The sequence below is a fragment of the Phacochoerus africanus genome, chromosome 3 (assembly GCF_016906955.1).
Source record: "Phacochoerus africanus isolate WHEZ1 chromosome 3, ROS_Pafr_v1, whole genome shotgun sequence".
NCBI classification, from domain to species: Eukaryota; Metazoa; Chordata; class Mammalia; order Artiodactyla; family Suidae; genus Phacochoerus; species Phacochoerus africanus.
Genome location: NC_062546.1, coordinates 137,773,011 through 137,845,099, shown reverse-complemented (window position 1 = coordinate 137,845,099; position 72,089 = coordinate 137,773,011). Strand labels below are relative to the sequence as shown.

At 37.7% G+C, this 72,089-nt stretch overlaps 1 protein-coding gene across 3 annotated transcripts; it reads left to right on the top strand.

Annotated features, from left to right (window-relative positions):
* Positions 1-22,342: 22,342 nt before the first annotated feature.
* Positions 22,343-71,161, top strand: GALNT3 (polypeptide N-acetylgalactosaminyltransferase 3). Of its 3 annotated transcripts, none has more exons than XM_047772784.1 (11): positions 22,343-22,820; positions 47,870-48,493; positions 53,350-53,522; positions 58,389-58,538; positions 60,952-61,186; positions 61,651-61,768; positions 63,438-63,638; positions 65,625-65,756; positions 65,966-66,067; positions 69,036-69,188; positions 70,052-71,161. In XM_047772784.1, the coding sequence occupies exons 2-11, from the start codon at positions 47,979-47,981 to the stop codon at positions 70,172-70,174; spliced, it is 1,902 nt and encodes a 633-aa protein (XP_047628740.1). In that variant the 5' UTR covers positions 22,343-22,820; positions 47,870-47,978; the 3' UTR covers positions 70,175-71,161. The 3 variants fall into 3 exon arrangements, with proteins under 3 accessions (XP_047628740.1, XP_047628738.1, XP_047628741.1); XM_047772782.1 differs by lacking the exon at positions 22,343-22,820 and adding an exon at positions 22,844-23,135; XM_047772785.1 differs by lacking the exon at positions 22,343-22,820 and adding an exon at positions 44,317-44,722.
* The last annotated feature ends 928 nt before the right edge of the window (positions 71,162-72,089 follow it).

Sequence of the window (72,089 nt, the reverse complement as noted above, 5' to 3'; positions counted from 1 at the left end):
ATTTCTGCGGGTTTTTTTTTTTTTTCCTTTAGGGTGAACTTACAAAGTTGAATTTGACAAATTTGCCAAATCTCAAACCAGTGGTCCTCAAATTTAGTAAGCAACAGAATCCCTGGGATAGGCTTACCAGATTTAGCAATGAAAGATACAGAACATGCAGTTAATTTTAAATTTTAGTTAAATAATGTTTTTTTTGTTGTTGTTATAAGTCCCAAATATTGGATGGGACACACTAATACTAAAAAAAATTTCATTGTTTAGCTGAACTCCAAATTTTATTGAAAATTCTGGGGTTTTTTTTGTTTTTTTTTGTTTTGTTTTTTTTTTTTGTCTTTTTGCCATTTCTTGGGCCACTCCCGCAGCATATGGAGGTTTCCAGGCTAGGGGTCTAATTGGAGCTGTAGCCACCGGCCTACACCACAGCCACAGCAACGCCAGATTCAAGCTGTGTCTGCGACCTACACCACAGCTCAGGGCAACACCGGATCGTTAACCCACTGAGCGAGGCCAGGGATCGAACCTGCAACCTCATGGTTCCTAGTCGGATTCATTAACCACTGCGCCACGACAGGAACTCTGAAAATTCTGTTTTAACTGGCAGCATTACCTGGCACTTAGGAAAAGGCAGAGTCACCAGTTCTATATTCTAATTCTGTCAGTGAGACTGAAATAGGGCCAAGTGATCCTCCAGATGATTCTGATGCAGCTTATTCTTAGCCAATACTTTGAAAGGTGCTGGTTAAGTTTGAATAATGCCCATGTGGAAATGAGAAGTTTCAAGAGGTCAAGAGGACATCTTGGGGAAAGGAGGAAGGTATATGTAGTGAACTTAGGGGATGCTAGAGGACCTGGCCCTGAGTGACAGCAGAGATAAGTGTAAGTGCTAGGTCCCCAGTGTGGTAACAAGGGCAGATATTTACTGAACCCCGCTGTTGTGTCATCTCATCCTCCTAGCAACCACAAGAAGAAGATTATTATTATCTCTATTACTTTAGATGAGGAAATAAAAGTTCAGGGTTAAGTAACTTGCCCAAGGTCACATAGGTAGTATTTGGTGGCATGAGGTTGGATCTAAGATCAATTGTTTCCACAGTCCACATTCTAAACCAGTCTAATACAACAATAGAAGCTGTGGGCAATTTTTCCAATGCAACTTTTTTTTTTTTTTTTTCCATTTACAGCTTTCCTCAGATTGCTAAGTTAACTAAAATGCAGTCAGGAATGTGACATCTACTCTCTAGAAGTACTCAAAGAGCTCCAAGTTCTGATGTATAACAGCCAAAAGGCCTGGACGTTTGTGAGAAATTAAGGGTGTGAGATGATGAAGAAATTGGAGCTCAATTAGATAAAGAATTATATAAGGCAATTCCCTTTCTTTCTTTCTTTTATTTTTTACTTTCCTTCCTTTAAATATATATATATTTTTGTCTAGAATCCTCAGCCAGCTGAAACTAATCATCCTAAAGGGGAGTAAGTCAGGGGGTGCTCTCCTTTGGAGCATAAATCAACACTTTTCTCACCAGGGGACCTAAGATTGTTGAAAAGCCTCTGAAGAGGATATTAGGTGAGGCCGCTAAATATAGAGAACAAGTTGAAGAAGGAACTGGAGGTGATTTAAGGAGACGGCTCAAAGAAACCACGGGCTGCAGCTCCTTAACATTTATGGAACTGGAAGGAAAGGCAAAAAGCAAGGACAAAAATTAGCTATTAGCAGGAAAAAGATTTTGGCTCAATAAATATGTGATAGATTGCATTATTGTTCAACATATTTGCTGCCTTTCTCTGGGATATCTCTCTTCCTTTCTATCCCTCCCTGGGGGAGGAGTCCATGTGACTTATGTTAGCTAATGAAAGGCCAACATAGGACTCCCCATGATCTCTTTTCCTCTGCCATGAGATCTGCAATGTCCCACAGAGGGGCTTCTCTGTCAGCTCAAATCCCAGATGGAAAACTGATTTGGGGCAGAGCTAAGCTGACCTGTGGTAGGCGCAGTCTAAGCAAGAAGTGAGCCTCTGTTGTTTAAAAATGTCACTGACATTATCAGGCCTTTTTATTACTGTTGAATACATCACTTATCCTGGTGGGCAAAACAAGAAATCACTCACCAGGTATTCCTTTGTGGCACAGTGGGTTGAGGATCCAGCATTGTCACTGCAAGGGTTCAGGTCACTGCTTTCAGTTCCTGGCCTGGGAAATTCCACATGCCACCAGGCACAGCTAGAAGGACTACCTGAAGACTTGGTGAGTTTCCTGGACTAGGAGTATTCAAATATAACTAAAGACAATTTTGAAGGATGTTTTAAAAAAATAAGGGGCAGGGGGAGTGGAGGCAGGGAGAGGTGGGGTGAAGTACTGGTTGAGTGGTAAGGACCTTCAGCTCCTTTTCCTATCTGAGAGTCTCTGCTATATGAATAGTAGGGTAAAGGCAACTGTGAATGGGCAAGACCTTCTGCACAGCCATGCTTTAAACACACTTGAAGAAGAGGAACACAGTGACATTAGGGCAGATTAATACCAGTTTGTGGTTACGGAAATTTAGAGTCTTAACTTACGCTTGTTTGAGAATAGGCTTCTGGAATGTAACTAAAAGGAGAGTTAAATATTTATGTGGTTTGAGATTAACCATAAAAGACCTTCAGGGGAGGCTTAGAACATAAGAATAGCTCCAGAAAGTGTAATTCAGTCACTCGCATAGGCCTCTCCCAGAACCTTGCTAACTGTTAGATGTACAATGCCAAGCCACATGCTTGGCCAGAGATCAGAGGATGCGGGGATGCAGAGTGGGATACTTCTATTCCATCAATCCACAGCCCAGAGAAATACCAGTTGGTATTCACTGGCTACCCTCTCCCCTCTCCTCTTTGGTTCTTTCATAATCCCAGGTTTTTCTCTTTGTTATTCTTACACCCTTTGATTCCCCTCTCACTCTTAACATTGTCTCTCTTAATAAGTAGATCGGTCGTTATTTTATCATCTCTTTATAATCTGATCTTGTTTCCATCTATCATTTATTTACCTAAGTCACCAGTGAGAAAGCTAGAAATGAAAAAGGGTTACGCAAAGTGACATTATAAAATGAGGAAAGCATTCATTCATTCAATGAATTAAGCAGTGTGTAGTGGGGTATGTACTATGTGTACATGGCTTTAGGGCAAAAAAGAGACTACTGCAAACTTCAGATCCATTGCTTATGACATGGGGTCCTTGAATGAGTTACTTAAACTCAGTTCCTAATCCTTAAAATGAGGTCAATAGCTACCTAGCAGGGTTATTGGGAAGATTAAATAAAGTAAAATATTTTACATTGCAAATACATAATAGGTACTATGTAAAAGGCAGATATTAGTATATAAATTACACAATATTTTATTTCGGCTTAGATCTGTATTTATACTTTATTTATTTATTTTTCAAATCTCTGGTTTAATGCCTTAAAAGCTGGAACCATTTCCAGCTAGTATTTTTTGGTGTCTACAACTTTTGGGGGCACAGAAATGTATAATAAGTACTTGAAGACTTGCAACTAAAAACTACATATATGTGTGATATCACATATATTTATATACATAATGTTGTACATAACATACATAATACATGTTAGGGATTGAATGTTTGTATCTCCCACAAAATTCATAATGTTGAGTCCTAACTTCCGTGTGATGATATTTGGAAATAGGGTCTTTGCGAGGTAATAGGTTTAGATGAGGTCATGAAATGGGGCCCTCACATTGAGACTGGCATCCTAATAAGAGGAAGAAAGACCAGAGCACCCCCTTTCCATTATATGAGGAGACAGCAAGAAGCTTGCAGGCCATCTGCAGCAGGAAATGCATTCTCACCAGGAACTGAATCCAGCAGCACCTTGATCTTGGACTTACTGCCTCTAGAACTATGAGAAATAAATGTCTGCTATTTAAGTCACCAAGTCTGTGGTGTTCTTTTATAGCAGCCTGAGCTATGAATATATATATGTGTGTGTGTATATATATGTGTGTGTGTGTGTATAAAACTATAAATAACTATAGGTTATATACATATATATAACCCATGGCTTTGTATAGTACCTCTTCTATTAGTACAACTGAGTGAAATTTGGGTATTTTACCTTAGTATATAGTATATAGACTATATATCTATATCATATCTATGTCTATATTTAACACAGGATTTAGTGCCAACTATTTTTGTTATGATGAAAGTCCTGTAATGAAGGAAGGGTGTCGACACAATACCATCTTTAAGAATTTTACATGATTCCAAATGGCCTAGGGGCATTTACGCAGACCCCCCTTTTCCTCCCTACCAAGTATCCATTCACTTATCTTCTTTACTGACATAATTTATGATTTTCTTTGAAATGTCTGTGTATCCATCCTTGAACAATGTCTCACAATGGTCTAAGTCAACCATAGAAGCTTTTTACCCTGCTTTCCCAGCCCTGTTTGAAACTTACGGTGGCCTTGAAATGTAAGGGGCAGTCACCAAAGGGACTTCTGGGGAAGCTTTTGCCCTTCTGACAAAAAGAGACAAGTAGCTGGGAGCCCCTTCATCCATCCATGCATATTTTGGTGACCATTTTGTGACCCTGATATGACAACCAGGAGAAGAAAAATCAGCAGGCCAAAGATGGTGGAACAGAAAGATAGAAAAGAAGTCAGTTATTCATTGTATTGCTGAGTAACAAAGTCAAAGGAAGCAACCATCTACTTCTAGCCTTGTTACGTGAGAAAATAAACCTCATTTGTTAAGTCCTATTAATCAGACATTTTTGGTAAATTGCAAGCAAAGATATCCTTAACAGATAACAAATAAAAGTATAATGTATAGTAGAATTTCTGCTGCTGTGAAATTTCAGGGCAATTAAACAGTGGAATGAAATATCATTGGTATGTAAATAATGAAAAGAGGAAGGTTTTTCTGAGGATGTCTTTTTCTCACAAGAATACAGTTTATTTAAGCAAATGCAATTTTTAATATTTAGACTATTCTTAAAGTAGATATAGTAGGGAACATAAAACTTTACATTTTGAAGCTGAAAAGAGAAAGAAAATGTACACATTTCAAAACATAAAAAAAGAATGCTAGGGGTTCCTGTTGTGGCACAGCAGAAATGAATCAGACTAGTGTCCATGAGGATGTGAGTTCAATCCCTGGCCTTACTCAGTGGGTTGGGGAATCCAGCATTGCCATGTGCTGTGGTGTGGTGTATCTCATAGGTGGGGCTCAGATCCTGAGTTGCTGCAACTGTGGCAGCTGTGGCCCTAAAAAAAAAAAAAAAAGAATGCTATATGTGAGACTTTCCTTGGGGCTCAGTGGGTTAGGGATCCGTTGTTATCACTGTTGTGGAGCAGGTTTGATCCCTGGCCTTGGGCATTTCAGATGCTGCAGGCGTAGACAAAAAAAAAAAAAAAAAAAAGCTAGATGTATATGGCTATCTGATGATGAAAGAAAATTATTTAGAGGAAATTTTTCCTAGTAAATATTAGTTACATACAATGTTGGCAATTAACACGTACAGTTTTGCCAGATGTCTGCACATCTGTCAATATCATGTGCTGAGTTGTTTAAAGGAAACAGCTTTAATGCATCAGTATATTCCATTTAAATTCCTTCGAAGTTTGGCTTCAGTCTGATTTCTTACTCCTAACTAATGCTCCTTTATTGCATATCGATTGTTATCCCCATGCCTTCTTGATTGTATTGGAGTACTTACCTTATCACAATTTTCTCCTGAGACATATTACCTCAGGATAAATTCAGTAATCTTCTTTACTTTCTCAGTTTCAAAACCATCTGAGTTTTACATTTCTAAGCCTATATAAAAAGTTCTAATACAAGTAGGTCTTACCATAAAGTTTTTTTCATGAAGGTGTTTGATCATAGTTGGTCAGTCAGTTTATATAGCTTTCCTGTTGGCCTCTTTTAAAACTGAATTTCCTATATTTGTATTATTTGGTCATTACAAAATTTTCCAACTCAAATGGAGCCTTGTGATTTGCTATATTCGGAGGGATCAGAATCAGATTTAGAAGTTCCAAAGACATCCCTTCAACATGTATATCTATTTAGTCACAATAGCAGTTTGTATTGTGTAACTAACCTATCCGTAAAAAGTAGCTTTAGTCTTTCTGAAATTTATCCTACAGAGTTCTGGCATGAAATGATATCCTTTAAATGGTCAAATAGCAATTTTAGTAGTGGTAGAGATGGAGTTTGGAAATACTTTACCAGCAAAAAAACCACAAAAAACAAAAAAACAAACAAAAATCTTTATTAGAAATCATTATCAAGAAAATGTTTTGCAGGATTTCCCACTGTGGCTCAGTGGTTAACAAACCTGACTAGGAACCACGAGGTTGCAGGTTCGACCCCTTGCCTTGCTCAGTGGGTTAAGGATCTGGCGTTGCCAGGAGCTGTGGTGTAGGTCACAGACACGGCTCGGATTCTGAGTTGCTGTGGCTCTGGCGTAGGCCAGTGGCTACAGCTCCGATTGGACCCCTAGCCTGGGAACCTCCATATGCCTCGGGTGTGGCCCTAGAAAAGACGAAAAAAAAAAAAAGAACACGTTTTGCACCCTAAACCAAAGGAAAAGACAACCCACAGAATGGGAGAAGATATTTGCAAATGAATCAACTGACAAGGGATTCATCTCCAAAATTTATAAACATCTTCTGCAGCTCAATACCAAAAAAACAAACAACCCCATCAAAAAATGGGCAGAAGATCTAAACAGACAATTCTCCAAAGAAGACATACGGACGGCCAAAAAACACATGAAAAGATGTTCAACATTACTCATTATTAGAGAAATGCAAATCAAAACCACTCTGAGATACGTGACCTTATACCGCCCAGAATGGCCATCATCAAAAAGTCTACAAACAATAAGTGCCGGAGAAGATGTGGAGAAAAGGAAACCCTATTACATTGTTAGTGGGAATGTAAATTGGTGCAACCCCTGTGGAAAACAGGATGGAGATGCCTCAGAAAACTAAAAATAGAACTACCATTTGATCCAGAAATCCCACTCCTGGGCACCTATCTACCCAGAGAAAACCATGACTTGAAAAGACACACATACTCCAATGTTCATTGCAGCACTGTATGCAATAGCTAAGACATGGAAACAACCTAAATGTCCATCAACAGAGGAGTAGATCAAGAAAAGGAGGTACATATACACAATGGAATATTACTCAGCCATTAAAAGGAAAGAAATACCGGCATTTTTAGCAACATGGATGGACCTGGAAATTACTGTGCTAAGTGAAGTCAGGCAGACAGTGAGACACCAACATCAAATGCTATCACTTACATGTGGAGTCCAAAAAAAGGACACAATAAACTTCTCTGCAGAACAGCTACTGATTCACAGACTTTGAAAAACTTATGGTTTCCAAATGAGACAGGTTGGGGGGGTGGGGGAATGCCCTGAGGGTTTGGGATGGAAATGCTGTAAAATTTGGTTGTGATGATCGTTGTACAACTATAAATGTAATATTAAAGGGGCCAAGGGTTGGATAAGTAATCTGAGAAAAGACAGTAAAGCAAATCCATAAAACCTCATCTTTGATGAAGTTGCTGAAGTTCGTTCCTCACAGCACATTTTTGACTGATACTGTGTTCAAGTTTTTTCCATTCCTACTGCTAGACCTGTAGTGCTTAGAATAGTTGTCCAATAAGTAATTGTTAAATACATGAAGAAGTAAAAATCATTTCTTTTGTCAAAAAAAATATAAATGTAATAAAATTCATTGAGTAATTAAAAAAAAGAAAATGTTTTGCATATCTGTGAATATACTCAATGAAATTCAGATCCGTTATGTAAGCACTTTTTAAAATAGAAAAAGCTCATTATATAATACTATTTCAAAATAAATTTAACAGATTCTAAAATTATTCTAAAACAAAACTTAAAATTTTATTTATTTATTTTTGTTTTTGTTTTGTCTTTTTGCTATTTCTTGGGCCGCTCCCGCGGCATATGGAGAGTCCCAGGCTAGGGGTCCAATCGGAGCTGTAGCCATTGGCCTACGCCAGAGCCACAGCAATGCAGGATCCGAGCCACGTCTGCAACCTACACCACAGCTCCTGGCAACGCCAGATCATTAACCCACTGAGCAAGGCCAGGGGCCGCAACCTCATGGTTCCTAGTCGGATTCGTTAACCACTGCGCCACGACGGGAACTCCTTGTTTTTGTTTTTACAGCTGAATCTGTGGCATATGGAATTTCCCAGGCTAGGCAATCTGCAGATGCTGCCTACACCACAGCCACAGGAACACAGGATCTGAGACGCATCTGTGACCTATGGTATAGCTTGCAGAACCTGTTGGATCTTTAATTCACTGAGCGAGGCTAGGGATCGAACCCATATCCTCATGGATATTAGTCGGATTCTTAATTCACTGAGCCATGAAGGGAACTCATAAAAAATTTTTTAAATTGAAATATAGTTGATTTACAACGTTGTATTAGTTTCAGGTATACAGCAAAATGATTCAGTTATGTCATATCTATATATATCTATATATCTATTTCTCTATATGTATTTTTCAAATTCTTCTTCCTTACAGGTTATTACAAAATATTGAGTATAATTCCTTGTGCCATACAGTAGGTCCTTGTTTATCTATTTTATGTATAGTAGTGTATATATGTTAATCCCAAACTGGGAGTTTATTGGTAAACATAGCTGCCTTCCAAAATTTTTTTTTTTCTTTTCATGACTGCATCTGCAGCATATGGAAGTTCCTGGGCTAGGGGTTGAATCAGAGCTGCAGTTGAGGCCTAAGCCACAGCTATGGCAACACCAGATCTGAGCCGCATTTGTAACCTACACTGGACCCTTAGCCCACTGAGCAAGGCCTAGGATCGAACCCACATCCTCACAGAGACAATGTTGGGTCCTTAAACTGCTGAGCCACAATGGAAACTCAATAAAACTTTCTTTTTTTTTTTTTTTAACAACAAAAAAAGAAGGTAATAGAGAAAATACAAACTGAAGCATGAAATTTCTTTTCTACTGAGTCTTTACAACCTGTTTTGGGCACAGTTATCACTTTTCTCAGTGATAGTGAAAATTAGCTCCTTTCTTCCCCATTGGCATGTAAGAGCTATGGGGGCAGAGGATGGACTGGTCTTATTCACCCCAGCATCTAGTACAGTGCCTGGCACATGCTGATACCCTATAAATATCTGTTGAATGAATGATATTCTTCCTGCTTCAAACTATCAGAGGGTCTCCTTCATCTAATAATTTAGCACAAATTCTTTAGCCCAACATTTAGGTCTTCTTTATACATAACCTGTCCTAACCCAACCAGTTTAAAACCTAACAGAGTGTGCCTACAGCATGTCTTAAGCTTTTAGCTGCAGGGCCTGCTTTGTGCAAAATTCTGACTTTCTATTTGACTTCTCATCTAAAGATTCACATTATCTGCTTTACAAAGCCACTTCCTTCTAGCCAACAGAATTTCTTTCCTTGTGTATCACCACAGAATATCTCTTAGGGCACTTGCCATATTTTGCTTTTGATTGTATATATTTGTATATATTTCACCCCCCCATCAACATTGTAAGCTCCTTGGGGAGGGGTGGGCATGAGTCATTGTATCACCCCCGAGAGCATAGTGTACAAAGTAGGCATTTCTTTCATACATAAGTGTAAGCTAGTGTTTGGACCATCAGGGTTCTTAGCTGTGAGAAGGAAGCTACTAATAACAAACACATATTAGAGTACTTATAATTACACAGTGATTAAGTACTCAAGCTTCTGTAACAGCCTGCATGGGGCAAATCCTCACTCTGCTGCTCAATAGCTTTTTTTTTTTTTTTTTTTAGGGCCACACCCACAGCATATGGAGGTTCCCAGCCTAGGGGATGAATCGGAGCTGCAGCTGCTGGCCTGCACCACAGCCACAGCAATGCCAGACCTGAGCAGCATTTGTGACCTATACCACAGCTCACAGCAATGCCAGATCCTTAACCCACTGAGCGAGGCCAGGGACCAAACCTGCGTTCTCATGGATACTAGTTGGGTTCATTAACCACTGAGCCACGATAGGAGCTCCAGCTGCTTGATAGCTTTGTAGCCTTAGGTAACTTAAAACATTTTCTAATATTGGTTTTCTCACCTGTAACATGGTAATATTACTACCTACCTCATAGGGCTTTTGCGTAAATTAAATAAGATATGTAAAATGCTTAGTACCCATTATAAAGAGTCATGACTATTCACTCTTACTATCATTATTATTTGAGCTTAAGACATTTAATTGTTTTATGGTTGATATGCTTGCATTACAGTATTGGATGGCAGGTTAGAAAGCATCTCTGCACTGAATAGTCCTCCATCAACCAAGCAATAAACAATGACCAAATAATTGCTTGGAAATCTCAAAAACTTTCTGTAATTCTCCACTGGATTTTTGTAGAGACCTGTGATAAACTTCTTATCATAACATTTAATGTCCAATTATTCCTCATTAGATTAATAGCAATGATTTTTTAAATAAATAACTGTGGTTGCTCATTTAGTATTAATAAAATATATTAGTGAGTGCACTGCTCCTTTGGATTGAACACATCCTGAAATATCTAGGCCACTGTACCTTAATTGCAAAATAGGGTTTTGCAGCTTTCTCATTCTAGTGCAGGAGACCATCAAAGGCACACATTAATCAACTGAGTTAACCAACAAGTTCTGGGAGGGTACCACTCAAGGAATTTTAAGAGAATATTATAATTTGCTTGATTCTAATTTAAATAATTTAGAGTTCTTATAACATTATGAAGCTTTGAAAAGGAGAATGTTGACACAAAGAGAATAAGAAAGAAAACATTTTCTTGGCATTTTACAAAATGTCCCTGCGAAAGAACAACACGTTTGTATAGGTCTGCTCTCATTAAAGAAATCTTGTTAGATATAAATGAGCAGCAAGTACTTCTGGTGATATTGTACCTAGAGGATTTTAGTTAAGTAAAGGCTAAATTTTTAGAGTGTTTGAAATATACCCAGTTGGGCAGTTAATGAACCCCCTTCAACTTAAAATGGAGAACTGTTACAAGAGAAAAAAAATGTACAAAAAAGTTAGGGAGGAGGCAAAAAGATATTGAAATCTTTTCCAGTGCCATTCTGATGATTTTTAGGAGTTATAGCTAAAGAAGTACAGCTTTCCCTCCATCCCTGAAATTGGTTTCTTGCACAACACATTATTTTGAATGTCAGCAATCAGCCCTTGCACTTCTTTAGACCAAAGACCAAGACTGAGAATAGAGTGAATGCCTATTTCAGGCCTAGAAACGAAGACATCAGTAGTGTAATAGAAGGCAAGTGAAAGATAAATACATTTGTTTTTCCATCTGTTAAGACATAACTAAAACATTCTTCCCATTTTTTCCTCAATATTTTGTTTCCTGGCAAAAAATAACAAAAATTCCCAATCAACCACAACTTTCACAATTCTTGGTTCTTTGAAAAACCAGCACTAATACTGTTAGATTTCTAGTATACAAAACTATTTTCAGAAAAGAAGGAACATATATATCAAAAAGTTACATATATATCATTATATGGATATGTATATGTATACTTGAGTAAAGGAGCATGTTATCAAAACCCTATGGATGTAGTATACAATCACTCTGAAAAACAACTGGGCATTATTTGGTAAATTTTCTATAAATCAGCAATTTTACTCCTAGATATTCATCCAAGAGACGCTCTTCACCTGCATCAGAAGGCAAGTATAAGAATGTTTTTTAGGAGTTCCTGTGGTGGCGCAGTGGTTAACGAATCCGACTAGGAACCATGAGGTTGCGGGTTCGATCCCTGCCCTTCCTCAGTGGGTTAACGATCTGGCGTTGCTGTGAGCTGTGGTGTAGGTCGCAGACTTGGCTTGGATCCTGCGCTGCTGTGGCTCTGGCGTAGGCCAGCGGCTATAGCTGCGATTCGACCCCTAGCCTGGGAACCTCCATATGCCGCAGGAGCGGCCCAAGAAATGGCAAAAAGACAAAAAAAAAAAAAGGATGTTTTTAGCAGCACTGTTTGTGATTTCTTTATTTCTCACACATGCACCTGGAGATTTTTCAAATGTTCACCAAGAGCAGGATGAATAAATCTGATACAGTCTGAAAATTAATTAATTACAGCTACATGCAAAAACAACTATGAATCTTCTCTACACAGCAAAAAAATTTAAGTAGCAGACTATTACACATACAATAACTTCCATAATATAGACGTTTCAAAAATGTACAAAGTTAACCAGTATTTTGTTTGGGCATAGAAACAAAATTAAAGAAAAGCAGGACAATAATAAACACAAACTTCAAAGTTGAGGATTAGGACCTAATAGGGTCTCACAGGGGATATTAGAATAATATTCTTTCTCTTTAAGTAAGTGGTGCATAGAGAGTCATCCTTTGCATTATAATTCTTTACATAATGCATGTATTTAATAAATATTCTTTTGAACCTGTTTAATACTTGGCAAAAACAATAAAAAGCAAAGGATGCTGTATAATCACTGTTATTACATCTAAGCAAAATATTTTAAAGTAATATAATTTTCAGTCCTTTATACTTCATTTATTTGTGTGTGGTCAGGGGCATTACTTCCTTATTTCTATGAGATTATGGCAGTGTTTACATGCTATAAATAAAAAAAAAGATGGCAAGGCTAGTCAGTCTGATTCATTATGTTCTGTGATGCTACAAAAGATCAAATTCCATAAAACCAATTGACAGGCTGTCCTAGGACTTGTGCTTTTGACAATCTTTACAAATGAAAAATTGTTTTGAAAACTTTCTAAGATATTGTTAAATACATTTTTGCATGAGGATTTTTATTTTGTACTATGTTTTCAATGAATTGTTTTATATTATACACTTTTGGAATGATTTTTTAAACAGTCTATACACTGCAATGCCATTTATTTAATGTGTTTGTAATGGGCTCCAATACGATTAAATTACAAAATTGTGAAAAAAGAAACTAGCAATGAATGCTTAAAGACAAGCTAAAGATGCCAAATTACTCATCCTTGGATTCGAGAGAAAATAATTTTATAACTTTTCTGACATAATGTAGTTTTTGGATCTGACAGACCTGCTCTTACATTCTAGCTCTATTAGCTGTGCATCTTTGAGTTATTTATTGAGATCACCTCAACTGAAATATTACACAGAGATTTTATGGACACTAAATGTGATACTGTAGGAATATTTCCTGGTACAAAGTCATTACTCAGTAAATGTTCTCCCTGCCCCCAGATCCTAGGTCAAAGTAGAAAGCACAATTTTTTCTTCAGTACAGGAACATTAAATCATTGCAACAGATTAAAAGCAACTTCCTTATCATCCAGAGCACTTACGGGGTTTTTTTTGTGACATAAACCACAGACTTCAGGGTTCCTACTTCACTGTCTCCTCCCAGTCACTCATGTTTTCCTTTCTGTCATTCTCTTTTATTTGGGGGATTTGGTACAAGAGAGGGAAATTGTGTCTCAGAGAAAAGAAAAATGTACAGTGGAGGTATAGGATAGACCTAAAAAGGAATGTGCATCATTGTTACCATCATTGAAGGAAGTTATATGAAACATGAGCTGTGAATAACAAACTTTCCACATGAAATGGCAATACCAACATGAAGTTTTGTAGGATAAGAGACCAAAAGAAAGCCCACAGAGGCTGAATGTTCAATATAGATTTCTTTTGTATCATTTTATGCCTATTACTGTGGAAGGTCTTGTAGTGGGTGCTACAGAATCAGATATATAACAAACTCAATCTAAAATTATTTTTTTCTATGCCTATACCTGAGGTTAATTGCTTTATCAAATCCCTTCTCACCTACATTGAAAAACATTTGGGGCCCTGTCTGTATCTTCCTAGGACATAAGAGGGTTCAGGGCTGTCCAAGGCCCTTCTTCCCCAAGATGCCTTTTAAAACTGTTTCCTTAATTTCTCTTCTGATCTTTTAGAAATAAATAATCCCCATTATCATCTCATCTAAAAGAATAAAATACCTAGGGATAAACCTACCTAAGGAGGCAAAAGACCTGTATTCTGAAAACTGATGCTGATAAAAGAAATCAAAGATGACACAAACAGATGGAAAGTTATGCCCTGTTCTTGGATTGGAAGAATCAATATTGTCAAAACTGAGATTCAAAGCAATCCTTATCAAATTATTGGTGGCATTTTTCACAGAACTAGAACAAAAAAATTTTTTAAATTTGTATGGAAACACAGAAAACTCTGAACAGCCAAAACCATCCTGAGAAAAAAAAATGGAGCTAGAGGAGTCAGGCTTTTAGACCTCAGACTATACTATAAAGCTACAGTCATCAAAACAGTATGGTACTGGGGTGAAAACCAGAAATATAGATCAATAGAACAGGATAGAAAGCCCAGAAATAAACCATGCACTTATGGTTAGTTAATCTGTGACAAAGGAGACAAGAATATACAATGGAGGAAAAACAGTCTTTTCAATAGTGGTGCTGGGAAAACTGGACAGCTTCATGCAAAATAATGAAATTAGAACATTCTTTAACACCATACACAAAAACTCAAAATGGATTAAAGACCTAAATATAAGACTGGATACTATAAAACTCTTAGAGGAAAACATAGGCAGAACACTCTTTGATATAAATCACAGCAGTATCTTTTCGGATTCACCTCCTAGAGTATAGAAAATAAAAAATAAACAAATGGGACCTAAGTAAACTGAAAAGCTTTAGCATACCAAGGAAGCCATAAACAAAATAAAAAGTCCAGCCATAGAATGCAAGAAAATATTTGCAAATGAAGTGTCTGACAAGGGAATAATCTCCAAAATATACAAACACGTCCCATAGCTCAATATCAAAAAAATAACTGACCTAATTAAAAAGTGGGCAGAAGGAGTTCCTGTTGTGGCTCAGTGGTAACAAATCTGACTAGTATCCATGAGGATGAGGGTTTGATGCCTGGCCTTGCTCAATGGGTTAAGGATCTGGTGTTGCAGTGAGCTGTGGTGTAGGTCACAGATGTGGCTGGGATCCTGCATTGCTGTGGCTGTTGGCGTAGGTTGGCAGCTACAGCTCAATTTCACCCCTAGCCTGGAAACTTCCATATACCGTGGGTGCTGCCCTAAAAATACACATGCACAAAAAAGAAGTGGGCAGAGGATTTAAATAGACATTTCTCCAAAGAAGACATACAGATGGCCAAAAAAGCACATGAAAAGATGCTCAATATCACTAAGTATTAGAGAAATGCAAATCAAAACTACAGTGAGGCATCATTGCATACCAGTAAGAATGGCCATCATCAAAAAGTCTACAAACAATAAAGGCTGGAGAGAGTATGGAGAAAAGGCAACTCTCCTACCCTTTTGGTGGGGATGTAAATTAGTACAACCACTATGGAGAACAATATAGAAGTTCCTTAAAAACTTCAGATGATCCAGCAATCTCACTCTGAGGCACCTATGTGGAGAAAACCATAATTCAAAAAGATACATGCATTCATTGTCAATGAATATTTAGGTTGTTTCCATGTCTTGGCTATTGTGAATAGTGCTGCAATGACGTATGTGTGCCTGTATCTTTTTCAATGTAAGTTTTGTCTGGATATATGCCCAAGAGTGGGATTGCTGAATCATATGGTAGTTCTATATTTAGTTTTCTGAGGTACATCAATACTGTTTTCCATAGTGGTTGTACCAACTAACAGTCCTACCAACAATGTAGGAGTGTTCCCTTTTCTCCACACCCTCTCCAGCATTTGTTATTTGTTGACTTGTTAAAGATGGACATTCCGACAGGTTAGGCTGCCAAGGAGAAGGAGGTGGGAGTGGGATTAACTGGGAATTTGTGGTTAATAGATGCAGACTATTGCATTTGGAATAGATAAGCAATGAGATCCTGCTGTATAGAACACTAGTCACTTGTGATGGAACATGATGGATGATAATGTGAGGAAAAGAATATATATATATATATATATATATATATATATATATATATATATATATATATAAAATAAATAAATAGAGTTGGCAAAAAAAAAGATATATGAGGAGTTCCCGTCGTGGCGCAGTGGTTAACGAATCCGACTAGGAACCGTGAGGTTGCGGGTTCGGTCCTTGCCCTTGCTCAGTGGGTTAACGATCCGGCGTTGCTGTGAGCTGTGGTGTAGGTTGCAGACGTGGCTCGGATCCCGCGTTGCTGTGGCTCTGGCGTAGGCTGGCGGCTACAGCTCCGATTAGACCCCTAGCCTGGGAACCTCCATATGCCGCGGGAGCGGCCCAAGAAATAGCAACAACAACAACAACTACAACAACAAAAAAGACAAAAACAAAAACAAAAACAAAACAAAACAAAAAAAGATACATGCACCCCTATGTTCATTGCAGTTATTCACAATAGACAAGACATGGAAGCAACCTAAACATCCATCAAGAGGAATGGATAAAGAAGATGTGGTACATATATACAATGGAATATTAGCCACAAAAAAAGAACAAAATAATGCCATTTTCAGCAACATGTTTTGACCTGGATGTTATCATACTAAATTAAGCCAGTCAGAGAAATGTAAATATCATATGATATCACTTATATGTGGACTCTAATTTTAAAAGCACAAATGAACTTGTTTACAAAATAGAAACAGACTCGCACATTTTGGAAACCAACTTATGGGAATGGGGAGGGATAAACTAGGAGTTTGGGACTAGCATATACATACTACTGTATAGAAAATAGATAATTAACAAGGCCTTTTACATGGCGTAGGGAACTCTACTCAATAACCTACATAGGAAAATCTGAAAAAGAATGGATGTGTGTATATGCATAACTGAACTCTTTCTGCCCTTTAGTGACGTTTTTTCATGCATGCAAAACACGGTTTAGGCTAGCAGAAGCCCTATGAATACCATCTTAGTGTGAGTCAAATACACACTGGATCTTGATGAAGGCTAAGTTCTTTCCACAGAGTTTAGGTAGTTATTCCAAAGCTGCATAGAATTTTCAATGGGGTGAGAAGGGGAGAGGGAAAGAAACTGGATGTTGTTCCTGGTTTACTTCTATTCCCTTTCTGCTTCTAGGAATGAAGCCACACTACCAGGTTTTGGGAGCAATGTATCCCCAAAGATTATCTTAAGCCTCAGAGAATGTCCCACATGGATGAGTCTTTTGTCCTCTACTCTTCTCCTTCTTTATCATTTCTATCATAAGCCCTTTAACTTCTTTATACAGTAACTCCATCCCTCCTCCTCTTCTCTCAGTTTGCCCATCAACTCTTTTAACAGAAATAAACACATTTTTAGTAATGATTTTTTTTTGGTCTGTAGCCACAAATGCCAGCTGCCTGTCAGGGACTCCTGTCCCTAAAGCTTTGCAGAGGAGTGAAGTGGGCTGTGGTCTTAGAAGTCTGCTGACTCTCTTAGGACTAGAGAATGGGTGCACTCTGATTCTGTGATTAGATATAGGTAAGGAAGGAGCAAATTATTTTCCTGTTAACAAACTAAAAATGAAGACACTGAAAAATATAATTTCCTTCAAAATTTTCCTCTGGTATGCATGAAAAAAATCAATATTTCTCTCTTAACTTAATTACAGTGATGGCTATTTCTTTTGGTATAGTAGCATCTTAGATCTATTTTGCAAAAACAGCAACCATGTTTTATATGATTTAAGTCATTTAACAAATTATCATAAACTATTTGGCAATAAATGATACCATGTCCAGGTAATATCTCCACAATCCCTTCATTGCAGCAGAGTAAGGAGGGGGATGAGGGCCAAGAGAGAAGAGAAGTTTATTTTAGCCCGTTGCACTGGAATTAAAAAAATATCAAGGTGATTTGGGCTGATCATGGAGGTTCCATAGCCAGGCTAACGGGGCTTTGGGGCAGTGAAGGGAGGGAACAATATCATATTAAAAGACACAGGGAGACAGTAAAAAAAAATCTTACTTTTCTAAAATCAGGTGGTACTCTACTTCCAAAATTTTTTTAAGTGATAAGGTTTTAATTATAATGAACATCACTTTATTTTTTGCTTATTTTTAGGGCCGCACTTATGGCATATGGAAGTTCCCAGGCTAGAGGTCCTATCAGAGCTACAGCTGCCAGCCTATACCACAGCCACAGCAACGCCAGATCCACCAGATCTGAGCCACATCTGCGATCTATAGCATAGCTCAAGGCAACGCCAAATCCCTGACCCACTGAGCGAGGCCAGGAATCAAACCGGCATCCTCATAGTTACTAGTTAGTTTCATTTCCACTGCACCATAATGAGAACTCCATATAATGAGCATCCTTCACATAAAGTTTTGGTAACTAAGATTCTTACAGATAGAAAATGCTAACTTTTTAATATTTTCAGCCATTTGTCTTTGGGATATGATTCTTCTAATGATACCATCCTTGTTTGGGGTCTTAAATGATTGATAGAAAGTGGCTTAATAAAAGACGAAAATCAGGACAAATGTTTCAACTGAAGATAGTGATCACTGGATGAAAAGGAAGATCATCCCAGCACTGTTTGCAAAAGCAAAATTTTGAAACAAATTTCATTATCCAATAATAAGTGACTGACTAAATATGTCTATACAAAAAAGAAACTATGCAGAAATTGAAAAATAATGCTGTAAAAAAGTGAATTTACTGATGTGGAAAGGCATGTTAAGTAGAAAACTCTGGACGCAAAACAAGACTGCCAATTGATCTAGTTTTTATCTTAAAAACATGTCTGTCTCCCTCCATATCTCCCATTCCTCTCCCCTAGCTTTTCCCAATACAAAAAAAAAAAAAAAAAAAGGAAAGGTAATACCATGGAAGAGGGTCTGGTAGTTAGCCCTGAATTACCATCATGGGAGAAATTTTGGATGTTTCAAAATTCACCTGTAGTTTCTGATTTTTCTGCAATGAGCATGAGTTTCTTTACAATTTAAATAATGATTTTACAGAAAAAAAAAAGAGATCAGTTGAGGAGCAAGTGAGTCAGGGATACCTGGAGTACATCTCTGAGGTCAACATCATGGAGGATTATCACCGTCTTTTCCTACAAAATAAACTTCGGTGCCATTGTCAGAATCTAGAACTGGCTAGACTGAATATAGCCTGACTCAGCATAGTATTTCTTTTTGCTCTTATGCTAATGCTTAAAAGCCTGAAACTCTGCACTCTGTTCAATCCATCTCATCAAATATTTATTGAACACCTACTATGTGCCAAGCATTAAGGATACAAGATTAACAAGACGTAGTTCTGTTGCAGTTTAAGACAGCAAGTGCTCTCAAAGAAATTTGTGCATCTTTGAAAGCCCCAGATGGCTATTCTGATGATATTTTTCAGAAGAAAAAAATCATAAGCAATCCTCATGCAAGACAATGTCCAAGAGGGTTTGAACTAAAAATAATCCATGTTTTCACTGTTTTAACTCAATATTTTAAGCACAATGTAGAATTATGCTGAATCATAATTTTAAAAAAATACCCACATATTTGTGGCTCTTCACTATGATACCAGCATCATTCTCATTTTAAATCAATAGTCTTTCAATTCTTTCAGTAGAAATTATTTCAATCTGTTTAGTCTTTGAGCCAAAGCTCTCAATTTGAACGTGGGATCCTGAATTGGAGACTCCAATTCCCACAAAACAGAAAATTGTTTTTTAAAGGTTAAATCAGGAGCACATTTGAAGCTAAAATTGCTAAACCCAGGGTAACCATGAATTAAACAATTAACAAACAGAAAACATTTAAAGGACTTCGTGAATTTGAACAATCTTACTAGTTACATTAAAAACTATAGTTTTTTTGAATGAAAGTTTCAATCTCAGTTAAGTAATTTCCATTTCTTCTGTTTTCCATCATTATTACTTTAATCAGAGGGGTTTTTTTGCATGATAATTATCATGGTGTTAACATGAATCAGTGTATAAAGGAACTTGGCAATCACATTATACCATTGCCTTATTTTGTGAAAGAAAAAAGTCTAAGCCCAGAAGTAAGTAACTCATAGGGTGTACGTTTCTTTGCATTGTGCCTTGTGAAACAGAAGTATGTAATAACTGGTAACTACTGTTATTCAAAGCTTCTCCCTCAGACTCCTAGTCTTACTCTTAGTTGCCCAGATTATCTCTCCACACTGTTTGGCTAAAGCATTCTTTGGACTTACACTCTGCTCAAAACACTCTGCATATTGGTTTCTTTCACGGTATTTAATGGATCTACTTATTCATTTAAGAAGTATTTATTGAGCATCTACTAAGTGTCAGATACTGGTCTCGGCATTAATTTAAATGTTAACAGAAATTATTAAACAGTGAGTATTATTTAGTACCCATATAAATGGGCATTTTGTTCTAGTCCTCTGTGTGTGTGTGTGTGCACACGCGTGTGTGTGTGTGTGTGTGTGTGTTGAGAGAGAGAAAGCAAGGGAAGGAGAGAGAGGAAGGAGAGAGGGAATGTATATCTTTCTTCCTGTGTAAAATCTGCTCAGTTTTCTATCTTAACTGCCTTTTTATGCCAAACATGTTGTATTAAAACAAGTGTGTTTCTGAGAAGCACGTCTAAACTAAGTCTCCTGGGTTTTATTTTATGATGAAATACTTATTTCCTCTTTATAAAACAAATTCTTTATCCCGTTATTTTGAATAGGATGGTACTTTCAAAAACCCTTCATCCGATTGGGTTTAGGGCATTAAACATTTGAACATAATAATACTTTCCCCTGAACCTGCAGCATTTTAATGTTATTAAGTAAATAAATTTCATTAATTTTAAGACTTTGCTTTCAGAATGAAATGAAGTAGTACATGTAATGCTAGTGGGTATGCAGACCCAGAAATATTGCTTTCCTTGTTTAAATTGTCTCTATTGTAAAACTGGCAGTCAATTTTTAGTAACTCCTGATTTTTATATTTTTTCTTTTCTTTTCTCACTCCTCATGTAGCATTTTGGTCCCATTTGCTTGCTCTTTTATAGGTCTCCCCCAGCTTCTCTTTTCAGTTGTTATTTGATTCCACCAGTCTTGCTGTCAATGCATTTCAGTCCTTGGATTCCAGATTGCTATTGCTATATCCATCTGCTCTCTCCTGCTCTGTCAGTGAAAATTCTTGCTCTTTGCTTGGTGGGACATCCAAACTCTGATAATCTTTGGCTCCTGACTCATTCAGAGATGGATAATGCAAGATAAGAGATCGATTTCTTGGTTACACATTTCAGATTTTTCCCAAATCTTCCTAAGACTAACACCCTCTTTGCCATTTAAAGGCAAATAAAGAGAGTGGCAGAATTTTTTTTAAAAAGGAGGGGTATATGTGTGGAATTTAGGTAGTATTTTTTTAGCTCTGGATCTAAGGACAAATATATCAAGTTGGTATGTTAACACCCATAAGTAGCTCCTGAATTTTTGGTGGGAAGAGAAGGAGAGTTTAAAAATTGCTTATAGGTATGCATATTAAAATGTCACAAACACATAACGGTTCCTTGATGCTTGCAAAGTAACTGTAATATACAAAACAAACAACTAATTGACTTTAAATCCAATTCATAAGTGTAAATATGGTACTATGGATGCTAAAACCAGTGTCAGACTAGTCAAACCCTAAAGCTACACACGTTGATACTGGACTAACCAGTATTTCTAAACTTTAATTTTAGGTCACACATAACAGTAATATACCAATAAACAGGAACCATAAGAATATGTGCCAAAATGCAGGCGGAAGGCCGTAACTAAACTTTATGGAAAATCAGCCACCAAGTAATGAAGCATGCCACTAAAACATTTCAGCTATTTTTCTTTTTATATTCCTACGTACACTGAAGATAGAGCCAAATAAATAAGTTCATAGGAAGGTAGAAAGGTCATTTTAAGTCCTGGTTTCGGGTGTGTCAATGTTTGTCAGAACAGCAGAAGGAAGGCTGAAACAGAAAGTCGTACCTGTCATAATGGGGAAAAATACTGGTAAATAAATTTTTTTCCTCTTACAAACAATGGCAAACCCCACCATCTCCCTAAAGTCTGCGTTCTGACCTTTCCACAAGATGTTGGGTTTAAGCAAACCTGCAGGAGAAGCAAGCTCTCTCCTGGAAACCAGAGTGTCTTTCCAAACAAGAACAGCGGGTTTCTCTCTATCGGCGCTGCTTTCCCTCTCATCTGGGAATTGGTTTGCCTTTCGGTAGCAACCCAGGAAGGCGTGGTGCGCCCCAAATTCGCAAGGTTCTGCCAAATACCAGAAGCTCTTCTTTGTAACAGGGAGGCTCCCCCTTTGGACGTGAGGCGCCCCTACAAGAGCGCGCGCTTGCAAAAACGGAAACCACTAGCTGTGCTGAAGTGAGTCAAGTGATGAAATCAAGACAGCATGGGAAGGAAGCTCGACCAAATAGCTCACGAACCTAAGTGGTGACAGACGTTGCTGAACCCTGCTCGTGGAAACCTTACAAGCCAACGGTTACTGCCGTCATGAGGTGGTCCTCGGAGGCAAGGGGCCCCCGGATCTCTGGACAGCGCACCCCTTCATTTTGGCGAAACGTAAAGGAAGTGTGTGTGAGGGAAATTCAGACCTCTGGTTCCCTAAAGACCCAGATTGTCTTCTGATTACAAGGTGATCCCTGCCACCAGGTCAGCGCAGGACTCCTCTGTGTAAGACGGGCTGAGGCTTGCCTCTTTCGGAGAACTAGCCTTGCCTCTCGCGGAGAACCAGACTCCCCTCGCGCGGAGAGAGGAGCCGCGGGGTGGCCGCTTTCAGCAGGGACCGCGCCCCCGCCCCGCGCGTGGTCCTCGATCCTCACCTGGAGCGCTCAGGTAGGGCTTGGGCGGGGCGGGAGGCTGGCGCGCAGGCGCGGGACGGGGGCCTCGCCCCTGCCGACGTCGCAGGCTGGAGCTCACCTGGGAGACTCCGAGAGGAAGCGGAGCCTTGGTTCGGCCTCTCCTGGCAACGCCGGAGGCCCAGCGGGAAGGCAGGAGGCGGCGGCGGAGGAGGAGCTGGACTAAGCGGCAACTGTAGCGACAGCAACCGGAGCCGCCGCCGCCGCCACCTGCACCTGGCTCCCGGCCCACGTCCAGTGCCCGCCGGGCCGCCGCTTCCCGCCGCCTTGCTCTGTCCTGCCCACTCGTCAGGTAAGCCGGCGAGCCAGAGCCTGGATTCGGGCGGGGGACCCGTAGCCCCTGGGCAGCGTCTGGAGCTGGGGACCTGGGGGGTGGGGGTCGGACGGACGCAGAGGCTCACGTGGCGGGGAGACAGGGACTGTCCCGGTGGCCGGTTAGACATGGTCTCGAGAGCGGTTTTCAGTTGCCCCACGGAGAGGCCGAAAGGGGCGCCCGAGGCCGGGGGCAAGTGGCGCTCCGAGGGTCGCCTTGTCGCCCCTGTCACCCGCAGTGCCCCCTGTCGGTTTTTAAAGGAGGCGCCAGAAGAGCCGGACCCACGCTGAAGTCCAGGGGGCCGGGAGCTTGTCCCTGCAGGGGTCGCGGAGTAGAGGATGGGAGGGGCGGGGCTCGGCTCCGGGCAGCAGCCCCTCTTTTTGGGCTAACAGGTTGCTGGTCTTCTCCCGCTCGAGTGCGGGTGCCCGGGTGGGGGGTGGGGAGCAAGCCCTCGGCGGGAAGGGCATGGCTTGGCCAGGCAACTTTCCCAGCTGGACCCCAGGCAGTCTTAGGCTGGAAACCGCGACCGCCCGAGCCATTCAAATGATTTCCGAGTGGTTTGGAAGGCGCTCTGTGGTCAGGACGCGGACATCCCTCTCTCTCTCTGTTTGGTCTCTGCACTTTTCCGGGTGCGCTCCTCAAGCCAGAGCTGCGCCCACTTTCCGGTTTGATCAAGAAGTTATTTTCTTCGTGGCAGGAGGAAATCCAGCTGCCACTCACCAACCGCACACCATCTCGTTAAAGGACCTGTTGCCTTAACGACCTGCGTATCGCGGCTTTGGTTTGCCTGTGGCATATGACTCAAAGGTTCAGAAAAACTTTGTTTCAGGAACCTGCCACGTCTGAACCTGGGTGTGCCAGGCCCAAATTCCTTTCCCTGCCTAATTAGGCTTTTCTCAAGCCTAAGAATTGACGGCGAAACTGGTGCTTACCTTACACATTTCTTTCCTTTTCTCTCAAAACTCATCAAAGCCCCTCCTACTCTCTAAAAAAACTTATCCAAACACTTGACTTCAAATTTATCAAATAACATTTTCTGTTTTTAGAACCCCACGGAGTTACCAATTTTTCTGGTTTTCAGAAGACCATATTAAGTGAACATAACTTGCTGTAGAAGTTATATGCTACATAATGAAAACATTTAAATTCTAATTGTATTGTTAAAAAACAAAGTTGCTGCATTTATTTGAGAATTTCTGTTGTGGTTGTGGAAAAATCTGTTGCATCTTTTCTGTATAATTTTTTCTTTGAGTTTGTGGCTAAAATATGAGGTTAAAATACTCTACGATTAGGTTTCTTTAACTTTTCATATCTGAAGCCTAGCATACATATTGTTTAAACATTCTGAAGTTTATACTAAGCATTTTTCTTTTTACGTTCTTTTAACTAGCATTTTTACATAGAAATTTCTAATAATAAATGACAAGGTCACTGCCTAGATTCGTTTAGTTCTATCTTTGCTAATTAAAAAAATACATTTTAAATTACACACTTAACATAAAAAGCCTTAGGAAATATATAGTTTTTTTTTAAGGTGCAAAGTTAAAAAGCTAACTATAGCACACAATAGGACATAATTATTAATACTTTCAACCAGTGCTTTCTGCTTTTCTTAAAAGACCCTTTCCTGCCCTGTTAATCTTGTCTCCGTATGGAGAAATAAATGTGCTAAAAACTATTTAAAAATTAGATGTAAATATTGCTCTCTGAGTGTAGGGTATTCATTTAATCTTCATTGATTATTAGGCCAGATGTTATTAAATTACATTTACTCTTAATTCTAGGGAGAAATGTAACATATTTGCATTAGCTGGAGTAACAGTGTGCCTCAAACTATCTGTAAAATAGGAAAAATAATACTTCTTTAAGATAGTGAGGGCTTAAAACAAATCAGCGCTAGCATTCTGGGGATCCTCTTTTTACTCTGGATATCCAGTCACTTCATCCAGCAAGTTAGTGGTAGGCATGGCATTATTTGAGTGGCTTGACTCAATACTCATGTTATCTTTAATTTCCACCACCCATATTATCATTTATCATAAGATACTTGTCTTTTTGTCTTTCATAAAGTTTGTAAGGCCATTATCATTAAAGAATAATCCATTGTTCTTTATGCATCTCTGATTTACCCTAGTTTCTACTGGTTCAGATGATGCCTGACTCCAGGGAGACCAAGTAAGGCCATCATTCTTTTCCTCTCACTGTGGATCACATGTGCATTGAAGATGCCATGTGGATTGAGATTTTTAATCCTTTCTTGGTATTTCAGAGCCATGGTTAATTTTTTGAGTCAACACAGACAACATAATTTAGTCTTCTGATCTTTTATTGTATTGGCTTAAATGTGTATTTTATGAGGCAGCAACCCAGGGTCATCCTTCTGTTTGCAACATTCTAGATTTTTGGTTGGCAAGCACAGTTCCTTCACATTCAATGTTCTTTAAACTTTTTTGTGGACTGCAATCCTCAATAAGAAATGTATTCTATGCCTCAACACAGTATATTCAAGTGTGCGTATATAGAAATAAAACCATGTTTACAAACCAATACTCAATCTTTACAACGTGGATTTTCTCTGTTATTTAACTTTTAAAAAATATTGGCCTTAAAACACTGCATTGATTTTATGACCACAAATGGGCTGGAACCTACAATGAAAATAGTGGTATCCTACTGAATTTACCTTTTTTTTAAGGCTGATTTTTCTACCAGTTTACTGCGTCTTACATGTACACACAGACACACACACACATATGCATTCACAGGAAAGAAAATCAAACTGTATTTAAAAAAATATATACAATTATATCATAATCCTTATTAAGCAGTTACTGGAGGGTTTAAAACTCTAGGACCTGGCACTTGACTAAATCAAACATTAGGGACTGCATGAAACCTTACTGTATTTTAAATGGATTCTCAGCATAATGTATGCTTAAAGTATATTTGGGGACAGGAAAAATTGGAAAGCTTTTTCTGAGGGGATTTTGATGGTAACAATTGTCAAGTGAAAGTATGAGAAAAAGAATTCTGTCCAGCTATATTAAAAGTTCTAAATTTTATGGCTGAGTTATAATGCTCGGTGAATCTGAAAAAAATTATTAAATAGGCAAGTTTGTTATTTGTAGTCTGTTAATATATATTTTTTCTTTTACTATGAAACAGATGACATATTATAAGTATCATACCACTTACCCCCCCCCCACTTCCCCAAAAAAGACTAAATTGGGAGATTGAGAAATTAGATTCCCTAAAGAACCTGTAGGATGTAGGCTTGGACGCTGTGATTGGATGATTCTGGCTTCCGTAGAAGCTTTTAATTTTAACCTGCCTTCGGATTCCCGGTAAGAGGAATTTTTCTCCAAAATAAAATATTAATATGTTTAGTATTTAGGAAATGATCAATGCCCAAATATCTTTAGAGAAGCTCAATTCTCTGGCCCATAAAGTATAAAAATACATTTGGTATAACAGATCTTTTATGATTATAAAATCTGATTGAATGGGAAATATTTTCAATCACCTATGTAACTATGCATCTAGTTAGTATGAGAATAGTTTTGTATAATTTGAGTAATCATAACACAATTATTACACTGCCAGTAGCAACACTGATTTCAAATTGGTGCCAGTAAAGGCAAAAGACCAAAGTACATTAACTTATGGCAAAGCAGGGACCAGGAGGACTCTCAATTCTAGGTCATCAGTGACTGCTGACAATTGGATGGAATCTTCTTCAGTCATTCTCTGAGTAAGGCTCTTATTTTTGGCACTAAACAGAGAGTATATTCCCAAGTACATATTTTCCTTATAATTGTTTCAGTTTCCAACTGTCCAAACTAGTTGGCTCATCTCATCCATCCCATTGCCTTCTGGACATCTTTAAGATGTCTAATTACCTGAGATTATACATGTGAAAACCAGAACCTTCATCCCATCACAACAGCAACAGCAACGACGACCAACAAAAACCAACCTGTTTTACTTCCTGTATATTATTTATAGGTATTAGTACCTCTACCCCTTCTTACCCACAATCCCAATACCAAAAAAAAAAAATTTCTGATAACCCAAAAATTTTTTTGGTTAGCTCATTTGTCAGCAAAACTTCAATGTACTTGCTTCAAAACCTGGGTGAACTGTCAGGAAGTTCTTTATCATCTACTCCTCTTGGTGGATGTGTCTTGCTGCAGAAATAGCACTGTGTTTGATTACTTGGTACTGTCTCAGGCTCTGCTGCAGGTACACTGTTATATAGGGGGTGTAAACCACATCTCCTTTTTGACATCCAAAATATTCTGAATTTCAAAACACATTTGGCTCTTGGAATTTAGAGAATGGGTTATGGATCTGTACCACCATCCAGGTATCATGCCAGAAATCCAGAAGCCATTTTTTACTCTTTTCTTAGCTTCCACAACTATCAGATCAATGTATATGCTAAAGGTTTTCCACCTTTTTTGCTTTCTTCCCACAAATTCCTCTCCTACTTTTACTGACCTACTTTTACTTTTGACTTGGGTACCACAACCACCTGCTAGCTGATATCTCAGCAGTGTTAAGCTCCAGTTCATCCTCAGCAGAACCCCTGAGGTGATGATCTCTTTAAAAAGGTAAACCTGAACTTCTCTATCCTCTGCTTCAAATATGTATAGATAATCATTGCCCCCCCCCCCCCGTGTGTATTTCTTTTGTTCTCCACCACTAAGAGTACTTTTTCCTTAACTCTTTGGTTAAGAGTCCACTGATGTCTCAACTCATTTAGGAAACTGTAACCCCCCCCTTCCCCAACACACTTCCACATACACCTGAGCTAGGTGTGGTGTTTTTCTATCATGTGCTAATACAGTCTGCGTTTTTATCTGTGTACATACAAGCAACCACAGAACTTTATATCATTTGCAAAGCATATAAAATTTCTCTTTCCTCTGAGACCATTGTGGAGTAAAAATATTGGCGTAATAGTGGCACAGGAAGGGGAAAGGCATTGGGCAGGCAGTATATTTGCTTTTTTATGGGCAGCAACTGCAGAAACTGGGAAGTAGGAAACTTGTTTCACTGTATTTAATTAGGCTATTTAATTTAGATTGCTGTTATTTCCATCTCATTCCTTTGAATTCAATGTTATTTTTGTGTCTTTTGGTTCTGTTCCAAGATCTGGGTTTTACCATTTAGAAGTGAAAAGTTAACTTTGTGATTGAAATGTCTTACAGCTTTTATTTGTAAATATTCTACAACTGAGTACATTAGTATTGGTGAGAAGTTCAGTAGGTCAACTTTTACTTAAAGAATATAGTTTAATTAGATTAGACCAAAAAAAAAAAAAAAAAAGGAGGCAAGAAGGCGGCAAAAGATTCCATATTAGGAGTCTCCCTTTTCCAATTTCTATCAGTTTTACCTCTTAAATGAATATTTCTCAAATCTATCTACTTTCCTCCATTCCTATCACTATCATCATCTCTTGCTTGGATTTTTGCAGTGACCTCCCTGTTGTCTATCTGAATTCTTCCTGACTTCCTTCTAGTTGATTCTTCACTCTGTACGCCAAGGGATATTCTCAAAATATTTGATCTTGTAAACCCCTGCTTAAAGCCCTTCATTGCCTTAGGATAAGTCAAACTCGTTGATGTGGCCTGAAGGCCTGGCATGATTTAGTCCCTTAGTGCACACCTCTCTCATCACTTTCTGTTCTAGCTTTACTAGCCCTTTTCTTTTTCTTTTTTCTTTTCTTTTTTTATTACTCGATGAATTTTATAGTTGTACAACAATCATCACAACCAAATTTTACAGCATTTCCATCTCAAACCCTCAGTGCATTCCCCCACCCCCCCAACCTGTCTCATTTGGAAACCATAAGTTTTTCAAAGTCTGTGAATCAGTAGCTGTTCTGCAGAGAAGTTTATTGTGTCCTTTTTTTGGACTCCACATGTAAGTGATAGCATTTGATGTTGGTGTCTCACTGTCTGCCTGACTTCACTTAGCACAGTAATTTCCAGGTCCATCCATGTTGCTAAAAATGCCGGTATTTCTTTCCTTTTAATGGCTGAGTAATATTCCATTGTGTATATGTACCTCCTTTTCTTGATCTACTCCTCTGTTGATGGACATTTAGGTTGTTTCCATGTCTTAGCTATTGCATACAGTGCTGCAATGAACATTGGAGTATGTGTGTCTTTTCAAGTCATGGTTTTCTCTGGGTAGATAGGTGCCCAGGAGTGGGATTTCTGGATCAAATGGTAGTTCTATTTTTAGTTTTCTGAGGCATCTCCATCCTGTTTTCCACAGGGGTTGCACCAATTTACATTCCCACTAACAATGTAATAGGGTTTCCTTTTCTCCACATCTTCTCCGGCACTTATTGTTTGTAGACTTTTTGATGATGGCCATTCTGGGCGGTATAAGGTCACGTATCTCAGAGTGGTTTTGATTTGCATTTCTCTAATAATGAGTAATGTTGAACATCTTTTCACGTGTTTTTTGGCAGTCCGTATGTCTTCTTTGGAGAATTGTCTGTTTAGATCTTCTGCCCATTTTTTGATGGGGTTGTTTGTTTTTTTGGTATTGAACTGCAGAAGATGTTTATAAATTTTGGAGATGAATCCCTTGTCAGTTGATTCATTTGCGGATATTTTCTCCCATTCTGTGGGTTGTCTTTTCATTTTGTTTAAGGTTTCCTTTGCTGTGCAGAAACTTTTAAGTTTAATTAATTGTCATTTGTTTATTTTTGTTTGTATTGTCATTATTCTAGGAGGTGGATCTGACAAGATGTTACTGTCGTTTATGTCAGAGAGTGTTTGGCTTATGTTTTCCTCTAAGAGTTTTATAGTATCTGGTCTTATATTTATGTCTTTAATCCATTTTAAGTTTATTTTTGTGTAAGGTGTTAGGAATTGTTCTAATAGCCCTTTTACCTTTTAACTGCCCAATTTCTCCTGCCTCTAGGTCTTTGCAAATGTCATTTTTCCTACCTAGAACTCCCTTTCCTCTTCTTTTGGCATAACTAGCTAAAATTCATCCTTCAGATTCCAGTGGAGCTCTTGTTATAACTGGAATTTTTCATAGGTACCCCTGCCCGCCCCCCCAACTATGGATTAAATTGAAGACTATAACCTAAATAAATAAAGTTCTACTTAGTATCTGGGAGAATTAACTTAAAATTTTTAAGTTTCCTTGCAGAAGGGACAGACTTAATATGTGGCTCATATTTTTTAAAAAGAGATTTTAGTTACTAATGCCTTTATTTTTATCAAATAATAGTAGTTAATACTCGTTGTCTTAATAAGTATTAGTTTTACAGTTTTACCTTTGAGCACTTACATAACAGGTATATTTTAAGCAACTTACATGAATTAATCATTTAATTTTCAAAGTTGCTTTATGAGGTATATATTATTTTTCCCCTACTTTAAAGATAGGAAAGTTGAAAGAGTAAGTAATTTGCCTTTATTTACAAGACTAGTGAAACATCATAGTCAATATTCAAATCTAAGCTGTCTCATTCCAAATCCTGTACTTTCACCTGACTTATATGTAAGTAAAATTAAATAGTATAATTAAACATCTTATAACAGCATCAAAAATCCAGTGGCCCCTCATCTCCCCAGTCCTGTGACATAAAGGCAACTGCTTTCACCTCTTTCAGATGTTTCTTGCAGTATTTACCTTTTGAAATAATACGCGTATACTGCTATTTCTTAATATATCAATATTTGACATTGCCTCCTGACTTCCCATTATGGTAGATAAATATCAAGCTTCTTCACACACATAACCCTTGCTCTTCCTTTCTTAACTTCCCAATAGATCTTGCAATATGATTTTCACATTCTTTTGTTTGCATTTTAGTATATATTTATTATTGTGTAGATATTGTTCACTACTGAGCCAAGTTAAGTCTATTACAAACATGATTCTTGTAGAGTTTTGGTTTTTTTTTTTGGGGGGGCCACACCCACAGCATATGAAAGTTCTGGGCTAGGGGTCGAATCGGAGCTACAGTCACTGGCCTACGCCACAGTCACACAGTGCAAGATCCAAGCCACGTCTTCCACCTACATTACAGCTCACAGCAACGCTGGATCCTTTAACCCACTGAGTGGGGCCAGAGATGGAACTTGTGTCCTCATGGATACCAGACTGGTTCATTTCCTCTGAGCCACAAGGGGAACTTCTACTTGTAGAATTTTTTGAAATCCTGGAGTTAATAATAAACACACTTTTAAAAAAAAGCATATGTTTAATTTTTCCATATATAGATTTCTATTTCTATGTAATCCAACATCTTCTTAGTAAGATTTTCCTACATTATCAAACCTATCAGATTTATGGGTCCCTTCCTGGAGCTGTCTGTCCTCTTGTTCCAATTTGGACTATTGCTTTCCAGGCCTTTCCATAGCAGTTGTCTGGAGTTTTTCTTTGCTGACATTTCTGTTAGATATGATGACTTTTGTTGTTTACTTACTCCCTCATTCAGATGGAATGCCCCTCTGCCCCCAGTAGCCCTTTTCCTTTCACTGTTGCCCTATGATACTCAGTTTTCCTCTCTGGAGGCAACCAGTGCTTTAAAAAAAAAAAAATACAAACAATATGCTTATATTTTCTCTGATTTTGAAATGCAAATAAACCTTTTTTTGTTTGTTAAACTGTATTGTGGAGCTCACATCATATCAGCATATATAAGATGTTGCTTTGTTTTTTTTTTAATTACTTTTTTTATTACTAAATGAATTTATCACATCTGTAGTTGTATAATGATCATAACAATCTGATTTCACAGGATTTCCACCCCACAGCCCAAGCACATTCCCCCACCCCCGAAACTGTCTCCTCCGGGGACCATAAGTTTTTCATTGTCTGTGAGTCAGCATCTGTTCTGCAAAGAAGTTCCATCTGTCCTTTTTTCAGATTCCACATGTCAGTGAAAGCATTTGATGTTGGTGTCTCATTGTATGGCTGACTTCACTTAGCATGATAATTTCTACGTCCATCCATGTTGCTAAAAATGCTGGTATTTTATTCTTTCTGATGGCTGAGTAATATTCCATTGTGTATATGTACCACATGTTCTGGATCCACTCCTCTGTTGTTGGACATTTCGGTTGTTTCCATGTTTTGGCTATTGTAAATAGTGCCGCAATGAACGCTGGAGTACATGTGTCTTTGTGAGTCGTGGTTTTCTCTGGATAGATGCCCAGGAGTGGGATTTCTGGATCAAATGGTAGTTCTATGTTTAGTTTTCTGAGGAATCTCCATACTGCTTTCCACAGTGGTTGCACCAATTTACAATCCCACCAACAGTGTACTAGTGTTCCTTTTTCTCCACACCCTCTCCAGCACTTATTATTTGTAGACTTTTGGATGATGGCCACTCTGGCTGGTGTGAGGTGGTACCTCTTCGTGGTTTTGATTTGCATTTCTCTAATAATGAGTGACACTGAACATCTTTTTGTTGCTTTGTTTTTAACTTGGAATAATATTCCATCATATGACTATCACAATTGATTTATCTAGTTCCCTTTTGGTAAGAGTTGTAGGATGTTTTAACCTTTTAATATTAAAAAAATGCTTTAGGAGTTCCCGTCATTGCGCAGCGGAAATGAATCCGACTAGGAACCATGAGGTTGCAGGTTCGATCCCTGGCCTTGCTCAGTGGGTTAAGGATCCAGTGTTGCTGTGAGCTGTGGTGTAGGTCGCAGATGCAGCTCAGATCCAGCATTGCTGTTGCTGTGGCATAGGCTAGCAGCTGTAGCTCCAACTAGATCCCTAGTCTGAGAATCTACATGTGCCGCAAGTGTGGCCCAAAAAAAAAAAAAAAAGCTTTAATGTGCAAACTTACGGGTTGTCATTTTGTTTTCATATTAGCATATCTATGGGACAAATTTCTAGAAGTTATTCACTGATGAAGACTGAAGTAGTATGAGACCTTGCATAATTGATAATTCTGAATCAAATGGAGTAAGAATAAAGGGTAAAAGAACACCTGGTAGTAAGTGGCCGCTAAGGAGGAAAATTAATAGTGCAGAGAGGGTTTCTTATGTGAATAGCTCTCTTTGAGCTTTTGACCATGACCTTTGTTTTTCCAGATATGACCCACCTTTTTGACCTTTGTCATCACCTCCTTTAGTGCTCATGCCTCTTGCTCCATTATTTTAGTTCCAGGTCTACCTCTGCAAATGATCTGGAGTAGAGAGCACATCATTACCTGGTCTTTTTCAACAAATCAAGAACCCTTCTTTAACAAACTTGACAATTTAACAACCTTCCCAGCTTCCTCATTGATTTATTTGTTGAGTTTAGCTAACTCTACCTTCCAAATCCTATCCCAAGAAGGAGTGTGAAACTCCTTCTATTCATCTCTCACCTGGGTTACTCTTAATAGTCTCCCAGTTGCCTCCAGCCTCCTCTCTGGTTTTCCCACCACCCCTCCACCCTGGGAAAAAAATTCATATTCAGCACAGCTTCAGGAATCAATTCTGATTAGGTCATCGCACTGCTTAAAATCCATTAAGGCCTCTCCCCTTTGCCTAAAGAATTAGGTACAAATCCCACAGAATTAGTAACCCTCCCTTCTCTCTGTGGAGCTTGGCATTCAGCATGTGTCTCATAGGCCTCACTGTGTGGTAATTGTCTAGCTATGGGCCTGATGAATCCTGCTTGAGGTCAGCTGTTGAAAAAAGAATTAAAGTTTAGGCTGACATTGGTTTACTTCCAACTGAAACACATACTAATAGGGTCTTTTCATACTTTAACCGTGAGGAGTGGGTAGTGCAGACATTTCAGGTGGTAACTGGATCAGAGGAGGGACATTGTACACTTCAAAGTAGGCTCATGTATAGCCCAATCTTAAAGACAGACATTGCTTTTATGCATAATTAAAAATAATGTTAGGGATTTGTGGAAAAGTTATTTTGTCTTTTCCATCTGGGGATGTGGCAGCTAATGAAGAAGGGGTAAGTATAGGGAAATATATAGGTGTTGATATAGAAGTCCTTTTGAATTTCTAGACTAGGGATTGGAAAACTACAGCCCTTGGACCAAATTCAGTCTACTACCTGTTTTTGTAAACAAAATTTTATTAGAACCAGCTAGGTCCTTTCATGTACGTATTGTCTGTAGCTGCTTTTGCACCACAAAAATAGAGTCAAGCAATTGCAATATAGACCATATGCCCCACAGAGAAAAAAAAATTACTATTTGGCTCTTTACAGAAAGTTTGCTGACAGTTTTTCTAGAGGAGAATGCAAGTTGAGAGGTGGAGGACAAGTATTTACTAAATAAGTTATGCATAAACCTGTAGAAAGGTAAATGCAAAATGATGGCAATTGAGCAAGCAGTCTTACTCTCCTTAACCCTTAATATTTTAAGGCCTCAAAAGGAGACTGAGTGGACATTGTCTACTATTTGTGAGACTGGAGACTTCCTCAAAAAAAAATCAAAGTTTGGATTTATTATATGCAACTTTCACACTCTTCTTCCACTTATATTCCATGACAAGGCCCAGTACATACTTCCTTCACAAAGATATTGAGAAAATCAATGAGAGGAACCCCTGCATCAGTGAAAAAATATCTATGGTTGCTCTCCTTTAAGACCATTGAGATTGGCTCCCCGATTTCAGTGAAGAGAGTGTGGGATCCCCTAGCAGCAGAAACCAAGTGGTAGCATGTAACAACCAAGGACAAAGTAGATTACCTGTACATTAATGGAAAGCAGGAACATAGATGTAGTCAAAAATCATTGGCTCACAGATGGTTTTGTGGTTAAGTCAAAAGTAAAGTCATCAGACTTCTTGGGGCAGCTAATGAATGAAATCGATGGCATTATCACTTTGTGTATATAACAGGAAAAACTCTAGGTCTAATACCAAAACAGTTAACTTTAGTTGTTTAGTTTAAAAAGTTAACTTTAGTTAACACAGTTGAGAGTTATGACCTTTCATCCAATTTCCAAACCTAAGTCACTTCATAGGTCCAGAGCCGTTAGATTGAAGTAGAGGCCAGTTCCCCTTGAGGAAGAACACTGCATCACTGCCTCAAGCATATACCAGAAATCTTTCTCTAAGCCTTCCCCAAAGGGACCTGTAGCCATTTGTTAGGAGACTGCACTTTGGGGAAAAGGAAATAATCAGGCCTTTCATACTTATTTCTGGGGACCCAAAATACCACTGTGGCCTGCCAGTTAAAATGGGGATTTACAAGGACCAAGGAAAAAATGGAGTCTTAGCTCCAGCCTGACTCATGGTGCACCCAGCTGGTCAAAGATCCACCCTGTGCTTATTTCCCTAGCTCCTTAAAGCATAATTGGAGTAGACATTGTAGACAACTGGCAGAATCCCTATATTGCCTCTCTAAATCATGGATCTAGGACCATTACGGTAGGAGAGCTAAATGGAAGACTTCGGAATTCTCCCTTCTAACACCTAACACAGTAAATCAGAAGTTATGCCATATCCCTACAGGAATTGTTGAGATTAATGCCACTTTCAAAGATTTGAAATAAGACTTGCGATATTAGTCACATCTCCATTTACCTCACTTATTTGGCCTGTATAGAAGTTGGATAGATCTTAGTGACTGTACTATCATAAACCTAATTGTTGGCTGATTCCAAATATACAGCTTACCTCTGAACAATGTGGGAGTTAGCGGCACCTACCCTCTGAGCAGTTGAAGATTTAGGTATAATTTATAGTCCGCCCTCCATCTATGTAGTTTCTCTGTATTGGCAAATCTGCATCCACAGCTTCAACCAACCTCAGATTGTGTAACACCATAGTATTATCCTTCTACCTCCAGATGCCGGGAGTACACCATTCACAGGAGGGATTTATTTCCTGCTTTCAGGGAGATAGGAGGGTCGAAGTGTCCCTCTCGCATCATCTGTTTCTTTAGTAACTTTAATGCAAAATAACCAATGCAGAGTTCTCTTCCTGGCTCAGTGGATACAAATCTGACTAGGAGCCATAAGGTTGCAGGGTTCAATCCCTGGCCTTTCTCAGTGGGTTAAGGATCCAGCATTGCCATGAGCTGTGGTGTAGGTCGCAGACATGGCTTAGATCCGGTGTTGCTATGGCTGAGGCGTTGGCCAGCAGCAACAGCTCTGGTTTGACCCCTAGCCTGGGAACCTCCATATGCGACGGGTATGGCCCTGGAAAAGATAAAAAAGACAAAAAACAAAACAAAACAACCAATGCCATTGAGGCATGTTTTGGGAGAGGCCTTCCCTGGGCCCCAGTAGTATGTAAGAGACAGAACTTGGGCAGATCTGCAAAGTACAAGTCACTTGTGTGAGCAGAATCCTTTGATAACAACTATTGTATTGCCTTGGTTCCTTCAACCCATGCCTTTCGCCTCTTGAGGATTTCCTCAATCTAGTTGATAGAAGAAAAACCCAAAGCCTGGTTTAAATAGGAGTCTTCAGGATATGCTGGTACCATTCAAGAGTGGACAGCCCCGGAGTTCCTGTCATGCGTGGCTCAGTGGAAACAAATCTGACTGGCATCCATGAAAACACAGATTCCATCCATGGCCTTGCTCAGTGGGCTAAGGATCTGGCATTGTCGTGAGCTGTGGTGTAGGTCACAGACGTGGCTCAGATCCTGCATTTCTGTGGGTGTGGTGTAGGCCGGCAGCTGTAGCTCCAATTTGACCCCTAGCCTGGGAACCTCCATATGCTGTGGGTGCAGCCCTAAAAAGACAAAAGAAAAAAAAAAAAAGTGGACAGCCCCACTTATGAGTCATTGTGAAGGACAGTGGAGAAGGAAAATTCTCCCAGGAGGCAGGATTTTGAACAGTGAATATGATTTGTATACTGCATTTGAAATGAGATATGGCCAGAAGTGTGTGTGTGTGTGTGTGTGTGTGTGTGTGTGTATAATATGGTCCATGGGCAGTTGCTAATGGTTTGACTGTATGGTCAGGGACTTGGGAAGAACAGGGTTGGAAGACTGGTTGCAAGGTATTTTGAGGAAGAGGTATAAGGAAGGACCTTTCAAAAAAGGGAGACAAGAAATTTATGTCCCATCTGAATGCCTACCATAAGACACCTATCACTCTTTAATCAAGTGGACAAGGAGTTCCCGTCTCGGCGCAGTGGTTAACAAATCTGACTGGGAACCATGAGGTTGTGGGTGTGACCCCTGGCCTTGCTCAGTGGGTTAAGGATCCAGCATTGCCATGAGTTGTAGTGTAGGTGGCAGATGAGGCTTGGATGCCATGTTGCTGTGGCTGTGGCGTAGGCCAGTGGCTACAGCTCCAATTCAACCCCTAGCCTGGGAATCTCCATGTGCTGTGGGAGAGGCCCCAGAAAAAGCAAAAAGCCAAAAAAAAAAAATCAAGTGGACAAAATTAGATACTTTGTGGATGTCAGTTAGCTTTTCTCCCCAGACACCCCAGGGCTTATTCAGTGGGCCCACAAATAGTGGGCACAGTGGCAGAAATGGAGGCTATGTATGCATGGGCTAAGCAACACGGACTCTTTGTTTCTAAAGTTGACCTGGCTAACCTGCTGCTGAGTCCCTAATCAATGAGAAAGCAACAATGAGTTTCCAGGAGCACCAGCCAGCCTCTAGGTGACAGGTTGATTATGTGACTTCTTCTATCACTGAGGGAGCTGAGATTTATCCTCATTAAAATAAATATTCTGGTTATGGATTTGCCTTTTCTGCCAGCATCAACAGCACAGACTGCCTGAGGAGCATAAATTTAGAGTGGGTAGTGGAATAAGCAAGCCATGGGCATCAGTTATGGCTTTGTGACCAATTAGATAAAGGACTGTAGGAGATTTGCACATTTTCCCTTTGCATTTTATATGTATGTGTTTATTTGTATATGCTAACAATTTTCTTCTCATTGCTTTTTTTAAAAAAATATTACATAAAGTTGTTAGAGATTAAGTTTACAATTTAGTCTTTAGGTAACAGAATGTTAGGTGGGACTGTGACAGAATTTGAGAAGTTAACTCACACAGTCAAAACAATGGATGCAAGGGCTGTTGGCACTCTAGCTCCTCATTTTGAGGTCTCCCCTTCACTTGTACGAAGGATTCTTGCATCTCGTTAGGTGGAATATAAAGTTGTCTTGCTGTTGTGCAGGAGTTCAGATGTGTGGCAAAGAGGCTGAGTAATCAAAAGGGTAGGCTGTGCTCCTTAATCAGTTTATTGCTTCTCAGCTCCAAAGTCATTCTCTTTCCCTGCTTGTAATGAGGGAGCTGGGTCCTGTAAACATTTCTCCTAAGCCTTTGCAGTAGAGACCACTGGAAGGACATTGAAGGTGAAAGGAGCTTCTCTTCCTGGTTTTAGGGTGGCCCACTAGCCAGGTTCTTGCTAAGTGTACTTTTCCTTTACTGCCCCACATAATTTTCTCCAGTGCATGGCACAGCTTCCTCTAGAGCTGGCACCTCCCTGCTCCCTTCACTTTCTCTAGAGCTTGACTTGGGCAGCAGTGGTGTACATTGTAGCTGCAGACATCATGGACCTATCCCCAGCCTAGATCACTGCTCCCCATACTCTCTCTTTAGCCTTACCCATGTACACATTGGGAGCCCCACGAGACCAGGTATCTAGAGAGCAGGCTGCTCAACTTTTATCATGGGCAACAGCCTGGAGTTACATGGGCCCAAGACACCCATGAAAATGTTGGACTTCTTCAGAGGACAGCTTTTCAACTCCATCAGCAGCCAGCAGTTTTCGTTAGTGCCTATCAGCTTCCGGGGTTTGATACCTCACTGTAAATGGCTTATTCTAGGACTCCAGGGGGCAGATTTCTGGCCAGGGTCACCAGTGAGGCACCCCTGTGCCTCTTCCACCATCAGGGAGCCAATGCTCTGCCATTTCCATTAATATCTCTGCATCTCAGCCCTCATGAGGGGGTGGTTCTTCCCTGGGCCTTCAACTCAGCTTTAGGGGTAGTGGTTGCCCCTTATATCTGCTACTCCCGTGTTCTTTGGCATTCTTGTTAACACTTACAAGCCAATTCCCTATTATTGTAGTCCTCTCTTAATAACAGGTTAAACTTTCCTTGTCCAAATCACTATGAAGTTTCTGTCTCCTTACTAATCCCAAAGCCGTCAACTATGTTTCAAGGTAAATAGTTAGATGGACAAATCTTTCAAAATGCAATGCTTCTGCCTGGAGGGGAAAATCAGTTAAGAAGATAATCTGTGGAATCCCTGGAATCATTCCTTAAAATTCTTCTACTCTCTAGTGTGCCATAAATAATCCATGTAGTATATCTTTTATTTGTTAAGTGAAATTAATTCATAGGTACAGATGTGGCAGGAGATAGTATGTGAGCCTCCCTCCTCACTTACCCCCTCCCCTCCGTGGATTAGTTCCCCAATTGCTTGTTTGTTCCAAGCTGTAAAAATTGGCTGGCCTACAAATCAAGATCCTGTCTACAACCTTTCACCTAAGATACAGCTAATGGAGATGTTTATCTGACCAGGTATGGCTGAGAAATTGGATGCCTGACCATGCCTTTTTCCTTATTAAAACCTGTGCCTCACAGAATTGGAAGTCAATTCTGTCACCAGGCTTTTTGTCTCATAACCTGAAGATACCTTTGTTCAAAAGTCATCCTACTTTATGAAAATCTTATGCATTTAGTTGTCTTCTAGTGGCATTTTCCAGCCACCCAGAGCAGCCTGACTGGGTCTTTAGCTGGGATCTTTGAGGTGTGTCTACTGTGTGTGGCTGTCTCAATGTAGTTTGCTTTGCATCAGTGTTTGTCACTTGTCATACTCCACAAGTCACTTCCCAAGAAGAAGATTTGCTAGTGAGGATGTGAACATAGACTTAAATATAATCAAAACTAGCAAACCACAGCAGCAAACCATCATGAAATTTGATTCCACCAATAAATATAAACAGAAATGAGTTCCTTCCACTTCCCTATTCCCTAACGTTTTCACCAGCGGATGAGGGGCACTTAAAATTTCTGCCCAAGCACTTAAAGTTTATTATCAGGGCAAGTTTTGTTTTGTGTTGTTTTGAAATTCAATTAGGAAATCTAGATGATGATGCGTGGGAAAGATCCAATAAGTATTAATTCACTGGACTGTACTTTTATTAATCTACAATGTAGGCTGTGATTTTGGGGTATAATTTTGTAATTTCTTGCTTTGGGTAGTTATTCTTAATCCTTTTCAGCATGCTTTAACACAGTAGCAAGCAAGTTTCATACACCAATTAGGCTTTGTGCCAATTAAATTCAACTGGAACCAGACCTTAAATCCCTGGAGTTGTAAAGCTTTATTGTCTAAAATACAGAACCAAGAAATGGAAAGAATCACTGTCCTCTTATTTTATTAAATGTTACTTTCTCATGCAGTTGAAGTTCTGCATTTCCCTGCCTTAGAAAGATTGTTTAGTTGAAATTTTTAAATTAAACTAAAAATTAACATTCTTGCAATGTGTGCTTTTTCACCTGGAGGAACAACCCTGACTAAAAGATGGGTCTCATCTTGCTATTTCCCATCTGAATCTGCCTTTAAATAATATCCCAAGATGACTCGTTATCATATTGAAGTTGGAGAAGTCATGGTCTAGATACCTGGGAGCACAGCTGTGTAGTTAGATTATTTTAATTTATGAGATTTATGAGATTTTCTATTTTTCTATTTTTTACCCCTGAGAACAATTCATTGATTTTAACTCAGTCTCATAGACTGCTGGAATTGTACATATTGTTTTAACCTTTCAAAGTATCATTTTATGGATATCTTTATCATTAATGCCTTTTTGTAATATCTACATATATACTAAAATATAGATGAATAATTTTAAGACCCAAATTTTAATTTTTTTCTAATTTTAGAAATATATAGGGATTTAGAATTTTAAAAACCTTGGAATTTTTTTTCTAGGTTTAAAAACTATTTCATGGTATTCCCCTCTCTTCTGTGAATGGCATCTTTCATAGATAGCAATTGACCACTTTTGGATAGGTATGTTTAAAGATTTTAGAAAGAGTACAGGTAGAACAAATTATTTGTCTGCTAATCATTTCTTTTTTTTTTTTGTCTTTTTGTCTTTTTGCCATTTCTTGGGCCGATCCTGCGGCATATGGAGGTTCCCAGGCTAGGGGTCGAATCGGAGCTGTAGCTGCCAGTCTACGCCAGAGCCACAGCAACGCAGGATCCGAGCCGCGTCTGCGACCTACACCACAGCTCACGGCAACGCCGGAACCTTGACCCACTGAGCAAGGGTAGGGATCGAACCCGCAACCTCATGGTTCCTAGTCGGATTCATTAACCACTGTGCCACGACGGGAACTCCTGCTAATCATTTCTAATGTGCAAAGACAACACTTCTAATGTGCAAAGACAACACTTCTAATGTGCAAATATCCTGAGTTTGCTTTTGTGCTGTTTTCTTTCTTTTTTTTTTTTTTTTCAATTCTCAAACTTAATAATCTAATTGGAAGTTGATTCTAGGAGAGAATTGTTTTGTTTCACTGGCTGTTTTTATAGTGGCCTTAAAGTTTGGCAAGTAGCATGGTCTAGGAACAGGTATAGGAATTGAGAATTATAATTCGGTTTTACTAGTTAATTAACTAGAATTATGTCTTCTGTTGTTCAGAGTCTCAGTTTTTCCATATTTATAATGTGAATAAAGTATTTAAAAAATGATCTTACAGGAGTTCCCGTCGTGGCGCAGTGGTTAATGAATCCGACTAGGAACCATGAGGTTGCGGGTTTGGTCCCTGCCCTTGCTCAGTGGGTTAACGACCCGGCGTTGCCGTGAGCTGTGGTGTAGGTTGCAGCCGTGGCTCGGATCCCGCATTGCTGTGGCTCTGGGCGTAGGCCGATGGCTACAGCTCTGATTCAACCCCTAGCCTGGGAACCTCCATATGCCGCGGGAGCGGCCCAAGAAATAGCAACAACAACAACAACAAAAGACAAAAAAAAATGATCTTACAACATCATAATTTGGAATATAACTTCAATGCCTCATTTATATCAGCAATTAATTCCTGAGCCTTTTCAGGAAACTTTGGGTCATTCTTGCTTTGGATTTTATCTTAATCTCTCCATGTCAAAATAACTCAATTTATGTCAAAAATCTATTTTGAAAAACCTGTCTTTGGAATATTAGAAATTAATTACATCGTTGACTTTGGTTAGATGCAGTACTTTATCAGCTGCTAGTTTTGTTTTGCTCAAAGTCTTACGACCTAAACCATTGATTCTTAACTCTTGCATCCCTTTAGAATTCTCTGCAGAGTTTAAAATAACAAGAGCAGGGCCTAGGTACCATCCCAGAACAACAAAAATTTTGTATACTTTAAATATGTATTACTTATTGTGTATCATGTACACTTCATAAATCTACAAAAAAGTTTTAAAAAGTCTCTTTTTAATAATACATAGTGATCTAAACAGTGGGAGTTCCTTCCTCTCAGTAAAAACCACAATTGTCAAAAATAAATTTTTAAAAACCCTTAAAACCAAACAAATAAATACATAAAAGTAAAATCAAACTCTGTAAAATCAAACTCTGTAAATGGCCTAAGCCATTACAGTTTTTTTTTTTTCTCTCTCTTTTTCCTTTCCTTTTTATGACCACTCCTGCAGCATATGGAAGTTCCCAGTCTAGGGGTTGAATTGGAGCTGCAGCTGCTGGCCTACACCGCAACAGTAGCAACATTACTTCTGCGCCACAGCCTGTAGCACTGTGGGATCCTTAACCCACTGAGCAAGGTCAGGGATTGAACCCTCATCCTCACGGAGACTACGTTCATTGGGTCCTTAACCTGCTGAGCCACAATGGGAACTCCACATTGCAGTTTTAGAGAGATTTCCACTCATGTGTATCCAAAGTTGAAGACCACTGATGGAGATGCTTAATGTTGAGTGTAATTTATCATTAATGGAAGCCTAATATTGTACATTAGCAGCAAAGAAGAGAAAAGTCATATATAACCCCTGGAGGATCTAAGTTGGAATGTTCAAGTGATCAGCAATTGATAAAACTATTCCCTTGGAAATAATCTGATAAAAGCAAAGCATCATGTTCCTCCTTTAATAGACTCAACCACCAAAATGTCTCATTTTTTTTAACTCTCCATGTCAAAATCTACAGTCTCATCCTCCTCAATCTTTATTTCCAAAAACACAATCTGAAAACAGGTTTTTGTTTTTGTTTTTGTTTTTTTTTAAACTCATTTGTCCAGAAAAACTTACTTGAGGTGATATGAGGCTATTTGGAGTTTTTCCCCCTAGGTTTTTCCCTTGTCTCTTTACATTTGTGGTATCAGTGTCTGACTACTAAGGAACTTATTTTAGACAACTTCAATGAAAAGCTCAAGATGCTACATCAGACCTGAGTTTGAACACAGTTGGGGGAAATGCTGCTCATCCACTTAAACTGAATGACCTTGGCCAAGCCACTTAATCCTCTTTGGCTTTTCATGTCTGCCAGTAAAATGAGAATAGTGTAAACTTAACCAGATTTTTGGAAAGGCTAAATGAGAACTATGTAGAAAGTGTTAAAATATCAGGAACCAAATCAGCTTTTAACAAAAGCCAACCATTGTTTTCATTATTTCTAATAGTAAATGAAATCTTGGTTTTCTTTTATCCCTTTTCTGGTTAACAAACGTTTATTGGGTGTCCATTATGTCACCATGCTCATGGTAAGTGCCAAATAAACAACCATGAGTAAGGAAGACACTGTTCATGTCCTTCAAGAGCTTTTCTTGACTCCTTCCTTAAAGATACCCAATTCTAAAACCAAATTGAGTGATTCCATTCTTTCGATAGATAAACATACATACCTGATAGGATTATTGCCCTCTTGATGAACTTCTCTGGTTTATAATTTATTCCTGAGAAAGAACTCTCTTCCTGCTGTCTCATTATTTGATCCTTCTTTCTAATTCTCCACCATACCCGCCAATGTGATTCCTGGTATAAAATGTTATGGAAAAGTCATAACTACTGTAAAAAGATCTAGTTCTCTCTTCTCTCTGTATACACTCCCAGGACTCTGTATACACCCCCAGGTCTCCCTACAATATGTTAAAAAAAAAACCATTTTTTAACACATTGTAAGGACACCAGCTCGTTCCTTCTCAAATTCCTTATCTAGCCTGCTGTGGCTACTGAAGAAATCTAGTATCACTGTATAGCACTGGAGAAGGATATTTTTGTCTCAGAGGCAGAAAGGAGACTGAACGTGGGTTAATTTATTTCTGCCTTTTATCAAGCATGAACATTTTATGTCAGAAATTATACTTGTGGATAGGATGGGGAATTAGAAAGAAATATGGAACTAATGATACCATTGGAAGAGAGAAATGTGATCAGGTTGTATTTCATAGGTTGGAGACCATTATCCTGTGAAAATGGAACATTTTGCTCTTCCTTTTCTCCCTAGAACCTCTTATATCACTGGTGCCCTGTTAGTCTGAGAGTGTCCTGGATCCTAAGCCCGGGTCATGATTACAACCAGTCTATTGGAGTCTCTGCTAAAGTTTATTTCTGGTTTTGCACTAAAGCTTGTTGGGCCATGTCTCATGAAGTTTACTTAAGATCATCCACTGTTAAACAATTAACATCTCTCAAGGGTAAGATACAGATTGTATCCACTTGACGTAGATACTTTATCTGTCAATCTATTTTCCCTTGATTCTCCTTTGTTTTGCTTTCTTATTTCCTTTGCTCTTTCCAGTTTCTCCTTTTTCCTCCTCAGCCCTTAAATGTAACTATTTCTCTGGCATTCTTTACTTTATATTGTACATGAACTCTTTTGTACCCCAAGACTGTCAGATTTTTTTTTTTTTAATCTGTGTGTGTGTGTGTCTTTTTAGGACTGCACCCACAGCACATGGAGGTTCCCAGGCCTGGGGTGGAATTGGAGCTGTAGCCACCGGCCTACGCCAGAGCCACAGAAATGCAGGATCTGAGCCACGTCTGTGACCTACACCACAGCTCATGGCAATGCCGGATCCTTAACCCACTGAGTTGAGGCCAGGGATTGAACCCCGCATCCTCGTGGATGCTAGTCAGCTTTGTTAACCGATAAGCCATGACCGGAACTCTGTCAGATTTTCACCTGTAGCACAGAGGTTTTCCCTGATTTTCAGTCCCATATGTCTTTTTGCCCATGGGAACTCACTTTGGAAGTCCTACCAACATCTCAAATTTGTCATGACCAAAATTGAACATCCCATCCCAAATCTATCTTCCTTCCATATTCCTTGCCTTTATCGATGTCATCACCATACTCATCCACTTTCCACTCTTCCCTTTCTGTCATCAAGTCCAATTCCATTTCACTTATGGACTCTCTTGAGTCAGTCCCCTCCATTATTCCTGCTCCTCTCAACTCTTTACCTTTACTGGTGCTCAGGAACCTGTGATATTTCTAAAACATAAATATGATTAATGTCCTTTTTAAAAATCATTCAACACTTTCCATTCATTCAGGACAAAATTGGTAGATTCCAGATTGATTTTGTGAGCCAATCTTTACATGACCTTCCTGCTTCACCTCCTGCCCTCTCCTGCCTGTGCCTTCCACTTTTGCTGTACTCAAGGATTGACCATATCTTTTCTTGATTTTATGCCTTTGCATCTGCCACTCCCCCCTTTCCTTGCTCTTCCCCACCAGCCTAAAAATTGCTTATCTTTCAAGATTCTGCTTCATGGTGTCACCATGGGAAATTTTTACAACATATCTCCTTACCCTCTGTGCTGCTTTCTAGTCTCCATCATAGCTGATACCACACTGCCTTGTGGTTGCCTGTTAAACTGCCGTCATGTGTATTGGCCTCTGCTCCTTCAAGCTGACCTTCAAGGTATCTTTGCTTTCATGGTAATTGAGTAGCTCGACATTTGACATTACTACAGTTGTGTGGTTGTGAAACTCCTTATATCTTAAAACAATGTAAAAAGCTTTAGAGGTTAATGTAAAAAGCCTTACATGAGGCTTTTGAAGCAACCAAAACTCAGAAATGTTGGACTCTCATTTTTATGGGCAGTAAACATCATAATTGAGATATCTTTTGGAACCAAAGTGCTCATCCTGTACTGAAAAATATAGAGAAGTCCATTTAAAAACAGCATATAGAACTAATTTTTCAAATTCTGTTTATTTTGTTTATTCAGCTTAAAACGTCTTGCTAAAGGCAAGAGAATCTATCTTGGAACTTTGTTTTCTTATTTTAAATTTACTGATAACTTTGGAAAAGAAGCTCAATAAAGTGTTAATTTTCACTTCTATAAATGATATTTTCCTTAAAATATGGTTGGGGTTTAGGGAGCACAGGCATTTTCCTTGCCCCTTTGCCCTGGCTAATCACTTGACTGACTATAATGGTGCATGGTATGTAGTCTTGTACTGAACTCTTCACATTACGTTTTTTTACGCCTCATAAAGATAGTCCATCCTCACTGTGATTCAGGTTATAATCAGGTTTCTATTTTTCTTTCTGTTTCTTTTGCTCCTGGTGGCCCATATCAGGGTTTGGTAAACATGCTGCTCTGTTCTAAGGATCAACTGCAAGTAGCAGTTTATCATACCAAATACTGCTTTTATAACTCAATGTTCTCTCTTGCCTCTTTAGAAACACTTCAAGTGAAGCTTTCTGCTTTTTTTTTTTTTGGCTATTAGTTTTGTATTTGTATATTGAAAAGAGGTGTTATATAACAATACATTATCTTAATTTTCCAGTCTTTTTTGGTTCTGTAATATTCACAAGTACTATCGGGTGAGCAAATTTGGGGGCATGACAGTTTACTTGGTGGTGAAACTGCTTTATAATCTTAATTGATTTTTGTCAAAGTAAAAGTTCATAGGTTGATGGCAAACTTATAAAAATAAAAGCCAGGAGTTCCCGTCATGGCTTAGTGGTTAATGAATCTGACTAGGAACCGTGAGGTTGTGGGTTCGATCCCTGGCCTTGCTCAATGGGTTAAGGATCCGGCGTTGCCTTGAGCTGTGGTGTAGATCGCAGATGCAGCTCAGATCCTGTGTTGCTGTGGCTCTGTCGTAGGCCAGTGGCTACAGCTCCGATTAGACCCCTAGCCTGGGAACCTCCATATGCCTGGGAACCTCCATATAGCCCTAGAAAAGACAGAAAGACGAAAAAAATTTTTAAATTAAAAATAATAATAATAATAAAAGTCACTATTTTAGGAGTTCCCTGCTGGCGTAGTAGGTTAAAGATCTAGGGTCATCACTACTATGGCTCATGTCACTGCTGTGGTGGAGGTTCAATCTCTGGCTTGGGAACTTCTGTATGCCATGGATGTGTTACCCCACCCCCACGCAAAGCCACTGTTTTACTGTATGCCTGACAGTGAATGTTAGTATTCCTTTGCTTTCTTATGGATTACCCCTTTCTTTACAACCAGCTTAATGAAGTCCTTTGGCTCCTTGGTTATTCAGCTAAGATTCTTTTAAATACACAAAGTATATTTATAAAATTAGTTTATGTATATCACATTGTAGGTATTAGAGTTAAGAAAAAATGTATTTTTTACTAGAGCAAAATCTCTAATATTTTATAACCCAATAGATTGTAGTTAATTATAGCAATTGTGTTCTTCCAAAAATGTAATTTTCTTGAGGGCAAGGTATCTTCGTATTTTTGTTAACCATAAGAGTACGTTGTTTACAGCTTATGTTCAGTTGTTGGCTGAGTGAATGAAGTGAACCATGCCTGCAGGAATGAATAGCTACTAATGCCATCTACCATTTCTGTTTATAGGTATTACAATTTAAGGAGAACTTCCTGCCAGCAAATCTATGATAAAAAATATACATAACAGAGGAAACTATAACTGTTATTTGTCCAGTGACAAGTTTTTAATGTCAGAATGGCTCACCTAAAGCGACTAGTAAAATTACACCTCAAAAGACATTACCATAAAAAGTTCTGGAAGCTTGGTGCAGTAGTTTTTTTCTTTATAATATTTTTGATTTTAATGCAAAGAGAAGTAAGTGTTCAATATTCCAAAGAGGAATCAAGGATGGAAAGAAATATGAAAAATAAAAACAAGATGCTTGATTTAATGCTAGAAGCTGTAAACAATATTAAAGATGCAATGCCAAAAATGCAAATAGGAGCACCGGTCAGGCAAAACATTGATGCTGGTGAGAGACCCTGTTTGCAAGGATATTATACAGCAGCAGAATTGAAACCCGTTCTTGACCGCCCACCTCAGGATTCTAATGCACCTGGTGCTTCTGGAAAAGCGTTCAAGACAACCAATTTAAGTGTTGAAGAGCAGAAGGAAAAAGAACGTGGAGAAGCAAAACACTGTTTTAACGCTTTTGCAAGTGACAGGATTTCTTTACACCGAGATCTTGGACCAGACACTCGACCTCCTGAGTATGTTGAAGAATATTCATTGTTTACTTATTATCATGAGGGTTTTCAGGGGAGGGCATTAGCTAAGGAAGGTGTTTGTTCTTTAGCCACTTTGAGGCCAAGAATCAGCGAATCTCATTTATTTAATCTGTTTTAATTATTTTTTATTTTTATTATTGAGGCAAGATTTTTTTATATTTGTGCTTGGTGATGCATTGCAGATGTGACAAATTATCATCTTAATTTGAAAGAAATTAAGAAAACTGAAATTAGAAAACTGAATTCTAGATTTGACCTCCACAGAACCACAAGGAAATTCTTATTTCTTAAATGCTTTAATTTTCTCATCTATTAAGGAGGAAACATGGGGTGAATTTTATGGGAACTGTGGGAGGTGGAGGAGTTGTTTCTGTTCCTCTATGTATTGCTGTAGAATAGAAATATTTAAAAGATGTGCCAAGATTTCGGAGCTAATAGATAATGATATTTTATGAGCTAAGTCACAGATTTTGTGGCTACTTTCAGTGCTATAATTTTATCCCAGTATACACAGTGTTTTGTAACCTTTAAGAAACAATATTGTTCTAATTTTTAATGCAACTGTGATTCTTTCTCTAGTTTTGTTGAATAAATTCATGTATTTACAGAGTTTTCTCCCTTTAGCTTCTGAGAGGGCAACATTGCTTTTTATTGTCACTTTGTTTACATGTTTATCTCAAGTATACAGTATTTTGATTAAGATTTCCCCAGATTCTACTGAGTTGTCTCATTGTTCTTAGTTATCCTTTTTGTAATTTTTGAGGTAGTGTTCGAATGCTCTCTTTGAATAGAAATAGCTAAAATGAATTCCAGCACTTTCAAACAACCTATAGATTTATTAAAAGTGCAAGATAGACAAACTGTAAGCCAACCGTGCCTACATATTTTGCTTCCTAGTTACAGCAGAATTATGTTTATAAGTGAACCTGAAGAAAAGTATTTAGTACACTTAGGTCTATTGCTTCCTTCATATTTTTCTAGATTTATGATGATGAACACCTGCTCCAATGATGAGCCCCGAGCCCCTCAGTATTGAAGTTGTGTGGATAAGATTTTTGTTGCTTTATTCTAAATTGTGTGATTCAGGGTTAAATTACTTAGCAGTTTAAACGAATGTGTGAACAAACAAATGCCTGTAAAATGTTCTAGCCATTCTAACACAGTATAGTTCCTTTTTTATGTTTAATAGGTTAGTAGGTTAAAATGCACTATGGCACTTTACTGATTTGGGGAGAGGTCTTGATTGAAAAGTAGCCCCCATCACAAATCAAGAAGCATGATATTATTTTTTGATGTGACAAAGTAAGCTCAAGACAAGTCTTTTTTACCCAATATGGCATTGAGAAGCTGCAATAATATTCAATAATGTTAATCAACAAGTGCAAAATAGCTAAGAACACAAAGAGCCTTTTTTTTTTTTTTGGACTGGAATGGATACCTAGAACTGTGAAGAGCTGGTGAGGTTTTAATACTTCCATAGTTTAAATTTAACTTATATTATTAGCAAGGAACACATTTTCTGAAGAACTGCTAATCTTTTACATGCTCATTAGACATATAGATCCAGTTTCTCCCAAAGCCAGATGGTCTTGTGAATGATAATTTAAGCACATTTCTATATGCTAGACCTTTCAAATGGTTTGACTGGGAATCTGCAATCACTTTGACAAGTTATTTTAACTTCACTACTTTAAATGACATGTGAAACAACGTTTAAAGTGTAAGTTGAGCATGCTAATTGTTTCAAAATAAATGGGTTTATAAAATCATATTGTGAAACTTTATTATCACTTGAATTAGTGATATAACATTACACTTTTACTTGATGTTAGTCCTTACAGCTGAACAAATAAAGCCTAGCTTTAAACTGAGGGAAAGCCTTGTGAGATTAAAGTGATGACACTTTATTAATATGAATTTTTGTGAAGTTTTACATTTAAAATCTTCAGAAGCTTTTTATAATTCTTGATTAATATTCTGTTAATTAGTCCCATGGCAAATAAATATAAGGAAAATTTCTTTTTAATCCCAAAGCTCCATCCCCAAAATGCTTGTAATACAACAAATTGTATGGTTTTTTCTTAAAAAAGAAATACTATAGCATGGAATTTTTTGTAATTTTTACTTATCCTTTCTGTTGGTTATTAAGAATTTATGTATTAAAAATATAAGCTTATATTTAGTCATTTGTTTCTGTGTAATTTTAACTCAAGTGGAGAGATAAATAGGTAATTTGTGCTTGGACTTCATTTATTTATTTTTTTGATTTTTAGGGCCACACCCATGGCACATGGAGATTCCCAGGCTAGGGGTCAAATCGGAGCTGTAGCCGCTGACCTACACCACAATGCCAGATCCAAGCCGCATCTTCGACCTATGCCACAGCTCACGGCAATGCCGGATCCTTAAGCCACTGAGCAAGGCCAGAGATCGAACCTGTGTCCTCATGGATCCTAGTCAGATTCTTTTCTGCTGAGCCACGATGGGAACGCCTGGACTTTATTTTTACTTCGTAGTTTATCCAAGGTTCAATTTAGTATAAATCATTTGCTTTCATCTCCCAGTGAGGATGAATGTGGTCGTTTTCTTCTGCCTATGTATGTTACACTTTAAAATCATGAAGGTCCTAGAGAGCAAAATCATTTTCACCCAGAACCTTCCTTCTCTTTACCTAATTGGTGGCATGGACATCCTCTCGTACTTTATCCCTAATTTAATTCCTTTTTGTTACTCCAAATATTTCAACCTAAACACCTCCCTCAGAAAAGCATCTGAAACATACTTGTATTGAGGTGTAGCTATAAAAGTAGTCATTAATGGAGTACCTGTCATGGCTCAGTGGAAATGAATCTGACTAGTATCCATAAGGATGCAGTTTTGATCCCTGGCCTCGCTCAGTGGGTTAAGGATCCAATGTTGCTGTGAGCTGTGGTGTAGGTCACAGATGCTGCTCAGGTCTGGCATTGCTATGGCTGTGGCGTTGCTGTAGCCACCTACAGCTCCAATTTGACCCCCAGTTTGGGAACTTGAATATGCTGCGGGTGCACCCCTCCAAAAAAGTAGTAATTAATGAGAGTTTGTAGGGTGTCTTTTTAAGGGTGGCTTTCCCAGAATTCTAGTACTGTTCTGGGGGTTCTGGTTTCCCATTGGCCCTGGCAGAGCAACTGAAGTGTGCCTGGCATTTATGTCCATAAGTGAATGGTTCACTTCCTTATCTTTGGATTTGAACGGCACTGTCTGATTGTTCACACACTATTATAGTGGCTTTTGGCTGTGTGGGAGGATTTCAGAGTCTATTATCTAAAACTGTACAGCTATTTATGGTTTTTAAGTGAAATGAGAGTTATTTTTTTATCTGTACCATAGAACACACATATTTTCTGTTGCAGGTTCACTCTGTTTGATTTGACAATGTTTTGAAGCCCTCTCCTATATGTTATTTCATTTGATCCTCACCTCAGCTTAGCAGCTGAGGGACTGTGGTCATCTCCAGTCTCATCCACCCACACCCCAGTGCCTTCCTATGAAGATTATTTTTATTGAAGATGACATTGCTATAAAAATAAATTCAAGATCAATTTATAACTAATGTTTTTAGTGAATGGGTAGTACCACTAATCAGTCAAAAGCAACTAACGTTCTCTTTTCTTAATGGAGCAAAATGTTTAACACAGCATGACGTGTGGCATTTGGTAGGTACATCATAAGTTTTTGCTGAATTATGATCATTATAAGAAAATAAACTTTATAGCAAGCTATTTTTTCCCTTTTGTTTGAAGTTTTCTTCCTTTCTTCTCTTTCTTCTTCTTCTTTCCTTCCTTCCTTCCTCTCTACTTCATTCTCTCCCTTTGTTTGTTTGTTTGTTTTTCTTTCTTTCTGTCTGTCATTCTGCCACACAGGGGACATATGGAAGTTCCCAGGCTAGGGGTTGAATTGGAGCTGCAGCTGCTGGTCTATCCCACAGCCACAGCAATGCGGGATCCTTAACCCACTGAACAGGGCCAGGTATGGAACCCAAATCCTCATGGATATTAGTCAGGCTCATTACTGCTGAGTACAGGTTAAGTAAATTGATTAAACTTAGATAATATTGCATACTTAGGAAAGTATCTAATTTAAGATAATCTCTACAAAGATGAATATTCATTTAATAAAGTTGCATTGTTTAAAATTTCAAATATTGAAGTTCCCACTGTGGCTCAGCGGAAACAAATCTAACTAGTACATGCAAGTTCAACCCCTGGCCTTGATCAGTGGAGTAAGGATCCATTGTTGCCATGAGCTGTGGTGTATGTCGCAGACGTGGCTCGGATGTAGTGTTGCTGTGGCTGTGGTGTAGGCTGGCAGCTGTAGGTCTGATTTGACCCCTAGCCTGGGAACCTTCATATGCCATGGGTGGGAACCTAAAAGACAAAAAAAAAAAAAAAATTCAGATATTAAGAGAAATGCCTAATTTCTACAAGGAAGAAAAAAACTTAGCTTTTATTTGAGCAATTACAAGTATTTGCCATTCTTACAGGTTATCTCACTTCTAAGTTATTTTTATTTAAAATGTTACTTGTATTTAAAATTATATTATTGAGAAAGCTTACAATAGCATGTTGTAATCCTTGATTATGTGATCAGTATCACTGGACATGATCTCTAGGTGAATGGTCTGTTTGTAAAAAAAATATTGCTTTGATTTATTTGCTTTTATATAGCATTGATCCTCTTACATAGAAACTATCCACTATCATTTCTATTGTGTTAAAAGTTAACTAATGATTATTTCACAGCTATACAATTACTAAAATTAATAAAATTCATAATTGTTCTTCTACTTTGACTTTTTCTAGATGTATTGAACAAAAATTTAAGCGCTGTCCTCCCCTGCCTACCACTAGTGTCATAATAGTTTTTCATAATGAGGCATGGTCCACGCTGCTTAGAACTGTCCACAGTGTGCTCTATTCATCACCTGCCATTCTGCTGAAGGAAATCATTTTGGTGGATGATGCTAGTGTAGATGGTAAGAAAGCACATGCAAAGTAGATTGTCTCCTGAGTAGATCAATGTGGTGTTGTCCAAAGTCTCTTGGTTATATTGTACTCTCTGTATGCCATCCCAGAGCTTGAATATAAATTATATTCTTATTCGCCATTTATATTCTTTCATCCATGTAGGGTGGATGAAAGAACAATCTAAGGATGTCCATATTCAAATATTTTGGAGTTAAAAAGTGTGTGAAACACCATTATTCATAACTTTGTAGTCCTTAATGTGAGACTTTTATTATAAGACATAGAGGTTAAGAGCACAGACTTGAGCCTTGAGTTAGGCTGCCTTGGTTTGAATCCCAGATATGGTCCTAACCAGCTATGTAATTGGACAAGTTACTTAATACCCCTATGCCTCAGTTTTTTTATATTTATCTGCAAAATGGGAAAAATGCCATATGTCATCAAATTTATTTTATGATATGTTATTAGTTTACATACCATTAGAATAAAAGACCCTTACAATCAATTAAGCTAGCTTGCCATTGATTATAAGTATATAATTGTATAGCTTAGAACTGAGGAAATATATGATAACTCCTGGGGTTGTTTTAAAGACTAGATGAATTAATATAAATAATACATGAATTAAATATTAAAAGGAAGAGTTACTATATCCTGTTTTATTTTGGCTCTTTTAAGTATTCAAGTACCATTTACAAAGTTAGCCAAAATCTTTAATGAATTTTCACTTAATTATACAACTCAATGGTCAGTTGCTTGAGTTTCACATTTTAAATTGGACCCATAAGGATACTCTGACAAATACTCTAATTTGCTGAATTTTCAAACATTGCAAGTATTTTAAGTATCAAACAGATATAGATTATTTCAAAATCATTTCATTGTTTGCAAAGCTTATTCCTGAATGAGCTCAAATTTGGAACCAGATTTTTTTTTTTTTTTTTTTTTTTTTTGCTTTTTAGGGCCACATCCACTGTGTATGGAAGTTCCTAGGCTAGGGATTGAATTGGAGCTATAGCTGCCAGTTTATGCCACAGCCACAGCAGCGAGGAATCTGAGCCACATCTATGACCTACACCACAGCTCACAGCATCGCTGGATCCTTAACCCACTGAGCAAGGCCAGGGATTGAACCCTATTCCTCATGAATAGTAGTTGGGTTTGCTACCACCGAGCCACAACGGGAACTCCCTGGAAAAAGATTCTTTAAAGTCACATTCGAACTCCAGCACTAACTAGTTGTTTCTTTATCTATAAAATGGGAATTTTCTCTCCCATCAGATCTAAAGCACCATCTGTTTTGAAATAAATCATTATTTTGTAGACCATGAGAAAAAAAACAAAACCCTGCTTCCTGACAGATGACGTCAGTAATTATTTCTACAAAAAATTCTACATATTCCTATGGTTTCAAAATATCCTGAGTGAACTGAGGTTATGGTCTCAAGCTAAACTAACATCTACATGCAATAAAATTGCTTTTCACCAGAGACCTTTGACTTGGGTGCGAAACCTGTCCACCAAATAGGGAAGTGTTCTAGTTCAGGTCCCCTGGATTCAAGTTACACACTATGTATAGATCTTTGGTTTGAATCTCAAATCCTCTTACCTGGGTTACTTCATCATCCAGTTGTAATCAGCTAATTTACTTATTGCTTGATTCTGATTTTTTAATTCCTTCTATCTTTTTGGACCAAAGTATATGGACTTTTAAGTGACATCTGAATAAGTTCTGCATACCTGTGGTATGCTTTTTCTTAAAAAAAAAAAAAAATCCCAAACTCTATTTTACAAATCTTTTCTTCTTTAGTTTATTGAACTTTTTCCTCAGATGATTTTTATTTTGTTGATTTTTGAAGAAGTTGGGCAGTGGGGGCACAGTTAGACTACTTCTAGTAAGCTTTGAGTTGAAGGTAACCTGTATTATTTAATTGCACAACAAGACTAATAGAATTAGAGGAAATCAGATAAAAAATGACATCCATTTATAATCTTCCTGTTTTAATCAGTTTAATCTAATCACTGTCTAAACATATAATGTTTATCTAATTATATCTATGTCAGAAATCTAGTTTTTAAATTGGATATTTTCCCATAACATTGTTAATAGCCTGTTTCTGTTACGTTCAAAACTTTAGTTTTTTCTTTTTTCCTTTTTTTTTTTTTTGGTCTTTTTGTCTTTATAGGGCCACACCCTCCACATGTGGAGATCCCCAGGCTAGCGGTGTAACCAGAGCTGTTGCCCCTGGACTATGCCAGAGCCACAGCAACTCCAGATTCGAGCCGCGTCTGTGACCTTCACCACAGCTCACGGCAACACCGGATCCTTAACCCACTGAGCACGACCAGGGATCGAACCCACAACCTCATGGTTCCTAGTCGGATTAGCTTCTGCTTTGCCACGAAGGGAACTCCCAAAACTTTAGTTTTAATGATGATGATGAATTAGATACATTGTACTTAACCTTTCACTTTTATTTACCCTTTAGTGTTAGTGTACATGATACTGCAATAAATCCTTATGCTTATTTTTTTCCTCTTTTTTTAATTTTGTCTTTGGTTAAGTTAGGAGAAGTAGAACTACTTGGTCGAAGGATCTGAATAGTTTTTATAATTCTTTATAGCAACCAACAATAGATTTGGAAACGTTTTCTTGGTAAGGACTATCTTTGCATAGTAGTGTATTTTGTCTTACTGAATCAAAGAGCTATTAATGAGTACCCGTTACAGAAAATGTGTCCCTAGTTACTGTAAAGGAGCTTGTGAAGTAGGAACTATAGTCCCTGATATCAGTTTGCTGAAGAAAGAGTAGCATAAATATGTGGATAATCAATTAACAGAGAGCTAAACCCCAATGATAGCAAACAAAATATAATTAACATTTTCAGAGCACAGGCCATGTGCTAGTTGGTCCCTGTATTAAATGTCTTATTTGGATAGTGATCTTTCATCACATCGTCCCAATAATCCCCCCGGGAGGATAAATCCTAGCATGCCCATTTTTTTTAAATATTACTCAATGAATTTATTACATTTATAGTTGTACAGTGATCATTACAATCCAATTTTATAGGATATCCATCCCACATTCCCAGTGCATCCCCCCACCCCCCAAACTGTCTCCTTTGGAAACCATAAGTTTTTCAGTCTGTGAGTCAGTATCTGTTCTGCAAAGAAGTTGATTGTGTCATTTTTTTCAGATTCCACACGTCAGTGATAGCATTTGATGTTGGTGTCTCATTTGTCTGACTTCACTTAGCACTAGCATGCCCACTTTTTTTCTTTCATCCCCATTTTATATATAAAGAAACTGAGGTACGGAAAGGTAAAATAACTTGCCCACGGTCACAAAGCTAAAAGTAATGGTGCTATAAGTTGACCCAGGAAATCTGGTTTCATGGCTTTGTGTTTTTAACTTCACAAAATCAGGGGTATGGATGACAGCTAAATTTGGAGGGCAGATAAGAATTTACAGTAAGTTCAGAAATTGTGGGTAAATCAGAAACTTCTTTATATGAACAGTGGGAGAGTTTATTGAAGGAATTTGTAGTGATTCCATTTAAAAAATCAATTCCCATTAAGACCTATGAAATGTTTCTATTTTGTAAGTTTTTGCTTTACAAGTCTGCAATTAAAGCAGAAATATCTGTGACTATATTTTTAAGACAAATTACAATCCTGCTTGTCTTTCAGAGAACTAATTCTGAGGTACTTAGATGTTAAAAAGTTACTCTGAGACAATGTTTAGATGAGCTTATTTTTCTACAAAAGTTGGTCCTGAATTCTTACCTCCTTTATGAGTGTTTAAGCTTTAAATAAGCAACTCTCTTACCTGCATCGCTGGAGAATTGGAAAACACCTAATTACAGATAAAGTCAAAGTCACCTACACTTGCTTCTGAAATCTGGCAGAAGCAACATCAACCCAGGATGTTTAATGACATTCTCAATATTCCCAAATCTTTTTGAGTCTGTGCTATGGGCCCAAGAAGGCCACGGAAGAACTGCATTATATATGCAATGAAAAATCAGTAATTTAATGTTGAAAAAGCAGTCTTAAGAAGTTATTGAAAAATACAAACAACTCTTGACTGACTTGATTGAAATATTTTTCTTTTATCTACTGTTTTAACTCTTGCTTGTTAGTATGTATCTCATCCCAATTGGAAATTAAACACCCAGTACTAAAATTTTGCCTGTTTCTAACTTCATTCCTGGTTTGCATGCTCTCTTCTTCCTTTGTATTTTTACTGGAAAAAATTCTGTGTTGGGAGACTCTGGAGCTTTCGAAAATTTTCTGCTTACTCTTTGTAGAAATATTCTCAGACTGCTGTAGCCCTGGATTTTCCTACCCGTCTTTTTCCTCAAGATTTTAGTCTTAAATTATTTTGACCACTGCCTAAAATATCAGAGATTTTTTTTTTGAAACTTGGCATTATTTTTTCTATAAATTTCCAGATTTAAATATCAGTTTAAAAAAGAATCAAATGTCTTTTTAGCCAAATTCAGTTTCTTTTACTCTTTCCTCTCTTTTCTCTGGCCTTTAAATGAGTCTTAACTCCTGGGGTCTACTCCTTTTGAGCTTTCTCACTTCCCCCAAACACATTGTTTTTATTGATATGGCACGGACAGGATAAATATTTCTTAAAATGTCACGCATTATAATAGTTCAAAAGTTAAGATTTGCATGCATAATTTTAATTTTCCAATAAAGAGTTAAAATAAAGACATAATTTTTATCTTAAGGGCTGGATATGTACAACTGTTAGGATTAAGCATATAGAGGGTTCATTGCCCTGTTGTTTATTAGCTTTCATATGTTATATATGAAAATAAATTTAGGAATGAGTTAATCCTGATTTTTTTTTCTTACAGAGTACTTACATGATAAACTAGAAGAATATATAAAACAATTTTCTATAGTAAAAATAGTCAGACAAAGAGAGAGAAAAGGTCTGATCACTGCAAGGTTGCTAGGAGCAACAGTAGCAACAGCTGAAACGCTCACATTTTTAGATGCTCACTGTAAGTATATACGTATAGAAATAGTTGTAACATTTTACTTCCCCCTCCCTCTAATTTAAAAGGTAAGGATGCCTTTTCTTTAAATGCCTAATTGCATTTTCTTTAACATCATTTTCAACTGGTGATTACAGCAATGACAGCCCAAACAGATTTCCTACAGCTCTGGGTAGGAAATTTCTTTCACTTATTCAAAGATCTTACCTCCTTTGTGTTTGAGGTGTCTTAATTTTTTGTCTTCTATTGACCAGCTTCCTCAGCAAATTATCCATGCCTGGAATTTTTTTTTTTTTTCATATGCTCATTCTGTCAAAAAAAAAAAAAAAGCGTTTTTCCGTATTGTTCTTGATTACTATACTTTAAAATGAGTGAAAGTTTGGTTTAAGTGTGGTCAACCCTATCATTAAACTTTATCCACACTTAATTTTTATATTTAAGTTTTTTTTCCCCTAAATTCACACACTCCTTCTTGTGCCAAATTAGGGGTACCCCTTCACAGCTTCTGGTATCTTTCCCATGAACGTTGTCAGTTCTTTTTTGTTTTTGTTGCTGCTGGATTTGTTTATATTTTAATTTTTTGACTATCAGTGATTTTATTTTATTTATTTATTTATTTATTGCTTTTTAGGGCCGCACCCACAGCATATGGAGGTTCCCAGGCTAGGGGTCTAATTGGAGCTACAGCTGCCGGCCTATGCCAAAGCCACAGAAACTCAGGACCAAGCTGTGTCTGCCACCTACACCACAGCAACGTGGGATCCTTAATGCACTGAGTGAGGCCAGGGATCAAACCCAAAACCTCATGGTTCCTAGTCGGATTGTTTCTACTGCACCACAACAGGAACCTCGACTGTCAGTGATTTTAAATGAAGTATTTAAAAAGTATTTTTGCAGTCAGTGTGTTTTGTTTTGTTTTGTTTTGTTTGCTTTTTAGGCCTGCACCCATGGCTTATGGAAGTTCCGAGGCTAGGGGTCAAATCAGAACTACACCACAGCCACAGCAACGTGGGATCCAAGTTGTGTCTGCAACCCATACCACAGCTCACGGCAACTCCAGATCGTTAACCCACTGAGTGAGGCCAGGGTCGAACCTGTGTCTTCATGGATCCTAGTCGGGTTCATTACCACTGAGCTACAACGGGAACTCCCTGGAGTCAATGAATAATGTACACATTAGGCATTACTAAAATGTCACTTAGCTCCTCAAGCTCTAACTTTAGTGACTTTTACTCTTTGTATGAGTGCTTAGCTTTGGATTGGTCAGCCCTTAAATTATGTTTGACCAAGCAAATTGGCGCATACACTAATCATTACAGAAGGGCTTTTGGATTTGCTTGAGTCTCTTAAGAGCTTTCACAACAAGTACTCTGTTAATACCGGTTTTAATTTAAGAAAAATCTAAAGGTAATCCAAGGGAGGTGTTTTCAGAAGGAAATGGCTCCTTCTCCAATATGCCCTCTCCTGGTCCAAGATTGCAATAATGTCAGACTGGGCTTTCTTCCCCTCCTGACAAATGTGTCCAATGGTTCTCTTAGACCATGACGGCCAGACTCCACTTAGTGATGGGAAGCCCTGAGTAACACTGGTCATGCCACATCTCCTGAACTCTTGTGTGTGATGTGAGACAGCCTGGCTTGGGATCAGGGCGCTGACCTTTCATGCCACTCCTTCACACTCTTTCACTAGGCCTGGGCAGGTTTGGATAGTCTTTCTCCAACTGCCAAAATCAGAATACTCCTATTCTTGATTTATTTCCTCCTAAGACCCTGTCAGAGAAATAAAAGATTTCAGTTAAAATACCTTACTCAGGGAGACTAGTTTAAGTAAATCTGTATACTTTTGGAGCTAGTTGGTATTGATCAGCAAAAACTTATCCTTGGGGAGTTCCCATCATGGCTCAGCAGAAATGAATCCAACTACTATCCATGAGGATATGGGTTCAATTCCTGGGTTAAGGGTCCAGCATTGCCATGAGCTGTGGTATAGGTCCCAGACACTGCTTAGATCTGGCGTTGCTGTGGCTCTGGCGCAGGCCAGCAATTGTAGCTCTGATTCGACCCCTAGCCTGGGAACTTCTATATGCCACAGGTACGGCCCTAAAAACAATTATCCTTGATTCACAGCCCATTTTAAAGAGAAGTACACAGTTTGAAACTTAAATATAGCAGTATCATTTTGCTTCCATTCTGATTAAAAAAAAATCATTCATTTCCTAACTTTTCTCAATCTTGCCTTTCTCTTCATCTACCCTCATCTCGTGACAAGAAACCTTTAAGAAATCTCCCCTATATAAATGTTCAAATGACTTTATTATTCTCCTTTCTCTGTAAACCCTCTTCCAAAATATAAAAAACAAAAACAAAAACAAAAAACCCTGAGTGTTTTCACTGAATTAATTAAAATTGTGTTCCTTCAGGTGAGTGTTTCTATGGTTGGTTAGAACCTTTGCTGGCCAGAATAGCTGAGAACTACACTGCTGTCGTGAGCCCAGATATTGCATCTATAGATCTGAACACATTTGAATTCAACAAACCTTCTCCTTATGGAAGTAACCACAACCGTGGGAATTTTGACTGGAGCCTTTCTTTTGGCTGGGAATCACTTCCCGATCATGAGAAGCAAAGAAGGAAGGATGAAACTTACCCTATCAAGTAAGATGTTGCTCTCAAAGTCTTATAAACAGTTATTTGTATATGTATGAATTCTTTGCTTTTTAGAGTAATTTCCTCCAAGGTAATTCACACTAACAAAATAAACACACATATTCTATATGGAAGGAATGGAAATGTCACTTATTTATATACTTGCTTATACATGGTATAACCAAGTAAGAAGTAGAATTAAGTGAGCTCATATCTTTCTCATAATCATTATTTAAGAATCCTTAAGTTTGGTTAGAAGATACATTAATCTTGCTCTGCTAGATAAGGATACTCAAAAATTTCCTCCCCGTCTCCCCAAACTTGAGTTTGAAGATAGCATTTTAGATTTTATTAATTTACAGAGTCCTGAAATTGTGATCTCTATTTGTAAATTTGATTCAATTGTTCTTAAAAATGTGGGGTTTTTTCTTTCTTTTTTATTTAACAAAGTTTGACAATGGATTATTTTTCAGAACACCCACTTTTGCAGGAGGCCTTTTTTCCATATCAAAAGACTATTTTGAATATATTGGAACTTATGATGAAGAAATGGAAATTTGGGGAGGTGAAAATATAGAAATGTCTTTCAGAGTAAGTTTATAAATATGATGCACATATTAATGAAATGTATATTTCTGGTTGCTGACAGATCATCACAGATGTGTGTAGTCTTTTTGTGCTTTCTAAAATGTAACTGTTAGAAATTTTAGAATAAATATATTTCCTCTTAAAATGGTACTTAATATATTTATTCATTGCTGCCAGTGTAACAAGAGGAATCAGTTAAATGCCTGTGTCCAGGCAATAACACCAATTAATGCACTTGTAGCTACTGAATTCCAGCCAAGATAAATATAATTAAATCTAATGCTTCAGGAAATTGGTTGATTATCAAGGGAGTTGGGATGGAAAAAACATTTATGTATAATTTTAAAAGACATTGAACTTAACTCTTTGGATTAAATGAGCTTTTTTTCCCCCCTCTATACATATTAAAAGTTAATATGAGAAACAAAGCAAAGGCGTTGGATGGTCTCCACATGTACTTATTTGATTTTGTGAGTTCATTTTCTACAGTGACTTTGTCATTCATTTCTCATCACTTAGTCTGGAATGTAGTGGAAAAAGAACTGAACTAGGGGTTGGAAGATTGAAGTTTTGGCTCTAGCTCCATCACATAATGGCAGGGATGATCTTAGCCAAGTTTGAGCTGCTTAAGGGCAGGGGTCTTGTTTTATTCATTTGAGTATACCCAACTCCCAGCACATGCTGGATCTCAAGCACAGTTTATTGAACTGAACATGTCACCAAGCTTTCTCATTTGTTTGAGAGAGAGAGAATATGATCACTGCCCTAATATTAGTATACATATTAAACATGACTTTTAGATTTTTTATTTATGGAAGACTAGATTGCCAAGGTATTGATTTAGCAATCTGCCATATTATTATTATTATTATTATTATTATTATTAGCTTTTTAGGGCCGTACCTGCGGCATATGGAGATTCCCCGGCTAGGGGTCTAATCAGAGCTACAGCTGCTGGCCTATGCCATAGCCACAGCAATCCAGGACTCAAGCAGTGTCTGTGACCTATGCCACAGCTCATGGCAACGCCAGATCCTTAACCCACTCAGCAAGGCCAGGAATCAAATCTGCAACTTCATGGTTCCTAGTCGGATTCGTTTCTGATGCACCATGGCAGGAACTCCTGCCATATTATTTTGAGTTAATGAAAATACGTTTTTTTGACCCTCTTTCTCTAAATTTATGAATTTTTAAATAATGACCAACTATTTCAAAAGTTTAATAGATCATGCTTTGGTAATTAGGACTATCTGGATTTATTTTCTTGATTACAAAGTTGAATACGTAAGGGGTAAATAGTCTGGGCCCACTTATTCCAAGTCTGCTGTGGAAGTCAAGTACAGAAGAGCCTTTGGTCCTCTGTGAATACTAAAGACCTTGCATAATCTTTGCAAAAAAAAAAATGGAATTTATTTTTTGAAAGATCCGAAATCACTATTTTGTTTAAATACTTTCTGAAAATATTTTTTTTCCTCTAGTGTGTCTGTACCATTTAATAAAATAGTTCTTTATATTTAAGAACTTAAGTTGAACTGGCAGGAAACAGAGACTGTTTGTAAAGTTGTAATAAATCTCTTATTTTTTCTTGTTATTGTCTTAAAGGTGAACTTAAAAGCAACACTTTGATTTTCCTAAAATACTGTAAATTTAAACAAATATCATTAATTATCAGGTGTGGCAATGTGGTGGGCAGTTGGAGATTATGCCTTGCTCTGTTGTTGGACATGTTTTTCGCAGCAAAAGCCCTCATACCTTTCCAAAAGGCACTCAGGTGATTGCTCGCAACCAAGTTCGCCTTGCAGAAGTCTGGATGGATGAATACAAGGAAATATTTTACAGGAGAAACACAGACGCAGCAAAAATTGTTAAACAAGTAAGTTAGAAATAAGTAAGTATATTACAACAAAAATCCACAGGTTCATGTGCCCTTTTACTTGTTTGAGTCAACTCAAGTATAAACTATTTTTAAAAAGTCATTTTTAAAGTTGGGCTTTTTAACTCAAAAATATATAATTTATTGCTGCTGCCAGTTTTTTCTCTTTCTCTCTTTTTTTTTTGAAGAAGTCAAGTAAACTGCTTTTAAAAAATTTAGGCTTTCTACTTGATGTTACCCTTTTTAATATGGAAGATATCTAGTTTTTGCAATTTCCATGGCTCAGTACTTTACTCAAAATAAGATGAAGTGGAACTGCTTTTAACTATTTTTAGGTGATGTGATTAGCACCTAAATCAAGATGCTAAGTGGCATTTTCAACTGGATAGAGTGTTAGAATGCGGCAAGGGAATGAACCAGGCAGATCAAGCCTTTTTAACTTCAAGTTCTGGTTCCACTACTTCCTGGACAAGTGACTTTGGCAAAGCCCCTTAAGACTTTAAAATGGGAATAGCACTTCATAGGGTGGTTGATAGGCTGGTGGGACAGGAGTGTGTGCTCCACCACATTTCTTCTTTTTCCTTCCCTGTCTTGAGATAAAATAGTCGCCTGTCTCTCAGAGCAGCTGTAAAATAAAGAAATAAGTAGTAGCAAATGTGTGGCACTGTGGTTGTTATTGACCTGTCCTAGATAAAAGCTCTGCAGGATCATCATGCCTAGTACATTGGAACAGACTCCCTAAAGTTTCAATATTGAATGTGGTAAACAAACTAGACAGTTTAAGGACATGCTTCAGTGAATGGCCTCCATCTCTTTGTAAGACAAACAGAGCTGATTTGCAAGGAGGTATATATTAGGATAAAGGGCATCAACATTTTGAGTGTTATAATGAACCATCTGGTTACCTCATTTCACTTTTTCTTTGGTTTCTGGTTTCTCCCTATAACATGTTAGTACAGTGCAAAGTCAGAGCACTATTGGGTTGGATTGCTGACTCTTTACCCACAGCCACCAAAACAAATTGGGCAGATTGTGTACTACCCAAGTACTTGACTAGGCAGGCAAGTGGATGCTAAATACAGCTTATGCTCTCCTGTCACCCACAAACGGTCAAGTGAGCCAGCAAAACCCCTGTTTTTAACCATGGGGCAAATAGATCTAGGAGGTTAAATGCTCAAGCTACCCAAAAGTCCTCTAGCATTTCATAGTTTTTGCTAAAACACCTGGGTTCAAAACACTGAAGTTTGCACAGAAAATATTTTTCTTAGATTAACTCTTAAGCTTGAGCATTTACTTTTTCAGATATTTAGGCATCCACTATAATCTAAAATTTTTTTTTGCTGTATAGGCAAATACCTTTTCAATTTAATAGTACTTTTTATAAAATTTTTCTTAGTCCTATTAAATAAAGAAAAATAAAAAACAATTGATTAAAAATTTGCCTTTTTCTATCAATGTGTTGCTATTGTTAGGATATTATTAGAAGACACTGTTAGAATTAAGCAACACCCTTAAAACTAGAAAAAATTATTCCCAACTGTGTTTTTTTTGGTAGTCTTGACTGGAGAAGAGACATAAATTACGTTATGCATGGTCACTGTTTCTCTGTACTGCTTTCTCATACCTCACTTTACAGACCATTTTTGTGTGAAAAACTGGGATCCATTTTACATGCTCCACCACCATTTTTTGCCCTTGGCATTTCTCTAGGGATCTTTGTCCCACAAGGTTTGTGGCACAAAGGAAGAATAAAATAGCACTAAGTTGGCACCGAAATGGTCCTTGAATCTCTTTGAAGTCAGAAGTGAGCAGCCAGGCATTCTTGCTGCCTGAATGGATGGTAACTAAAGTTAAATTACATCTTGCATTTTGGCCCAGAATTTTTATATATGTATACTAAATGTAGATATAAATAATAATATTTGATATACTTTATCAGTGCTATTTTAATTTAAGCATTTCCCTTCTCCTCTCCTCTTTCACCAGAAATCATTTGGTGATCTTTCAAAAAGATTTGAAATAAAGCGCCGCCTTCAGTGTAAAAATTTTACATGGTATCTAAACAATATTTATCCAGAAGCATATGTGCCAGACCTTAATCCTGTTATATCTGGATATGTGAGTATTTTCCTATTCCTTTTTACTTGGTATACTCCTTGCCACCAACTTTTATGTGGTTCAGGAAAGATTTCTGAAATACTTTCTGGTTTATTGCTTTTGAGATTTTTATATTGTTATTATTAACACAACTTCCTGAGATTAACTGAAAAAATACATAAACCATATAGATTTTTTAAAAAATTTATAACTTGAAAATTTCCCTTTAGATTAAAAGCGTGGGTCAGCCTCTATGTTTGGATGTTGGAGAAAATAATCAAGGAGGCAAACCATTAATTTTGTATACGTGTCATGGACTTGGGGGAAACCAGGTAAGCGCTGCCCTAAAAATCCTCCTTTCTCATTATACCTACAAACATGAGTAAATGGTTGTATGCTTTTCAGAACTTCTAATTTTATGTTCAGGTAAACTGGTATGTGAAATGTTTTTAGATTAAGTTTGGAAATTAATATTGAAGTTGCAGAGTATTTTAATTTTCACTCTGCCTCTGAAAACAATTCGAGGTTGCCTACCCATCCAGTAGAAAAGCAAATGAGAGAATAGTAGAATAATGCCATTCGAAATAAAAAGTAGACTTTCCTATGAGGATCTTTGATGTAACATGACTGTTGGTGTGGTGATTTTGCTAAATTATACAAAAAGGCTATGTAACTGGATTCTACAGCAAATAATGTCATGTTAAAACCATATTTTTGTGGGCTATATATTATTTCAATATATACTCTGAAAAAGGTATATTCTTGATTCTCCTTGTTTGATATCACCCTTTGACTGCTTTACCAGTTAAGATTGAAATGTCAAACGTCACTATGGGTAGAGAACAAATTAAAATATTGCTTCTAGTTTTTAAGTTTCCTTTCCTTGTCTCTTACAACTTAATTCCTAGAAGGATTAGACTCTTTCTGTCCTTTGTTAATTCAAGTTGACTAAGTGACCCCTGCATGCTAGATATTCCTTTAGGCTCAAGCCATTTAGATTCTAACTCCTTCAGGAAAACTCTATGTCCAAACCAACATTTACAGTCAGGATGATAAGATCTGGGATAAAGTATCTGGGGTATGGAGAAAGGCATTTGAATTAGACTGGCTATCCATACATTTTCCTGGGAAAGATGATGTTTGAAAACATTTTTTTGAAAGGTACATAAAACTTCCCTTTTAATGGTTTTCAAAAGATAATGTGAGTGAAGTAAAGTTCTGGATGGCCTTTCTTAGCATCTTTGAGATCCTAAGGCTTATCTTTCTTAAAGAAGTATAGCCAGAGCACTGTTTTCATACTCTAAATCCATTTTCTTTCAATGTCTCCATCTGATGAACTATCAGTTATAAAAATAACTGATATTTGTTGAAGGAGGTAAATTAAGCATGAGGCTAAGACCAGGGAAACTCAAGATTAATTCAGCTAATGTTTGTAGAGTGCCTACTCTAATACACAGAAAAGGTTTTGGACAGACCCTGCCTAGCTCAAAATAAAGGCTCAATAAATATTAGTGCTAAGACTAATTATTTCACTATTGAAAATCAATTATGTTCACTTATTTTATCTTTGGAATGTCAACATTATGAAATATTTGATTTGTAATGGATGCTCTTACTAGATACATTGCCAGACTTTGGTCTATGTGTATAGCCAGCTAGCTACACACACAATTCCATTAGAGCGCCATGAAAGTTCTCCTCAATGGACTATGGGAACCCTGAGAAGAGTGTAATTTTGTGCATAGGACAAATTCAGGGAAAATTAAAGCAGGAAGGTAATATTGGAATTGGCTTTTTTTTCTTCTTAGGGTCGCACCTGCGGCATATGGAAGTTGCCAGGTTAGGGGTTGAATCGGAGCTGCAGCTGCCCGCCTATGCCACACCCACAGATCCGAGCTGCATTTGAGACCTACACCAAAGCTCATGGCAACAACGTATCCTTAACCCACTGAGCAAGGCCAGGGATTGAACCTGTATCCTCATGGCTACCAGACGGGTTTTTTACTCACTGAGCCACAGTGGGAATTCCAAATTGGATTTGAAGGATCAAAAGGAGGTAGCTAGGCAGAGAAGGATCCAAAAGGATTTTTTTTTTTTTTTTTTGCTTTTTAGGGCTGCACCCACAGCATATGGAGGTTCCCAGGCTAGGAATCTAATCAGAGCTACAGCTGCCAGCCTACTCCACAGCCACAGCAACATAGGATCCTAGCTGCATCTGTGACCTACACCACAGCTCATGGCAACACTGGATCCCCAACCCACTGACCAAAGTCAGGGATCAAACCCACATCTTCATGGATACTAGTTGGATTCATTTCCGCTGCACCACAGAAGGATCTCCCTAAAGGATATTCTGTGGAAAGCACAGTAATGCAGTCTTAAGAGTTAGGAGTTCTGCATTGGTTAGAATTGTGTGAAAGGAGCATAATGTATAATTGGGACAATAGTTGATGTAACATTAAAAGTGGAAGATTTCAGGTTCCAGTTAAGAGTGTGGACTTTATCTTAGCAACAGTAGTGATTCACTTAGGGAAGATAAGGGATCAAATCAATGTTATAAAGGACTAACTGGCAACAGAGTGAATTGGATTATAGGAAGAGAAATTGGAGGTAGCTAGAAGTGTTGCGTAGGGATTTTGAGTGTCTGAATAAGAGAAGTGAGGAGGTGGAAGTAAGGATGGGTGGGATGATAATATCTGAATGGAAAATTCAGTAGAACTAAGGGGCTAATTAACTGGACAGGTGGGAAGAGTAATAGTAACAATAGCTAAAAATGTATTGAATGCTTACCATGTACCACTTACTGGTCTAAATGTTTTACATGTATCTTCATAACCCTATGGGTATTAAATTACCCACTTTACAGGAGAGGAAACTGAAGCATGAAGAGTACCCTGTTTAAATGTTTGAAGTTTAAATGAAAATGCCACTGATTGAGATGAATAAGAGAAAAGGAACACTTGTGGAGAGGAAGAGGCAGTTAATGAGCTTGCTAAAAGTTTCCATACTCTTTTCTGTGGCATAACTGTTCTAGGTTCCATCCTACTTGATAGCTTCCAATTTCTGACATGGGGAGGAAGACAGAACCTTCTTAGTTAAGTAACTACCTATTGGTGATAGGCTAGAGAAAGGCTATAGTATCTTCTGCCCCCAAAACTCTGATTCTATTTTATTGTATTATTTTGTTGAAGTAGACATGACTCCATTATTCAGTGAATTACTGATTTCTTTTTATGCCACTTATTTTGCAACTGAGGATAGAGGGTGCTTTTGTCAGTAATGGCATTCTTCCTTTCTCAGTACTTTGAATACTCTGTTCAACATGAAATTCGGCATAACATCCAGAAGGAATTGTGTCTTCATGCTGCTCAAGGTGTTGTTCAGCTGAAGACATGTGCCTACAAAGGTCACAAGACAGTTGCCACTGGAGAACAGATATGGGAGATCCAGAAGGTACCTCAGTGCAATTAATTCACCCCTTTGTGTACTATTTTGATTAGCTCTAGTTGCTTATCTGGGATAATGCATGACACATAGTATATTAATATTATTCATCAGACTTTGTCTTTAACTTTTTCATTATATATGTCTACCCATGTGATAAGAAAGTATATATCTATGAATTAAATACTCTTAGGAGCAAAATAGTTGTAAAATTGCTTAAAGCATGGTTTATGCAGATCAGCATGTCTGTGGGTTACTAATAATAGTTGTCACATTTGTCTGTTTAGAGTTTCTTATAATGCTTCTTGTGACAGTCATAATTTTTTTTTTCCTGGAAGAGAAGAGAAAAATGATTTTTTTTTTCTTACTTCAAGTGATTCTTTTATTCCTTGTTTTAGTACTTTTTCATGAATCTAGAATTGAGAATTCATGAAAGATTTTTTTTTTCTGTTTTTAAACATATGCTGTAAAGCTTAGCTGGAACCTGGAAGTTCTCACCTGAATATTGTTGTGCAATATTAGAGCATTATAAGACTGACTTTAATGACTTAGAGTTTTTTAGAGTTTGCCTCTTATTTCAATGAACTATTTTTTACTTGAAAACTTGATGAAGAATTCTTTCTGTGTAACTCTTCATTTACGTAACACCTATGAATCAAGCAGTGGTAGTGTAAATGCAATTGCCTAATTGCCTACACCAAAACACAACAAAATTTTATCAGACATAGTAGATATTATAAAGATTTAAAAAATGATGTACATTTGCTATGTAAGTCTCCCTTTAGTTTCTATGAGACCATAAGTGGTATCCTATTTATCAGTTAACTTTGAGTCTTAAAACTTAACATCTGTTGTATTTGTTTTTATTCTAGGACCAACTTCTATATAATCCATTCTTTAAAATGTGCCTTTCAGCAAGTGGAGAGCATCCAAGCTTAGTATCATGCAATCCATCAGATCCACTCCAAAAATGGATTTTTAGCCAAAATGATTAAGTGTTCCTTAAAATTAAGGAGTTGAAAAAGGAGATATTCTTTCTCATAAAACTGTGACTAGGCATACACTGTAGTTTTTGAAAATTATGCAAAAACAGCTAATTGTAACTTATTCCAAGTGCATTTTTCTTATTTATATCTTAAAATGTCTCTGTAGCACTGCTACAGAAATCCCTTAAGTTTCCATTTCAAAGCACAATAACTAGTAATACCAAAGACTATTTTGAAATGTCCAGATATAGAGGAAAATGTTTACAGTATGATGAAAATAATTTTCCAAGTAAAGTGATGTTTGTGTGTTTTGTATGCTTGATAATATGCATAGCTACATTTACACACTCACAATTTAAAATATTTCTTCTAGTTTTTTGGGGGAAGGGAAAAAGATTTGATACTGTATTTTTTTAACCACATAGAAATGGATCAATGAAGGTCAAATTTTGGCCTTTGTGTAAAACCAGGAAATTTTTTTATAGATCTAGAATTTATTATATAAAAATGCAGGTAGTTTTTTGTTTTTTGGTTTTTTTTTTTTCATTTTGTCCACTTATCTGTCAAATATTTCCTTAAACATGAAATTAAATGAATAGGGAGAAGACTATTTTTAACACTTCAATTTCTTGGCAAATTTAAAAATATTTTTTAGTCTGAAATCCACTTGACTTGAAGCACTTAAGTCTTCAAGACTTTTCTTAAGTAACTACACTATGTGTTTTCCCAAGGCAATTAAAAGACCCCCAAATCTCTAACTTGCTATCTGTTAAAAAGGTGTCTTTTCCCTTTCTGCTAGTCTTTACTTCTTACCAAAATTCACCAATCTTGAATGTTTATGAAATTGAATTTCAAATGCAGAATACTTGACACATTTAAAGCTAAATTTTGTTACTGATTCAATTATAGACTGTCTTTGTAATGAATTTTTTCACCAAAAACTCTTATTTCTATCCATGGAAAACACAATAAAACAAATGCTTATCACTATTGTAACTATTTATGTTTTTTAATTTTTTGGATAAAATACATAATTGATAATGGGGAATAGTGAATTTTGTATACTGAATTTCTAAGCACCAATTGTAGAGTCATCAGATACTTCTCAAGAAAAAGCCTTTAATAGTAATGGTATAAAAATGGGCAATGGAGAAGAGTCTTTGTTAGATATTTAGAAAACGTTGTACTCATTTCTGATAACTGTCCTTGGGCATATGACAGAGTAAAATTTTTAAAAAAGTGATGCTTTGAAGATTTAACAATTTTTCTTTTTGGTCATATTATGTAGAGAGCTCTTCTTATTTAAGAAGTAAAGTATGATTGGCTTTATGTTTTAAATTTGGCAGAGCATCACTTGTACATAGGAAAATATTTTTGAATGATTTGCCCCATCTTATCATTGTCTGCACTTTGAACTTACATTAAAATACTCTGCATTCTTTATTACAATACCAAGTTCTAACTCAACTGACATTTATTTTGTGTCTAACTTTGTGCCAGAAGTTTTGGTATGCATAATAAGATTTGTATTGCCTTTGAGCTGAGGTCTTATAGAGAAGAAAGACATGCAATTTTGAAACAGTACAGTGAGTGAGGTTATGATGTTATATTTTATGATGCAGGTGATAACTTCCTATTCATATTTGATATTTCTTTAATACATAAAGGTATTTATTACTATTGCTAATACTAATATTATTATAAAATATCTACTAGAGCCCATTTATATGTACAGTTTCTATTTCTCAATTTGTAAGTCTAGAGTGAACATCCAAGAGCTCTTAGTTTGTTATACCTCACAAAGCAAAACAAAAAATTCCCAAATATATATTATAAATGAGCCTAAGTAAAGCATATTTAAAAACAACAAATCTGAGTGCCATTTGTACACTAGTCATGAATTGTCATGTAAGATCCAACTAAA

Bases quoted from the DNA above. Each gene is read 5' to 3' on its own strand.
- GALNT3 (XM_047772784.1), top strand. From the start codon at position 47,979: ATGGCTCACCTAAAGCGACTAGTAAAATTACACCTCAAAAGACATTAC. The intron at 48,494-53,349 runs GTATGTTGAAGA...GACTTTTTCTAG, and splicing joins CCAGACACTCGACCTCCTGA to ATGTATTGAACAAAAATTTA. The intron at 53,523-58,388 runs GTAAGAAAGCAC...TTTTTCTTACAG, and splicing joins GGATGATGCTAGTGTAGATG to AGTACTTACATGATAAACTA.